This window comes from Diuraphis noxia, unplaced genomic scaffold, assembly GCF_037042655.1.
Source record: "Diuraphis noxia isolate RWA-SAM2 unplaced genomic scaffold, SU_Dnox_SAM2 contig0002, whole genome shotgun sequence".
NCBI classification, from domain to species: domain Eukaryota; kingdom Metazoa; phylum Arthropoda; class Insecta; order Hemiptera; family Aphididae; genus Diuraphis; species Diuraphis noxia.
Window position 1 is genome coordinate 59,548,177 of NW_028301712.1, and position 72,089 is coordinate 59,620,265.

The 72,089-nt window shown below is 28.1% G+C and overlaps 7 protein-coding genes across 11 annotated transcripts; 4 read left to right on the plus strand and 3 right to left on the minus strand.

Annotated features, from left to right (window-relative positions):
• Positions 1-825: 825 nt before the first annotated feature.
• On the minus strand, positions 826-11,001 carry P58IPK (dnaJ homolog subfamily C member P58IPK). The gene is made up of 10 exons (XM_089219725.1): positions 10,705-11,001; positions 10,516-10,611; positions 9,441-9,565; positions 9,284-9,358; positions 6,413-6,741; positions 6,199-6,349; positions 5,283-5,475; positions 3,269-3,437; positions 3,089-3,198; positions 826-2,965 (listed from the first exon to the last, which is right to left on the minus strand). The coding sequence occupies exons 1-10, from the start codon at positions 10,784-10,786 to the stop codon at positions 2,826-2,828; spliced, it is 1,470 nt and encodes a 489-aa protein (XP_089075851.1). The 5' UTR covers positions 10,787-11,001; the 3' UTR covers positions 826-2,825.
• A 15,940-nt stretch (positions 11,002-26,941) lies between these two features.
• Positions 26,942-31,440, minus strand: LOC107164708 (uncharacterized). Of its 4 annotated transcripts, none has more exons than XM_015512627.2 (6): positions 31,120-31,440; positions 30,871-30,977; positions 29,130-29,248; positions 28,908-29,063; positions 28,688-28,843; positions 26,942-28,616 (listed from the first exon to the last, which is right to left on the minus strand). In XM_015512627.2, the coding sequence occupies exons 2-6, from the start codon at positions 30,903-30,905 to the stop codon at positions 28,384-28,386; spliced, it is 699 nt and encodes a 232-aa protein (XP_015368113.1). In that variant the 5' UTR covers positions 30,906-30,977; positions 31,120-31,440; the 3' UTR covers positions 26,942-28,383. The 4 variants fall into 4 exon arrangements, with proteins under 4 accessions (XP_015368113.1, XP_015368112.1, XP_015368115.1 ...); XM_015512626.2 differs by having other exon boundaries at positions 31,116-31,440; XM_015512629.2 differs by lacking the exon at positions 30,871-30,977 and having other exon boundaries at positions 31,120-31,438.
• Positions 31,441-33,291: 1,851 nt separating this feature from the next.
• On the minus strand, positions 33,292-36,816 carry LOC107162493 (uncharacterized). Its single transcript, XM_015509429.2, has 4 exons — positions 36,235-36,816; positions 35,158-35,280; positions 34,902-35,054; positions 33,292-34,829 (listed from the first exon to the last, which is right to left on the minus strand). The coding sequence occupies exons 1-4, from the start codon at positions 36,368-36,370 to the stop codon at positions 34,570-34,572; spliced, it is 672 nt and encodes a 223-aa protein (XP_015364915.1). The 5' UTR covers positions 36,371-36,816; the 3' UTR covers positions 33,292-34,569.
• Positions 36,817-40,755: 3,939 nt separating this feature from the next.
• Positions 40,756-42,358, plus strand: LOC107162511 (putative pseudouridine-5'-phosphatase). The gene is made up of 5 exons (XM_015509457.2): positions 40,756-41,005; positions 41,083-41,216; positions 41,353-41,571; positions 41,631-41,863; positions 41,952-42,358. The coding sequence occupies exons 2-5, from the start codon at positions 41,159-41,161 to the stop codon at positions 42,126-42,128; spliced, it is 687 nt and encodes a 228-aa protein (XP_015364943.1). The 5' UTR covers positions 40,756-41,005; positions 41,083-41,158; the 3' UTR covers positions 42,129-42,358.
• LOC107162512 (pseudouridine-5'-phosphatase-like) lies at positions 42,264-44,218 on the plus strand. 2 transcript variants are annotated; one of them, XM_015509459.2, is made up of 5 exons: positions 42,264-42,402; positions 42,465-42,575; positions 42,646-42,864; positions 43,388-43,620; positions 43,875-44,218. In XM_015509459.2, the coding sequence occupies exons 1-5, from the start codon at positions 42,399-42,401 to the stop codon at positions 44,049-44,051; spliced, it is 744 nt and encodes a 247-aa protein (XP_015364945.2). In that variant the 5' UTR covers positions 42,264-42,398; the 3' UTR covers positions 44,052-44,218. The 2 variants fall into 2 exon arrangements, with proteins under 2 accessions (XP_015364945.2, XP_089077846.1); XM_089221720.1 differs by lacking the exon at positions 42,465-42,575 and having other exon boundaries at positions 42,384-42,402.
• Positions 44,219-44,373: 155 nt separating this feature from the next.
• LOC149058735 (uncharacterized) lies at positions 44,374-49,762 on the plus strand. The gene is made up of 2 exons (XM_089221719.1): positions 44,374-48,496; positions 49,217-49,762. The coding sequence occupies exons 1-2, from the start codon at positions 47,551-47,553 to the stop codon at positions 49,243-49,245; spliced, it is 975 nt and encodes a 324-aa protein (XP_089077845.1). The 5' UTR covers positions 44,374-47,550; the 3' UTR covers positions 49,246-49,762.
• A 330-nt stretch (positions 49,763-50,092) lies between these two features.
• Positions 50,093-56,900, plus strand: LOC107162484 (pseudouridine-5'-phosphatase-like). Its single transcript, XM_089220407.1, has 4 exons — positions 50,093-50,638; positions 51,930-52,148; positions 54,809-55,041; positions 56,709-56,900. Exons 1-4 carry the CDS (start codon positions 50,575-50,577, stop codon positions 56,898-56,900), a joined length of 708 nt encoding a protein of 235 aa, XP_089076533.1. The 5' UTR covers positions 50,093-50,574.
• Positions 56,901-72,089: the final 15,189 nt, after the last annotated feature.

Below are 72,089 nucleotides of genomic sequence, written 5' to 3' on the forward strand. Positions count from 1 at the left end.
ATCAACTCTGTGCCAAACCTGTAAAGAACCTCCATCTATACTTTAAAAATCATATAGAAACTAGAAAAAGCCTAGGAATGACTTCTTTGAAGCCCTCAGCTCAATCAAAAACAACATCAATAAAACCATTTCATTTCACAAACACTTTGTACAACACAAATTAATCTAGGAAAATCCTTGTATTTAACAATATGTACCACTAATATTTAAGAGGATGTAATATCTAGACAACCTCATATGCTTTTTAGTATATTTAAATTTTAAAACAAGTTACAAGTATTTTAAGATGCACAAAAATTTACAATTTTAAAATACTCATAACTCGCTTTAAATTTAATATATAATAAAAAGCAAATGAGGTTGTCTAGATAATAATCTTACCTTTAAATTTTATAAGAGGTCAGTTCACTCTAATTTTTAAGCTAACGGAGCTACACGTGTTCTGCTGAACGTGAAATTTACTATATAATGCACTTGTAAGACGCAGACAACACATGCAGGTATCACGTCCTCTTAATATTTTGTAAGTTAATAACCTCAATTGTTGAAGCTGTACCAAGAACAACGTATATGTGTATTAACTATCTTTTTTTTTTTCAAGGAAAATTATCCAAGCAGATCATTTGGTTTTTATATTTTTCCTATTTTATTTTGTATTTACCTAGGTTCAATTTTATTAGTACCTACCAAGTACCAATGCACCTAGTATTGTTCAATTTTTCTTTTGTTTATTTTTAAGCGTGTAATATTAATGGAAAATAAAAAAAAACATGATTACCTATATGAATTTATATAGTTACTATTTTTTAAATCAAAATATTATGCTTAATGGTGTTTAATAACGTTTAATATAATATTTAATTTACAAAATATAAATAAATTAAAGACAGACAATAGATAAAAAAAAATCAATCTTTACAAATAATCATAATTCATAAGCTTTGTGAAGAGTTAACAGCTACATCAATAGGTAGTAATGAGCCTATTATTTCATCATATCTCTAATAGGTTACATAATATGTAATATACCTAATTAATAATAATTTACAATAGAATGATCAATATTATATTAATTATTAACCAGCTAAAATATAGGGCACATGTAAACTCTCCTAAAAACATTTTGCTACCATATTACACTTGTGTAAACTCCCCTAAAATATTTTGCTACCGTATTACGTTTACGTAAATTCCCCTAAAAACATATATATAAGATTCTAACTCTCAGCGGTTCTCAATCGGTGTGGATTCAAAGGCTCTTGAAGTGTGCCATGAGAGATCTATTAATAGTTTTATAAGTATGTATTTACCAATATTATTATCGATATTCGGAAAAAATTATTAAATCAGCTGATACAAAATTATGAAGAAAAAAAAATTACTAAATTTCATTACATAAAAACAGTTTCCCATTATTACTCAATCAAAAAATAATCAACAGGATAAAATCAATAAAAATAATTTTTAAAATATAAATAAAAGAATATATTATATGCAATTAAAAAAAAATAAAATATTTTTGGAGGATAACTAGAGCCGCCTCCACATGGTGTCCTCTGGGTTACGTTAAATGGTTCTAATTTTTTTTGTAAAATGTTTTAGGGCAATTTACGTAAGTGTAATACCGGTAGCAAAATGTTTTAGGGGAATTTACTATTTTATTTTTAGGGGAGTTTACATTTGCCCAAAATATATTGCATTATTTAAAATCAAACATGCAAAAAATATTGCTATAATATTAAATTACAATAAACAGTGTGGTATATTTTATTAGTAGTTATTACTATAAAATGTATAGAAGAAATTCGGCAAAAAAACTTTCAGTCTTGTTTGATGAGTATATGACACATCTTGTTAGCTACTATTGCAGTGCAATGACAAGATAATGAAATTGTTTAATACATCAAACATTATCGGACGAGAGTTGTCTTGAATAAGCAAATAAATGTATAGGACTAGCGACAAGGTGAATAGTTTTATTAATTATAATGTACAAAAATATCTAAATAATTAAGTGTTATATAATTTTCTATTGAGTCAATGACCATTTTTACTTTTTAGGAAACAATCTACATCATTAAATAATGTTATTTAAATTATAAATTTGGTTTAAAGCAATTCTTATAATTATATTGATGACACTCAAATTTACTATTTAGATTTTCAAGTTATACCATGATAGATATGGAAATAATCAAGACAGGCTTATGTGTAGATATAGTATTTCATGAATGATGCTAAAGAATTTAAATTGGACTAGATACATAGTTTCACTAACAATAGACAACTATAAGTAAAGTATATATTTTAAAAACTTATGGATACAAATTTATTTTAGATGTATAGAGAAAAACCAAAATCTGAAATATATTTATTTTAATAACATTATTTGATATTTTTTATCTAATGGATTGTGTACAAATATCATGATAACCATTTAATAAACGTGAATTGATCATTGATAAAATGAACTTAAAACAGAGAATAAATATTCTAAAAATAACTATTGATCTTTTTAATTTTAAAATTGTTATTGAGAAGAGCGTGAAGATGTTATCAGTAGAAAAAACGTCAGTTTAACTATTTTATTTACAAGACTCAAATATATCATAAGTTACCATGTTACAATTGCATTTAGATGTTATTGTTTATAATTTACTATGTACAATATATTAATATACGATTTTTGTTATACACAATGAAATTTTTTATTCATTAGGTACTCTATTTACACTTTACCAGACACAGCCTTTTGAACCCTAGATAATGGAACAATAACTAAACTCATTATGGCACCTATGTTTATTTTTATACCATAGTATGAATTAGTTAAAGTTAAATTTAAATGTAAAAGGGCTCCCATGGAATTGATGGAACTGTTGAAATGGATTGAAACCGTCTTGGTGATGACGTCCTGACTCAGGATCTAGTGGATCAATACCTCGGTCAAATTGTTCCCGTTTTTCTAATTACACAAAGAAAAATGAATTATTAGTTATAACTTATACTTTATACTTTAAGAAAAATTATATAATACTTCTATTATATTATAGGTACTCAGTTTTCATTGATTAATTTCAAACATTACCTGGATTAGTCAGAACTTCTTTGGCAGAAGCTATTTCAATGAACTTTTTCTCTGCATTTTTTTTAGCTTCACCTTGGAAATTATCTGGATGCCATTGTTGAGCAGCTTTTCTAAAAATATATATCGTATTTAAATAAACATTACTCTTGTTGAATCGAAAATATTCATTAATTAACTTACCTATAGGCTTTAATTATCTCTTGTTTGGTGGCAGTTCTTTTTACATTTAATATCTTATAATAATCTTTTCTTTCAGCTTGTTTTTGTAAGTTTTTTGCTTTTTTTAGTCCTTCATTTGCTGGTCTATGCTCTCGATCGATATGAAGTGCATGCTCAAAATCTCTAACAGCTAAAAAATAAAATATTAATAAGTAATTAATAATGTTGGTTAATAAAACATATTTATCATTTAGATCAATGCAGCTCAGGAGGATAATACACACACATGGCTGCGTGTATAGTCTACATCTTACAACTTAATAAGTTTGTGTTTAGAAGAATTCATTCTGTGCTCCTAGTTTCAATATTATACTAAACTTGAAACTATATAATCTCTAGTCTCTAACTAGTCTAACTAATAGACGCGTTGAATTTGATGTTACCTTTATTTATAAATTATTGAACAATGATATATAACTAAATTATCATTAGTTGTTCCTTCGTTTTATTTAAGAAATTCCCTAACTTTTAAAACTAAATTTCACACCACTAATTATGGTTACGCAGCCCCTCTTGATCGTACTTGTTGATCTATTTATATGTCAAATATTGATATTTTATATGATTCTTTGCCATCAATAATTCATAAACTTAGAAATTGTACCAGTTAATATTTACTTAGCTTGAATTTAATCTGCATTATTTTTTATTTTTTTTTCTTACTTTGTAATATTATTAGAATTTGTACTGTACTAATGCCTCTAAGGCGTTGATATTTAAATAAATATATATGTTGTATGTATGCAAGACAGTAATGTTCACTTAATGTTAAAATATTTTATTTTACTTTGCATCATTATTTCTACTATATTGTAAAAATATACTACTCAATAAAATATGTTTAAATTTAACTACTCAAGAACTGTATTTAAAAATTTTATTTTGCATTTTTGAAATTTTATTTTTTGATTAATGATGAATTTTAAAAGATAACTTAGATTAAATAAAATAGTCTGACTACACGAACACACTGATTCATAATTTTGTATTAGGTATTTGGTTTATATTTTAAACTTTTGTTATATTATACTTATTTTGATGAGCTCCTTATTGTCATTTATGGCTGCAATTATTATGGAACAATTATAGATAGAGTTAGATATGTGGTAGACATATTGATACAGACAACTAGTGTACTTACCTACTACACTATATCATCTATACTCTTTTCAAGCTAAGAAATATAGTTAGTGGCCGACTTGTGCACATGGACCTTACAATACTCTATGACAGGTATAAACATGATTGACTGTGTGGGGGTTTACTGCTTGATGTCAACTGTGTTTCTTAATTTTAACAGACTATAGTGGTGTAGAGGTGTTATGGTTATTCTTTGTAGTACCTTAACTTGGTTTTAAAAATCCATAATTTTGGCACATATTTTAGAAATACAACCCTAATTATTACCATTTATTTTATAATATACAGAATCTGTATACATTAGGCACAATGTAAACGGACACAGCAAACCTAAAAGCTGACAGTATAATTTTATTCACCAAATACTCCTATGCTATAGCTTATATGTATATTATAAAATCAATGATATTACTAATAACATCTCCCACAATAAAAAATACCAGGGCAAACCTCTAGTTTTTTACAAGCACATAATATTCTTATACACCCAACAAGAAAAAAGTGGTTTTGATTTACTCAAGTTATAATTTAGGTTTTTTTTTTTGAAAACCTTGAACTTATAAATTATGTATCAAATTTATATTATCTATAAAAAATAATAAATGAAACATTTAATCATCTAGTGTCAATAACTGTTTTTTATGAAGGTAATTAAAAAATGATTTAAGTTGACTTTATTTAATTTATTAACTTCTCATAAGCTATTCAAAACTCATATTATACTTATTTAATTCATTTTTTTTTTTTTGACAATTGAACAATTAATAAGTCATTGATGCTGCTTGCATCTTTACAATTTTAATTTGATTTTAAAAAAAATATTTATTTTACCAACCTTCATCAAACATTGAGTTGGCAATGTATCCCTCTGCTCTCAGACAGTAAAGATCTGGTGTTTTACTTATTTCAAGTGCATCACTACAGTATTTCAGTGACAATGACAATTCATCTGTATGTTGATAACCCCTGCAAAGTTTTTCTAAGGCTAAAAACCTTATGGGTTGAACATCTTTTTCTAAGTCTAATATCTAAAATTTAAAATAGTTTAAATTATTTAACAGGTAAATTAAATATCAATTTAATACAAAATTGTCCACTAAAAATAAATTTCTTAACTCATTAGATAGTGTATTAGTGTTCAATATTGTATGTTTGTATCCCAGATACTCACATATAAGAACAATTTCAATAATAATATTTTACTTTAACACTAAAGCATATTTAAGATAAAATCTAACAAATAAAGAAAAGAATTTACAATACTACCTCACTCATCCTGTTTGTTTTTGAACATACAAACTTAATGGACCTGCCTAAACTTTAAAACATTCCGAATTATTTGAATATACTTTTAAAATATTTACATGAATTAACCATATAAATTTTAAAATTTAGGAACACAAAAATAACATTTTCTTTTTTTTTACAGTTTTGGTAAGCCAAAAATACTTAAAACTATTTAAATTTAACTTTTTTACAGAATAGTAGTTAGAATCAGTTACAATCAACATCTATTAATAAAATCTAGTGAACAAGTCCTCATAAGATTAAATTGTTGACTTTTGTATTAAATTATTTATAAATTTAATTTAACAGTTCATACTACATAATATAATATAATAATAATAATAATATATTATAATATTTTAAGTTTATACTTAGTACATAACAATTTAACTTAGCCACAAAATTATACTACAACTTGCGACGTGAAATGGAACTTAAAATCTTAGTTAATTAAAATATTTTACCTTTTTTGCAAATTGAATACTACTAGAAAAATCTTTGATATTGTGCGCCGACTGACTGTCTACTACCAGTCTATCAATTTTTTTAACAATTTTGTAATGTGAGTGACATAATTTATGATCTGGATCTAATTTTAAACACTCTCTAATCTCTCTGGAAAATAATTGAACATGATAATACAGTATGGTATAAACAATAGTTATAAATATTTATTACTTGAGTGATTCAGATACTTCTCCTATACTGTAATAAATTTTTGATAATTTATAATGGCCATCTGTGTCATCAGCTTGGAGTTTAGTAGCTGTCCGCAAGTCCATTATTGCATGTTGTACATTTCCAGAACTCAAATACAATTGTGATCGCTGCTCACGTAATGAAGGAGCCCAAGGACAATGTTCTATAAGACGATCCAATGAACTTATACCACTTTCATAGTCGTTGTGTTCTTGGTAGTAGGTAGCTAATTCTATATCGTAGGCAAGACCATCAAGTTTTGAATATAAATCGTATGCTTCTTGCGAAAAATCACCATTGCCAATATACTGAAATTATTATAATTTCTAATATAAACAAACAAATATACCTGTACGGTAAATATTAAAAGTGGGTTAAACTGTTTAAATTCAAAAGTCAAACCCAGTTTTAAAAATATCAAACCAAACCAAACTTGAAAAAAAGTTTAAGTTTCTATAATTAACCTAAACTTCAAAGAAATGTACTAACTCCAAAAAAATATTAATACGTCAAATAAAAAATATTTTCAGTATAGATTTGTATATTATACTGCTGTATTTTATACTTGATTATTATTTTTAATAAGCCAATTAGTAATAAGCTGACAGATTCAAATTAGAACTGATAAACTCATGAGGACGCTACACAGACATTTGTTTTCTCTGTCATACAAACGTACAACATAGAAAATGTTGCGCCACAACAATATTACATTTTACTCTGTAATTTAAATCTGTAAATTTAAAGGCAAGAATATAATCTAGGGCATCTGAGGATTTTATTGATATTATTAATTCCTTATAACATATGACCATTTTTAAATAACTTTTTTTTGTACATTTTAAAACTATCATAACTTACTTAAAAATAACAAAATCAATAAAATTCTACAAGATTCCCTAGATCAGGAGTCACCAACTAATTTCTATGGGGGTTCGTTTTGAAACTTACCAAACTTTACGCGGTCAAACAGTTTCAATGACATAATTTATAAATTTGTGATTATATTTATTTATCTATTCATATTGTATATTAGTATTTTACACGCATTAATAATTAGGTATATACATTTTTAAATTTGTATTTATATTTATTTATTTATTTAAATTGAATTTGAAAAAAAAAAAAAAAATTATGCTTGAAATAATTCATTTTTAATGTGAAAAATTACATTTTTTAGTTTTCACAGGCTTCCTAATATTTGGTGTGAAATTGGTGCAACTGATTTGCATTAACTCGTTAAGATGTTCATCTGTTAACCGAGATCTGAAATTTTTTTTGATGAAGTTCATCTTAGAAAAAGCGGCTTCACAAACATATGTTGATCCAAACATTGTACAGTTTTGAAACCAGGTGTTTTAGTTCTGGGTATTTACTTGAACAAACATATTTCATCCAGAATTGATCGTACTGTAAAGTGTTGATGACTTGAATAAATTTTTCCTTTAAATTCAAGTCTTCCTGGAATTCGATTATCTCCATCTGTAGGGTAGCTTTATTAGAGCCAAAAACACTTCTGGCTTCACTACTCCATTCACCGTTGGGATGTAAAGAAAAACAATTATTCAAAATTTGCACTACATTCTCAATTTTTTTGAAATCAGTAAATCTATCTTTAAATTCAGATTTAAGTTTCTTTATAAAATTAATAATCTAATTCGAAATTTGTACAAGAAAAACTAATAATCGAACACGAACGGCGGTGCACACGTATTACTGCGAACTATACACGTGTTCTACGTAGTAGGTAGACAGACGCTCGACGTTACGATCATATCTTATTATTTATTATCGGATTTAAACTAGATAAAAACTATTTCGTGGATAAGGCCCGTTTCACATGGACGCGTATCATACACGACGTTTCGTACGTGCGCATTTTAATTTACATTGGTCAAATTCATACGCGTCACTCCGACGACGGCGCATTTCCCTCGCTGGTTTGGCGCGTATGAACTTAATCAATGTAAAATGAAAACGCGCTCGTAGTCCGTAAAAAAAGTGCTCGAGGTCCGTATCCGGACCGCGGTCCGCCAGTTGGTGACCCCTGCCCTAGATAATACTCTTACCTTAAATTTTATAACAGGTAAAAATACACTCTAATTTTAAAAATTACAAAGTAAAATGTATTATTATGAATGTACAATTTGCGTTGCAGTATGTTTTTAAGACGGAGACAACAAATGCCTGTGTGGTATCCTCTTGAATTAAATTGAAACTTGAATAGAATTAAATTGGTTATTTTGGTTAGATACAAAACTAAAAAGTTTGATTTAAAATTGAATTCAAAATAATGTATATGTCAGTAATAAATTAAATTTTTAATAAAGTTTTGATTTAACATGCAATTCATAATTTTAGTTAGAGATCATATTTTTCAGTTCAACCCATCCAGTGGCGGCTTCACTTCAATTTACCTTTATAATAATTTATTACGAACCCATCATCAGCATGCATGTACAATGTGCTGTAGGTAGAGCTCGTGATCACTCAAGTGAATGTTATCAAAAAGCAGAGATGGGAGAGTGAAATTGACAAAAAAAAAAATTACAGATACTTTTTAGATAGCGATTAAAAGCAAACATTTTATAATTCAGTTTCTATATTGAAACTGAATATCTAAAGTTAATATTTTTAATTATCATCTGTTGTAGATTTGGAAAATGTAATAAATAATATATAATAGCTATTAAATGTTTCATAAAAAAGTACTTGGGAAAATGCATAATGTCTATAATCCATTGAAATTTACTAAATTCCTGCATCATTAATTATTAGACCTGTGAACCGCCACTGCCTACCACAAGTAAATATATAATATATATAATATATTTATAGTTTTATACTTACCACATTGTACAGATCTTTTCTTGCATCTTCTATCGAAGCTTGTTTCATCAGTACTACACCTCTTTGATAACGTGCCTAATGAAAAATATAAATTACAGCATAAGTAAAATATAACTTTTAAAATTCTATATAATAAATAAAAATCTTATTTACTCACAGCTGTAAAATCTGGTTTGAGTTCTAGAACCTTGCTAAAATCTAATAAAGCAAATTTAGCTTTTCCAAGGGCTAAATAAACTGTACCTCTTTTAAAATAAGTTAAATAATTGTTTGGATCACCCTCTGAAAAATAATAAATATATGTTACAGGTTATTACTTAAAAAGATACATTTTTAGATATAAATTAAAGTTATTTTTGGATCTTAAATAACTTTGGACTAATCTTTTGATATTATAAAACATAAACCATTGGAATCTAATGATAAGATAAAACAAATTTATTCAAGATATATTATAATACAATAACAACAGAGTTGTATTACAATATATAATACATATTATGACTACATGAAGTATATTACTTTATGTTTTAATTGGCATTAAAATTAAAAATCAATATTATTAAGCACATATAGTTTGCCAGTAAACATAAAATCAGTGATATCGAAGATAAAAATAACCATGAGGTACCCACATATATATAGCCAAATATATAGTATATTTAATGAATGCCATTAATATTTAAATCAAATAAAAGCTGTAAATACTTTTAATGCCACTCGCAATAAGTAGATGAGAGAAATAAAAGGTACAAAAGTATTTTATTATTTTAACATTTTAACATTAATTACAAAATATACAATCTACAATTATTATTTTACAATAAGCGTATATGACAGAGGTAACATGACTTGAAAGACCGGAGATAGGGAGCCACTCGTACAAAATAATTAAAGTGCATAATATGAAAGCTCAGAATAAATATGAATGAATTAAATTTGGGATTGCAAATTAAAATGTTAATAAATTGTGAGATACTTAGTATGTATTTAAGTATATATTATTTACCTACATATAGTATGGATAAAATAATTGAAGATGCATAATGTCATTGGGGTCTATTGGTCATTTTTATGGTCTTATAAAATGGTATTAAATAAACCATTAACATTAACATAAATAATTGTTTACTCGATCACACCAACATCATTAATGCTAAATTCTATTGGTGTTTCTCTAGACAACAGGGATTTCAAATTCGATTAGGCAATAAGAGAATGTATTCACTTGCCTACAGCGGCGTGATAATGGGATAAGGCATCTTGGAGTTGTCCACGGGCCAGGAACTCGCGTCCCATATCCAAATGGTTTTCGACCTCGGTGGAACCTGCAGATCGAACGAAAAATAAATATAAATAAAATGTATTAATAACTACAGATCCGAGGGTAGTATTCGGAAGCACGCAAAGGCACTGCTTACCCAATATTACTGAACAATCCAAGGCCAAGAAAAACAAACAAGTGGAGTACAGCTTCGGCCGCATCCTGTGCCACGTATCCATAACTGTGGCGGAAAAAGTCACTTTAGTTCTCTAGACGTGTCGGGCGTACTTAGGTGCGAGGCGGCTGGTCGTGATGATCCGGAGAGGAACAAATCGCATCCTACGCGACGAAATGACAATACGTCCGGGGAAGTGCGGCGTAAACGAACGATATCTGAGGAGTGAGCACTGAGGTCTGAGCGGGTCACCAAAACTCCAAACCGAATCGGTTCCCACCGCCGTTGTGACGACTGATAACACAAAACGCTGATAACGATTGAGACGGCCGTGTTTGGCGTAGGGTCGATCCGACACTTATGCGCGGAGCGGACGGGTATAGGATCAAACGCTACCGTAGGCCGACCGGTCAGGCGCCGTGTTGTGCTATCATTGGTCCGTTTAGTTTTCCGCGCCAAAGCGTCAGGAAAAACGATGTACTGAAGGTATTTGAAAGCTTAAAAAAAGTAGCCGAAAAATCAATACTTTTTTTTGATTAATTAATAACAATTGTATATAGGTACTTAAGTTACACTTCAAAAACTTCTTGTTTACCTACCTAAAAAAAAAATCAGTAATTGATTTATATCTTCGCATGTTTTGGTACTTATAAATCCTAACTCTTGATTTATTCAACCTTTTTTTCCTTGTTTAACCGACAGCAAAGGAAGCTCTGTTTTAACAATACACTACCTACTCCTCTGCTGCCATCGTTTATGGCAAATGAATTTAAATACACTTAATATATAACAAACCTACATAAAAAGATGATTTATTCAACCTATTAACCTTCAAAGTCTAATGCAGAATACTACTCAAACACTGTAATAAAAATGTACAAAATATATTCAATATTGAACCATAAAAATTTAGTTTTTCTAAATTAATTGTTATTTATAGGTATTTAACTTTTTCTCGCAGTGCTTAGCCACCCACGACCCATTGATATCAAATAGACGATTTGTGCCTATCATACAATTAGTTGTAGGTATAATAGGTATAGAACGTACTGACTACGTAGTCGCACCGATATTATTGTTGCGTTTATTTCGTCGAGGGGAAAAAAATTATTTATCAGCGTGTGCGTTTGTTATTGGACCACGGGTCCGATGTCGTCACACTAGCATGCTAGTACAGCCACACATACTATTTACATTATATATATTATTTCCAATATTTCCATATATTATAATGTCGCTGCAAAGTTTAACGCGCGTGCCTTTAAATGAAAATGGTGGGATAGAAACCCTTCCTCAATATTACATTAGCTCCCCTCTCAAAATGGCCGTAGCCATTTTCCTCCAAAAATTAAAAATATTTCTTGACAATTTTCCGTCACTTTCCATTTTCCACCAATAAATAATAAATAAAATACCAGTACCTATAAATAATGTATACATAATAGAAAAAAAAGCGGGTAAGTGATGGATGTCGCTCTGCTGTACCTACATTAGGTGGTGGGGTGGACCTCTAACTAGTGTAGGTTAGATTTGAATGCAATGATAGGTATCATTATATACCTACGAATAACGATTCTGAACGGAGATGATTTGTCAGTCTAGGATATAATATTATACTTAAATATTGTCATATATTCTATTTTGAAACAAATATATTATTTTTCAATTAGGACGCATTTTGAATAAGGCATGGACGCATGGTTAATCAATTTTTCCAAAAACATTACATGTGGTTATCATAATTCATAATACCTTATATTATCATAGATATACATATACCTGATTTCATAAAAATTTAAAACTCAAACGCTCAAAACATTTTTCCTATAATGACACTTCAAATTTTCTCCATAGCTATTTGAAGCAAAACTTATGTAAAACTTAGTGTTGAATTTTTTAACCTTAGATATATATACAAATAATTTTATGAATTTTGAACTACAAAATAATATGCAAATATTCATGGTTTTGACGAATTTTTGTCAATATTTGAACTTAAAACGCTAATAAAAAAAATTGTGCATATGTATTCGTATAATTTTTTAATCACTATAAGAATAACTTATGAGGAACTTTGTATTAAATTTTCAAGTATTTTTATAGAGCCAAAAAATTCTTATCGACACTTCAAAAAAAATTCTTCAGCAAAATTGAAAATTTCAGTTGTCTATAAATACCTCAAAAAAAGTCAGAATAATTTGAAAATTAAATCATGTAAAGAAAATGCCAATCTAAATAACTGGTAAAATCAGGTAAAATCAAGTATCTACGACTTATACTTTTTGAATAATAACAAATGTTTAAAATCGTTTGAGGATAAATCGTTATCGTTACGCTATTTCGTAAAAATTTAAAATTCAAACGCACTTAAAATTTTTCCTATAATGATGCTTCGAGTTTTGTCTATAGCTACTTGAAGGAAAACTTAGTGTTGTATTTTCAATCCTTAGTTATAAACACAAAACATTTTATGATTTTTCAACTTCAAAATTACTTGCAAATTTTCGCGTTTTCGACAGATTTCGTAAAAATTTGAACTATAAACACTTATAAAAAAAAATGGTGACTAACGATTTTTAATTTTTTTTTAGCTACAATAAGAACAACTCATAAGGAACCTTGTATTAATTTTTCAAGTTTTTTAGTCATCTAATATTTTTTACCGACACTTCAATAAAAAATTCTCATAAAAATCGAAAATTTAACATAGAATTAAATTTTGTTTTAGGTTAAAATTAGTTCAGCATGATTAGTGTTCGTTTAAATATATATAAAAATCTAATAATAGATTAAATATGAAAATGAATGTTTGATTGTCTTCTAAACTCATAGAGACTCAAATATACTAGACCGTTTTAAATCAAAACTGTACTAATAACTTCCTTGAGATTTGAAGAAGGTTTGTCGCCTAAATAGACTGGGTAACTCACACATAAATTTTGTTTCGAATATTGTTTTGTCTATACATAGATATATAGAATTACAATACAATTGTCAATTATAGTTACAGGTACTAATATGGTTAGTAACTTTTCAACATTTGATATAATTGGATTTATAATTAAGGCTTACCAAGTTATTCTTTATAAATGTGGAATTGAGTAGGTAACAATAACTATTATATTTTTTTAAAAGAAATGTATTTGTGTAAGTTGAGGTTTATATTAAAAAAAAATATTTGACTGGTTATGATAAAAAACAATAAATTGGAAAATATTTCAACAAAAATGAAATGTATATTAATTATCATAGATATGGATATAATACTATTATAGTTGGCTAAAAATATAATTAATATAGTATAAAATATCCTAGACTAATAAACCGTCTCTGTTTAAAATCGTTTTTTGTATATAATGATATTATATCATTGAATTTAAATTTAATAGCATCCATTACAGTAACCTACTTGTAACCTAATCAACGCAGAGCGATATCCACTAACGCTCTTTTTTTATGATGATAAAGTTGTGATAATACTACAATAGAATATAATCATCTATTCCATACTATATAATAAATTATGGATAGTTTATTGATTTTCTGGAACATAAACGGAAATAAATATAACTTTTTTATAAATGTTATTATTTTAACTATACAGAAAGGAATATTGTTTATAGAACTTAGAAGTATAGAACTTTGATTCGTGTTTTTTTTTAATTTTACAGAAAATATACGTTTAGACTGCACCTTAATAATATTTAGGTTAGTATTTAGGATATATAGAGAAGTTTTATTGTATACACCTTAACACCTACGTCTTACCTATAGTAAAAAAAATGTTATTCCGAAATAAATAAACAATTATAATTTATATTATTATATATTAATATATGTATTTATTTGACAAAAAAGTATAAAGTAAATTAGTTTTAATATTTTTTAAACTAGCTGAAACCTTTATCGAGGCCACGTTTATAGGTTTGAAAGTAGGTGCTTATCTACCTTTCTACTAATAATAAAAACTGCAGAACATTTTAATAATTAATAAATTAAAAATAAACCGTGAAAAACCATGAACATATATATTATATATACATATTTTGTTAAATACGTTGGGGTTTGATCTTATAGGTGATGTGCAAACTTTTGAATTTCAAATAGTAAAACTTATAATAAAAATATCATGAATTAATAAAACCATTTCAATTATGAATTTACGCGTTAACATTTATATTTTTATTTGATTGGTTTGCGAGATACAGCTCTTCAAAGTATTGGTGGTTGAGGAGGTGTTATTAAGGTTGGTAAATGCCGCATTGCTTAAATTATTTCTTCATTAAATTTGTAAATACTAGAAGCTATAACCGGAAAATTCGATACCGTTCGATAAGGTAACAATATTGATAACTTTTGTACTTTGCATCTGATTAATTAAATGTACTACCTATTATGTTAATAACATAATGTTATAAAAGTTGTAATGTCCTATTAAGTCGATAAGTTAAAGTGGATAACACATTAGGCGATTAATCGCCCAAAATTAAACATATACTTTTATATACCTAGGCTTATTCACACACGTAAATGAGACGCGCGTTAGGTCGCGTTCGTTGGCGTTCGAACGCGCCGAAACGTTCATGTTTAATTATGAGCGTTCGATCGCGATCTTCAGCTAAAATTAAACAATATTTTTCAGATGCATTTTCAATGCATTTCTATTTTTGATAACACACGGGCGATTCGGTCGCCGCGATCGACCTGCGTTTATTCACGTTCATTCATAATTAATTGTGCCGTCAACCTAGTAATTTGTAGTATCTGCCGCACAAATTATAACTAAACAAAAATCTCTAAAAAATGTTTAACATTGAAGAGTTTATTGTTGAGGTGTCGAATTTAGAGGCAATGTGGAATATAGGTAAGTAATCATTTATACATCAAATTATTACACAATCACATAATATTATAATTATTATTAAATAAAACATTTACAGAAAGCAAACTATATCATGACAAAAATGCCAAGCATGTAAGTTGGACAAATGTGGCAAAAAAATTTTTCAAAGACTTTGAAGATTATGAAGAAACCTTTAATAGTTATAAACGTAAAATTTTTTATGATTTTTCAACTTCAAAATTACTTGCAAATTTTCGTGTTTTCGACAGATTTCGTACAAATTTGAACTAGATATAAACGCTTATAAAAAAAATTGTGACTAACGATTTTTAATTTTTTTAGCTACAATTAGAACAACTCATAAGGAACCTTGTATTAAATTTTCATGTTTTTTTGGTTGTCCAACATTTTTTTACCGACACTTCAAAAAAAAATCGAAAATTTCAGTGGTCTATAAATAACTCAAAAAAAGTCGAAAATTTTTTAAAATTAAACTGTATATAGTATATAGATATCACTAACATTAACATTTGGTGAAAATTTCAAGTATTTACAGTGATTAGTTTTTGAATTACAAGTTACAACCATATAAAAAAATCGATTTGGTCGAAAACTGGTTTTGCGTAAAAATTCCAGTTTTTTTGTCATTTCTTTTTTTTGTTTTTATCGATTTTTTTGAAAACTATTGGAAAATGTTTACTTTTGACCTGTATAATGCACCAAGGATAATCACTTTTACATCGGAAACCACCCCCAAAGTTTGAAATTGAAGCATTATTTCGACTAGTTATGCTGTACACAGACACAAAAACAAACATAAAAAAAAAATAAAAAAAATAGACATTCATCATAGTAAAATCAATACATTCATCACTCCGTTCAGAATCTGAAAAAAAGATAAATAAATTGATTATAATAGGTATTATATTTTTTTATAATTATAGGATATTTCAGCAAAAACTGAATTCCTGTTTATAGAAAAGAAAAATTTGATGTAATATGAATAATTATTTTTACTTTTTATAATTATTGCTCGGACTAGCGCGGTTTTTGATAACTGATATAGATAGCCGATACCAGAATATAATTAACCAATAAGCTCAAACTATGATCCTATATATATGTATATAGTCTTATTCTATATTTATAATACGAAACGTAATACTACAAAACTGACTGAAACATTGAAGAAAAATAGTTATGATTTTAGTCGAAAATAATGTGGAGGAAAATGGGAGCCAATCTTTTTTTTGTGGAGGAAAACAGTATCTCGTTTTTGGAGGAAAATTTACCACCCCTAAAAACAGGCTGTATTTATTTAGTTGTGTGGGAGGCGAAAACTCCACGGCTCATATTATTATTTGAATTATCAGCCCCCTCTCCTAAAATTTAATAGATTTCCAGTTTTCATCTATGCTTAATATGTGTGAAAATTGAGACGCGTGGAAATTGAAAATACACTCAATATAATAGTGCAGACTGGTGAACAGCCAACAGGGGTCGGGGAGGCAAGGGCGTCCGCAGGGGGGGTCAAGTAGGGGCATCTGCCCCTCCCTTGGCTTTTTTATGGGTTAATTATCATAATCACTATGTACTGTGTAGTATAAAATATCACAAAATAAATATTTTTTAAATTAAAAACATTTTTTGAAACGATGAGTAATCCGAGATTACCATCACTCGCACCCGACCTCCTAGACAGCACTATCTACTAGTAAACTTTGTAGGTAAGTAGTAATAAACTTGTATGCATTAGTAACTATTTCAACTATTTGGATCAATCTACTTTTATTTGTAACCTTAAAATCATTATCATCTTTGGTGTTCCCAAGCTACGATTTAAATATATTCAAAAGAATATAACTTCTTCCCTGAATATATAGGTATTTAACTGTTCGCTCTTGCGGGGAGGGGATAGTAATCAAATCAGACCTCTCTATGGAGTGCGTTTAAGTTTTTTGCAAAGCGTGTTTTAATCTAAAAATCATGCTTTTTGTTTTTGGTTAGCAGCGCTGCTGACATATTATGTGTGCATCTCAGAGTAATAATAATGTGTATGCAGCGCGTACGTGTGGTTAGCCGGTACTCGCTACCATAGACATATAATATTATGTCTATGTTGCATAGTACAAATAGTACAATCACACTATATAACTACCTAATACTAATCAACATTGACGATAACACAAGTCACAAATGCCATGGGCGGTGCAACATATTGCACATATTGCTTAAATATTTCCCTTAACTAATTATAACCTAAAACAAAATTTAATGCAATGCATTATTTTAATCAACTTAAAAATCAACTCCGATAACTCCCAGATACAGTAAGAGGCGTTTCAAACTGACTTAGCGACTTAGTTTATAGACATTTTATTGGTCGACTTGCACTGCAGGTCTGCAGCTTATTCCTATTAGATGCTTCAACTTATAATAAAATTGCTTGTTGAACTTTTTTATGTACCTATTTATAAATTTAAATACAAATAATTTTATATAGCGTAGGTACCGTATAACAGTATGGATATGTTCGTGATGTAATATACATATATATATATATCTTGAAATTGGTATAATTATAGTTTTGTTTGTAAAAATGTATTGTTTAAGTGTAGTTATATAAATTTATAGACTAAATTTAAATTATCAATAGATATTAAATTAATGAAACTAAACAAATTAATTATGCAGTTATAAATATAACTCGTTATACATATAATATATTTATTAAAATTTCAACACCAATACTTAGGTAACTTTAACTTTTAAATTTGTTAACATCTAGTGTTCATATTCAAAGAGTTTCCTAACCTCTAAACCGGTTTCACTGCATTTTGAACACTACCCGTTTTACACTACTTACCTAAAAAATTAATTCTAGTTTCCGCCGATATCAGTGTAGTACCCGTTTTTTGAATCAATAATGAATAACATAATATGATCAGCTGGAACCTTACAGACTAACACTTTGATCGTTCTCACTGTCGTCAACTCACACCCAAATATTTTATTTATTTGTTCATCATGTGAAAGATCAACTGCAGCTGTGATCGGAGTGTACGTCGGTTTTCTCTCTACAACTCGTGAAAAGCATTGAGTATTCATGTCATCTAATCGTTCAAATACAAAACCAAAGTGTAGGTGGATGTCGATGGATTTTATCAGTCGCAATTATTCGACGATAATCGGTTTTCGTTGGCAATGCTACCTATCTTAAATGAGATATTAATCTACGCAGTAGTTTTTTCAAATCAATAATGTACGATAACAATTCGAGAAGGTACGTAATTAATATATTATATTGAGCATTATTAACTATATTGCAAATAATTGTATTTTCTCCAATAAGATCGGATTTACGAGTGGAAATTTATGTATTTGTCTAATAGAATAACTTACTAGATAACTAGATCATGCGGAATTGGTATAGGTAATAGCCAATAGGTAGGTACGACAACTAATAATTATCTATAGGAAAAATATTTTATAATTGTACATTAATTATATAACAAAGTATTACCTCATTTCCGTACTTCCCACATACATAATATATACTATACGTTTTATACGCGCACATATTATACATAGTACATATATAATATAATTATTAGGTACCTATAAAGAATATAAAAATACAATTATACAAGATAATGTTTTTATACAAATGTTTTAATTATTTTTTATGTGTATAACATAAATTAAATATTACATTTTTTGGTTAGGCTGAAAACGGAAGTGCACGATGTTGGTCAAACATATCAAGAACTCCCTTCCGTCATCATTCATTTATAGGTTAATTTCTTTAGACTTCTACAGTCTAATGATATACGATATATCTATACAATATATCACAATGGTGACGACTGTATATTTTTATGGAAATATTGTACGACGTAATCAGGCCCGTCACTAGGGTACGAGGAAGTTGTGTACTGCTTAAGAGTTGCTAAATTATTTTTTAAGACATTGAAGTCGCAAAATAATATAAATATTTTATTTTATTTTATAATTAAAAATAATTTTCGCTTATTTAAGGGCAGAAAATATCTGACGGTTAGCCTAAATGTACTTAGCTATATAATAATATACTTCTTATGCAAATTTTCAATTTAAACTATGATAAATATTTTGTAAATGTATAGCCGTATAGTTGATACTTTTTAATCCCTACTTCCCTGAACAACTGTAAAATAAATATTGTGACAGATTCAAACATAGTGGGAAAACTGATCATTACAAGTTGATCCTCGTGCAGCTGGCAACTGTATATAGGTACTTATATTATATCTTATTTGTAATTATATTGTTAACAATATCCCCCAACTTATACTTATTTATTGTTTTATATTTATATTCCTGTAGGTACTGTAGGTATAGTGAAAAAGATGTTGACACGAGCCCCCCCCCAACTGTTTTTTACAGGATAAAGTTATTGAACTTATTTTTAGTCGAATTGCGCTTGATTTTTTTTTTTTAAAGGTAATGATTGAACAGTTTAAACGGTCACTTTGTACGGTTCATCGTTTGAAATTTATGACGTGAACTCTTTTTATGGTCGTTTTTAAGTGCTAATTTCAGATCGTGAATACTTTTTAGTACTATTATATACATAAAGTACCAGTAAATATATAAATATAAATAGTCAAGTCAAACTAGGATCGACTAAAATTTTCTTTAAATTTTAAAAGTGTTGTAAAATTTGCATTATATTAAAGACTATAGTACATATTTTATAATATGCTCGTAGAGATCATGGGAACTTTATTTGCCGTAGGTAGTCGTGTAATAAAATTAAAAATATTGGTGATGTGTAAGTACCAATTTCATTCATCTAAAAAAAACATTGTGTACAATAACTATATGTAGACATTGATAGGCATATAGGCAGTGCTCGAATGTATAAACTAATGTCTGAAATAATTTTGATTAAAATATGGATTTTTAATTACAGTGGCGGCGCCAGAATTTTAATACCAGGTGGGCCAGGCTGGGGCCCAAATTTTTTAGGGAGGGCCAAATTGTTGACTTATAAATGAATAAATATATATGACTTATAATAAAAATAATAGTGATGACAGGCAATTGTGCAGAGGGGGGAGGGTAGGGTCAACTTCTTATTTTTCAATTTTTTTACACTTCATCGTGTCAACTTCCTAAAACAATGATTTTTAAACATGTATTAATAGTATTTATTTCCTAACAAAATATATATTCATGTAAAAGTATATTCATCAAAAGTATGTAAAAAATAAAAATAGAATGCTTTACCTTTCTATTTTTTTCATCATACCTATAGTTGGTTAATAATCTAATCCCGTTGTTCATGGAATTTTCAACAAAATTATTAATAACATTGATTAATATTTACAAAAAACTAGTAAGTATAACTTATTATTTTCGTATTCAGCCGTTGGGAAAATTGGAAAATACACGTTATTTATGAGGTTTGAAAGCCATAGTGCATAGTTTTCAACCCATTCAAAATGTGGTTCACGCCATCTATTATGACTTGACATTTTCATATTTTGATTTATTCATGAGATATTTTTTAGTATTCTAGCATGATTAAATTTAATTTTTGGGGTGGGCCACAGGGGGTGCCCGAGACTTTTTAAGGTGGGTCCGAGCCCACCCCTGGCGCCGCCACTGTTTAATTAATGCCAATTATATAAAAATTTTACTATTTTTCATATCACAATTATTTTTGATATTATAGTTTAATAATTTATTATATCTTTTCTATACACGGCTTAATATCTACAGCCGTGCTTTTCTACAGTCCACAGAATATGGTTAGGTTAATGATGGTACTATCTAAAAAAATCGTGTTCTAAACATAGGGTAAGATCTTATTCTATGGTTTCGAACGAAATGTTATCAGTTTCAGTTATATTACTGTTTGTTATCATTTATCGGTGTTTTAAATTTTTCGATTTTGCGTTGTAATCGAATTTGATGTATTTCGACTTTTTGAGTAATTTTGTGTTCAATTAAATATTAAAATTATAATAAGACATTAAAAATATTATAATATGTTTTCTTTACAAATTACACATTCACACAGACCAGACTAAGATTATAATAATCAGTATTTTAAATTTTTCATATAATTCAATTATGTGTTGCTGAAAAGTGGTATGTATTCAAAATGTACGTAAGGTTGGTGGTGGGAAGGGGGGCGAAGCCCCCCCCCACGGGTCTGCTTTGATTAATTGTGCACTTGGAACGCAGTTTTTAAATCGTTGGATTGAGCTCCTCTACTTAATTTTTCCCAATTCGAGCACGATGACGAGCACTGTATATAGGTAATATAGGTATCATAGGCGCACATAGGGGGGTGCTTGGGGGTGCTTAGCACTCCCAGGTTTAAAATTAGCACCGCATAAACTATTTAAAATATTTATTACATAGTCATATCTTTTGAAATATTATTATATAAATCTGTTTATGTATATCAGGATATTTTGAAAATATCAACAGTTAGTTTATCAGCAGAAATGATGGTTTTAATGAATAGTCTACCAGCCAGCTTTATATATGAAGGCATGAAAAATAAATGTTATAAAAGTTCGTTTCCAAATGTCTGTAAGCTATTGGGAATAACAATTCCAATTTCTTCATCAACGTGTGAACGCTCCTTATCAGCTATGCGTAGATTGAAAAACTGGTTACGCACAATATGGGCCAAGAAAGATAGAAAGATTTACTAAGCTATCTACGCTTAGCATTGAGAGTGATCTTACCAATAAAATAGAAGGGGAAATTATATTGCAAACATTTACAATATCAAACAGAAAATTAAATCTTGTCTAACATTAATAATTAATGATTATATAATACATGTTATTATAACTTGTAATATAATTACAAAATATTTATTTTTATTTTTAATAAAATTTATAATTATTGCAATGCAATTATTATAGGATTAGGGTGGTGTAGTGGGGGGCTTCGCTCCCCACGGGTCTGTGTACTATAAATTATTTCAGCACCCCCTAAATTCACACCCTATGTGCGCCTATGATAGGTATACATCTGTGGTACATCGCGTTTATTTAATATTACCAATATTGGTATTATAAAAGTAGGTACCCTCACCAGTTCGTGGATGCACAGCTCAATAGGTATATATATTTACTGTTTTGGTTTAGTAATATTTAAACTTTTTATGAGTATTGTCTAGTGAAATATCCTAAGACATTATATTTAATTTTAATGATTTTAACAGTAAATAAATAGTTGTCCGTTTAGGATGTATGTATAATAAAATAATATCTTTTAAAACGTTCGACGTGTTTACACAAAAACAGCAAAGCGTGTAGGTACTATAATATGTCTATATATAGGATATAGATTAGGTTATATATATTTATCATACTTATATAGGTTATAAAAATAAATCATTATAGTCAGTAGATACCAACTGTCGAATTCATAAATGCCGTATTAATTTTCACTTTTACTGACATAGTGACATCAGAGTACCTATATAGTATAGTAATAATAAAGATATTCTGATTATTGCTTAAATTTAGCTCATATATATACCTACTAGTATATTATGATCTAATGATTATTGTAGACTATACGGTCTTAAGAAAAACCGAACAATAACTATTTTTCGAACACATTTATTTAGTATTTTGAAAGTGTAGTACCAACTACCAAGGGTGCATACTAGGGTAAGGGGACATTCCCCATCTAAAAAACAAAAATTATGTATAATAGTGTATACAAAGGTAAACAATATGCATTTATTATTACTCTTTTTCAAGTACCCTGAAAAAACCTCTATAATTAGAAGAAAATGCATTATGTAATCCGGTACCCTCGATAATTCGAAATGTCTGTCGGTGGGACCACTCTAAAATTCAAATTTTTATTCCACAAACCTCTCTAATTCGAATCAAAATCTTGCTATTAGTAAATTACACAACGCTATATGGACCAGATTTTAAACATATAGTATTAGTATAGTACCTATACTTATATAATATACTTTAAATTGTTACACCAACAACTTGCTCTGTGTATATAGAGGTCATTCAGTACATTGCACAGAGTAATATTAACTTTAAAAAGGCGGGTAAGTCGTGGATGTCGCTCTGCTGTACAGTAGATTACAAGCGGGTTACTGTAATGGATGGAATTAAATTTGAATCCAATGATAATTGATATTACCTATACCTATCATTGCATGTATACGAAAAACGATTCTGAGCGAAGACGGTTTATCTGTCTAGAATATATTATAGGTTATTAAAAATTTTCAAATCTTAGATTTAAAAAGAAAATTTTTTATGAATTTCTAGTTTAAAATAATTTGCGAATTTTCGTGATTTTCGTGATTTTTACACGTGTTGTAAAATTCAAACTTTGAATGCTTGTAAAAAAAAATTGTGTTAATATATTCCTTTTATTTTTCACCTGCTATTTTAAAAATATGTTAGGAGCCTTATATAAAATTTCAAATTCTAAAATATAAAAGGAAATTTTTTTATGAATTTCTAACATAAAATAATTTACGAATTTTCGTGATTTTTATATAATATGTTGTCAAAATTTGAACTTTAAATGCTTATATGACTATATTATGTATTCCTTTTATTTTGCAACTGCTATTGTAAAAATATGATGGGAGCTATGTATTAAATTTTCCAATCTTAGATATAAAAGGAATATTTTTTATGAATTTCTAGCATAAAATAATTTATGAATTTTCGTGATTTTTACGTATGTTGTCAAAATTCAAACTTTGAATACTTGAAAAAAAAAAAATTGTGACTATGAATTTATTTTATTTTTCAACTGCTATTTATTGTTAAAATGTGTTAGAAGCCTTGTACTAAATTTTAAAGTTTTTCTACCGAACAAATAAATTTTTATCGATATTTATAGAAAAAAAAACTAAAAAAGTGGAACAATTAAAATGTCAGTAAACAGCTCAAAACAAATCTAAATATTTTGAAAATGTTATCAAATATAGAAAATTTCTATATAAACATTCAGAGAAAATTTCAAGTATCTGCGGTCATTTGTTTTAGAGTTACACCAAAATAAGGAAATCGCTAAAAGTGAAAATCTAATGTTGTAAAAATTTAAATTTCAAATGCTCATAAAAATTTAATTTGAATTTCCGGTTTTTATTTAAAATTCAAATTTTTATTTGTGATAAAGATTGAAAAACTTGTAAGGAATCTTGTATTAAATTTTCAAATCTTAGATTTATAAAGAAAATTTTTTATGAATTTCTAGCTTAAAATAATTTGTGAATTTCCGTGATTTTTACATAATATGTTGTCAAAATTCAAATTTTGAATGCTTAAAAAAAAATTATGACTAAAACTATGTATTCCTTTTATTTTGCAACTGCTATTGTAAAAATATTTTAGGAGCCTTGTATTAAATTTTCAAGCTTTTCTGCCTAACAAATAAATTTTTATCGATACTAATTTAAAAAAAACTAATAATGATCGAAATTTTCAAATGCCTATGAATAGTTCAACTTTAAGTCAAAATTTTTTGAAAATTGCATGGTGGATAGAATATACTTATATAAACATTCGGTGAAAATTTCATGTATATATAGTCATTCGTTTTAAAGTTACATTAAAAACCAAAATCGATTTTGTCGAAAAATGAGTGTGCGTAAAATTTCCCGTTTTTCCCTTAATTTTTAGTTTGTTTTTCTCGGTTATTTAGAAAAGCATTAAGAATTTTTTACTTATGACCCCCCAAAGTACCAACTAGATTCACTTTCTGATCGAACGAGGTACTGAAGTTAAAAATCGAAGCATTTTTACTGCCCCAAAACGTGATGACAGACACAAAAAAAAAATAAATAAAAACACACATAATCATGGTAAAATCAATACATTCATCATCGCTCCGTTCAGAATCTAAAAAAAAAAACACATCATGGTAAGATCAATACAATCATCGCTCTGCTCAGAATCTAAAATAAATAATGATTTGTAATATTAAATCATTTGGGCTGTAAAATGAATACGTCAACGTGTTAGATGGACTTATATGTTAGTCAGATAATAATAAATTATTACATATTACGATAATACGATTAGAGGATTACTCGGGGTTACCCATTAGGATTTAACGTCTAGCATTTTGATTTGCAAATCTCTATCCCTTAAGACTATTTTATAGTGAATGAGAGGTGAACTGTGAACATTAATTTGTCCCTGGTTGAGAAAAACTTTGGGACGACTCTTAAGTATCATGTTAGTAGTGATAGAAAAAAAAAATAGTATAATGTGAAGGACTTACCGGAGCAATTAGATTGTTGTTAAATATTAATTGTTACGCCATCAGAATTTTTTTGTTTTGAGTACACGAAACCCTGCGTACCTAATATAAAATAGTAGTTCAAGGTGCTCCATGAGATTTTCATTATTTTTAACAATCAAGGTAGTACAAAATTATTTCCTCGTAATTTATTCTATAATAGTGAATTCATTTCCAAGTACCTACATGTAATTATTTACAACTATGCATGCAGATTTTATTATTTTATTAAAACAACTAGGTAACGATACTTACCTTCAGATAAAACTTACAAAATATTTCCAAATTTTAATCTGGTCTAAAAAATTGTATTTCAAACCATGACCAGCTCTTCGATGAAGTTATAATAGTTATAGAATATTGGTTATTGTCGTTATTGAAAGTTCAAACTTTGGTAAGAAGTAAAAATATAAGCTGAAATAAAAATTTATAAGCGAAAAAATGGGTGCAGCTATTCTGTTATTTCATGGAAATATTATTTCATTATTATAGCTCAAAATCTAAAATAATTTTTCAGTTTATCTTTTGTGCGCCAGGAAGATGTATACTCTAGTAGAAAGAGTTTTCTCACTTATGAGTTATGATTTTATGAGTAACATGTCATCAGATGATTGAAAATACAGTGCAGGGCTTAATGATCTGTAAAATGAATTTTGGTTTAACTTGTAACAAATTTTATGAAAATAATATAAACGATACAACTCAATTGAAGAAAATGGATTCACGAAAAAAGTATAATATACATACTAATAACTATAATATAGGAGTGGCGTAATTATGGGTGATAAGAGGTTCCTTTCCCCCTGACATTTTATAGGAGACTAAAGGTATCATCTTGAAAATGTATTTCATTTTTAATTAGTTATTGATATTTTAATAGTTACACTTCAATATTTATTCCTTAAACTCTTAATTTTATAAGAAAATTAAATCCTAAAACACACTATTTTAACATAATTTTTAAATAGATGTATACATTTGATAATGTTTTAAGTATAATTGTCACAATAACCAAATTAAAAATAAATGCATTTAAAAATATACATGTATGTATTTAATAAATAATAAGTATATGTATTAAAGTTTGTTTTATTTTCAGAAATATTCTATTCATATTATTTTTCTTTTTGATATTAAATCTACTTACAAAATAATAAAACTTAAATGTTTTGTAACAAAAGGCAGTTTTGCTTCATACAGTTCATGAATATAAAATTATTAATAATAATTAATACTTAAACATTAATTGTCTGCCATATACTTCTTACAATCAGTTAAAGCTCGAAAAGAATTATTATAAACATTAACAATAAATGTTATACAAAGATAAAAATGGCAAAAAGTTAAGTTAATAGAACTATAGTAAGATCAATATTGTATAATGTTAATTATTCTAATTATTTTGAATATACAAAGATAAATAAATTCAATAATTTCTGAAAATTACAAATTACATCACAATATTATACTAATAAAACAAATTAAATCTTTGATAAACACATCACTAAAAGTAGTTTTAAAAAAAATATATTAAGCAACCTTTAATATTGTAAATAATTAAATCATTATTCAAAATTAAAGTTAAAAACATTTATAGAAATTTCTCATTTATTCTTTGTCACAGTTATAGTAATTTATTTTTAGTATTATCTAAATTATTAGCTGTTATATTGCTTGAAAATAACTATATATTAAAATTTATATAAGGTACTCTAAAAAAATAAAATATAAATTTAATTGGCGTTGTAGAAAAAATATCTTATTACATTATTTCTGATAAGCAACAATGATAAAAGAGCACTTAATTTAGAATTAATGTGCAGTGATTTGGTATTAAGTTATATGATACTCATTTCATAAAATGTCAATGCATCTAGTTTATTGGATAAATAAAATAAACTAAATAATATCAACCAAGTTCAAATCTTAAAAAATTAGATTGCATAAGAAAAATGAAAATGAATGGTGTTCATCCCTCACAGTGATGAATCCTGTAACTGTAGCACAGGATGTCCTTAAAACTAAATATTTTTAATAATGCAAGTATTTAGCTACATTAAATACAGGCTTTATTAAAAGGAAAAAAAAAATATATAATATTATAAAATCTTAAGATAACAATACTTATTTTATTTTTAACAGTTATTCAATACAGATGTGAGAGATTCAAATATTAAAACTAAATAAAGTGTACACTTAATAATGATTTAACTAATATAATTGTAAAAATACTCGTTTAAAATGGACGGAGTCGGTTTCATACAACAGTCAAAATTGTGTTTACTCACATTTTATCACAATAAGATTTATAATTTATATAATTTAAAACAGTATAGATAATAGTGTTAATTTAAACAAAAATGAGATTATTAGTTTCATAAAATAACTGCTATCAGATTTAGGAAATAATATAATTTTTTAATACTGATTGGACTAAAAGTTACTATAAAAAACATATACTAATGGTCTAAATTGGAAATATTTTAAATTAAAAATGAACAATAAATTTCATTTTATCCTTTGGATTCCATGTCAAACTTAGTTTGTGATTCTTTCAAATATTTTCTTTTCTTCACTTGTATATTTGTTTCTACCAAATAAAATGCTCCAGATCCAAGTAAAGCAAAGAAACTTGCAATAGCCACACCAAATGCCCAACCAAAGAAGTTATTGTCGTGGCCAGGCATCCAACCTGGACGGTTGGCAAACAAGGCAAATATTAGCACTGATATTGCAGCACATACACCTAAAATAAAAATATGTTTGTATAGTAACAAAGTATAAATATTTATAGCAATTTATAAAGATTGAATTTACCAGATACAATTAGAGTTACTCCCAATGCAAAAGTTATTTGTATAAAACGTTTTTCATCAGGTGTACAACAAAGAAGAAACATTGATGAACCAACAGCCGAAGCTAACGTTCCTAGGAATGTAATTGTGTAAAAGAACTGAGTTGCCACTATGTAAACTAAAAAAAACATACATTGAAGAATTTAGGATGTTGAGAAACTGTACAATATTAATTTAATTACATGGTAACAAAAATCCTTTGATTTCATCATATCCCTTAGTGAAAGGATCAAAAATCCAATGGCATCCAACAAAAAACCTTCGTTCCGCCGGGTCATTAGGATCAGGTAGTGAACGAAAACAATGAGTCCATAATCCAAAACTTTCTAATTTTGCACCTAAATTAAAGTTTAAAAATATAAAAATGAAACGTTATAAAAATAAAAAGGTTAAAAATTAAATACCTGTAATTCTCCCATCACTGACTAACCAGCTGGTCGAAAAAAATGAAATGAACACAAACACTAAAGCCAAAACGTACAAGCCAAGGGCTACGTTACCAGCCAAACTACGCTTTTTCATTCTACAAAAACAAATATTTTTCTATGTCAATACAGTATAAAAAAATTAATTAATAGCCTACAATAGATATTTAATGTCAATATTTTTAATTAAAAAATATTAAATTAGGTAGGTATTAAGTTTAATATACTTAATATTTATAATTATAAGTTTTAAGTTTGAAGAGAGGTAATAACATTATATAATATCAAACATAATATATTTATAGTAACTATAAATATTTGAGAGCTTTGTTAATGAGATTAGAAATTCTATCTAACATTTGAATTTGTTTTTAATTTTATTCAATTGTAATTTTATTAGTATTAATAAAACACCATAATAAATTAAATCAATCAGTTTAATTGTTAAATCACTTATAATTAATTTTAAGTTATTAGTTATTCTTATTACCAACTAAAAGAAGTATTAACCTATAATTTTATAGTTAGAAATTATTATTGTCAGATATAATTACTGTATAATTATTTAAATTCATTTTTAAATTCATAGTGCATAATTTACAAGGTACAATACAATCAAATTCTTTAAATTAATTTTTTAAGTTAAATTGTACGACAAATAAAAACATACATTCTATACCATGTAGGTATAGATAGAATATTAATATATTATACAGGTAATATTACCATCCAAATAACTTTTTTTCTATGAAAGGTTCAAAATTATAGTTATACTTCTAATTACAAGTATAATAATGAGTACTAAATGCAAATTGTAAAACTAAAGAAGTAGGTACCTCCTAATAGTTGTATTATTGAATGCTTAGTTGATTCATTATTTATTTATGAGCTACCAATAATAAATTAGATAAGAAATGGTAATAATGAACCGTAATGAACTGTAAGGGGACTAAAAATATAGTTTGTTTATCATTTTACTTATATATTATTAAGTTGGATGATTTTATAAAAAAAATATTGAGTTGATTATTTAGCATAATTTATTACAAATATCAATCTACCTTACATCAATTATGTAATAAGTAAAATCACACTAACAGAAATAAAAAATATGATAAGTAATAGGTAATACATATAATATGTCAAAAGTATAATATTATGTTTTTATAATAAATACATGCAATAAGCTATTCTTATTTCATATAAGTAACTGTTTGCCATTTATATCTGAAAAGAACTAAGTTCTAATAATTATAGACAGTACACATGAGTACCGAATTAAACTAGCTACTTTTGTAGAAAAATAATACAATTAGAGCTACAATTACATTTTGAGTTACCAAAAAATACGGAAAAAAAGATATACATGTAAACAGCAAGTGGGTAATGTGATAAGTTAATGGAAGTTCTTGACTTCTATAGGGTAATAAATGAAATAATCTACATAGAATTACAAAATGATTCATTCAGATAATTATTTTTCATTTACGTTTTACTAATGATTCAATTATTACTAAGTCATAAACAAAAGAAACATCAATATGAATTGCACTATAAGTGTACTTAGGATACATAATAGCATTTGTCATAGGTGCAGTAGTAAACGAGGACATATGCATAAAATTATATTGAAGACAGTAGCAATAACAATAAACATGATGGTACATTGGTACATGAAAATAGAGTTGGTAATAATTTAACGATTATGCCATAAGTGTACCTCAGGTCATTGTCGGAAACGGTTGACCCTGGCATCGTGCTGGTAAGCGTTGTATGATTGGAGTTAATCAAAAACTGTTAATGGCATGCCACACTCACAACACAAACCTAAATTAGTGCGAAAAGCAATGTTAAACATTTTTTTTTTAGCATTTTAAAGTCAATCTTAAAATACACAAACATTAAATGCAGAACAAAGGTAACAATATTAATTGCGATTAAATAAAAGTTAAGTTCGATATGTACCTACGTGAGTAATCGAGATAGCGTTTGGGATACGAAAATGAAAAACCTCTCTTCGCGGAGAATTAATAGGCGTAGTGACGTTCTCACATCACTCGGACAGACAAACTAGGAGCGCGCGGACAACCACGACTATCTACGAGAATATTAATGACACAAACACAGTTAACACAAATCACGAGCTGAATATTAGGAGGAAAATTGGCAAAAAAAATAGCGGAAAAATAAGACGAGACGGAAATACAGCAGTAGCAGACCAACGCGACGGCACGTTGGCTCTTCGGTATTTGGCGTTCTCACTGTTTTCTGTGGTTTTGTTTGTTATGTTATATTATCTTGAAAACGACGGGATCACGTCTTTGTGGAGAGGGGACGACACGCCCTAGGTCGCGCGTGGCGGGCGCACCGATTCAAACGACGGCGGTTTCGGTTTCGGTTTCAGCAGTTTTTTGCGTTTTACCAGCTCGCTCTCCGCCACTACCACCTCTGCGACCACGGCCTACTGGTATATATATTTTTTATACTTGAAATCGAAATGTATACACACATGTATATGTAGGTCTGAATCCAGAATATATTCACATTATGCTAATCGAGTGACCACGACGATGGTCATCGCATAATACTTATTATATTGCGGCGACGACGACAACGTATAGCAACTATTATACGAATCTACGAACCGTATATTTTGATGCGACTGCTACATAATTCCTGCCTCCGCGACTTTAATTAATATTACTATTGTACACCTATGATCTATACATATACAATATAATATGTCGGACTGTTCATACTTAGGTAGGTATTTATGAATGCGATATCTAAAAACGTCTTCAAGAAAGAAAAATCGTTGATTGTAATATTTTACTATTTTAGTGTTTATTACATATTATATAGTATATTACATGTATACTACATATGACAAATGTATTTACATACACAAAAAGATTTAAACTATTTCCCTAGAAAATGTCCGGTCATAAAGGTACACCTAAATTTATTTAAAATCTAAAATAGATACATCATAAACTTACGTCTTAGCTGAATATATAGTATTATAATGTACAATATTATACTGTTATGACTTTATGAGTGTTATGGACAATATTTCTGTTCTAGGCGACTAATCATAGTTCTGGTAGTCGGGTAATAGTAGGTTGAGTATACAACTATCCAAGCCTCAAGAGTCTACCTATTTTGGCTAAATGTATACAATAAGCGAATAAGCCCTTATAATTATATAGGATACATGACTATTGTACGTACCTGTACTTATATAATGTAAGTGCATTTTAATACAAATTTATATTTTGGCCAAAAACAAAATAAAAAATTAAGACTAGTAATTAATACTCTAATCACCCATTTATATTAATATAATGTATAATATCGTGCATGGACTAAATCATTAGTTACGAAAATTTACAATAGTTAATAACATGTCATTAGTATGATTTAATGTAATCTGCTTCCACGATACAACACGAGAGGCCTATCACCGGGTTCTTCCCAATGGGCCACGGTCATCATTATCGTCATCGTGAAAATTAATAATTATTTATATTATATAATAAAATTATCTGAATTTTATCTATTCGAAGTATTAAACTTTTATAGTTTATGTTAATGCATTTTGTATTTTTGTATTTAATATAATACGTCGTCGATGGACAACTGTAGTAATACAGCTATTATCTCGAGGACGAGTTTAGTCATAGAAAAACATATAATAACACTAAAACGAAATTGTTAAGTACCTTCATATATATATATATATATATATAGTAGGTTAACCCCGTTCGGCGGAAGGTCTCCAAGTTTCGAATTCGCACCATCAAACGTGGGAACCACAAACGTACGCGAACACGTGAGAACGACAATACTATGGCTATTGTACTACATTGATATATTCTTCGCGGCCGAATGGATATTGAGTGCGCTCGTAGTTGTTCCAAGGGTAGACGTCGACGACGTCCCGCCGAGCGCGCCCAAGGATTTTTCGATGGCCATTAAGTATGTTTAGGTGTTAACCAAAAACCAAGCGAAACGCATTGATAATAACGGCTATAAAAACGATTGTATTTCATCACAAATAAGACGCAAGTTAGGCAGTGCTTCATTGGAACAGGCTGTTAAATAGTTAAGAAACACAGATGAAAACCAATCAAAAGTCGTATTGTATATAAAAATATGAATTATATGTATATTTGTTATCAATTCGGGTCGTATGTTTAAAAATACAAATAAATAAATTTTTAAAAAAGCTGTAAAAATAATAATAAAGCAAATGATATGTAACCTTGGTATGACGAGTATGAAAATCATAATTCTCGAAGTGTATACATAAAATACTAATTAGTAACATAGGAAAGCTTAAAATTATAAAAATGACATTGTTCAATTTTTCAAAAAAATCACAACTTATTAATTATTATTTATACATGGTAAGAAAATTCAATATCATATATTAGGTGAATTTTAAGTTTTATATTTTCTTTAAATTCAGATCATGGACTTAATTCACCAGATTATAACATTAGTTAAACATATAATTTATAAAACAAAAAAAAAAAAAAATGGACGGAATTTATTCATTCAAGAATTACTCTACTCAACTACTATACTAAAAAGACGGCATGGTTACATTTTAAAACAATCATAAGATCTAATTGTGACTGGTGAGGAGTATTCAATTGGAACAACTTAAACCTTTATATAAACAAAAATTATGTAATCACTGGACAATTTATTTTTTATGTATTACAATTTTAGTCCATAACAACTTTAAGGCATACTTAACAAATTAGTATAAAAAATACATAATGACCTAATTGAATTACAAAAATGTTAAAGTATTGTTGAACATTTTGCTGAAATCATGTAGCAACAGTCACTAAAATTAACTTAGAATTAAATGGACGGATAATTGTTAATCTAACTATAAAAATATACATAATATACCTTATACAATTTATTTTTACAAGATTCTCAATTATTATTTTTAATCATACAATCAATTAAAAATAAATTATTTAAAAATAATAATTATTGAAATTCTTACATTTTAAATTAAATACTTGAGATTCTTGTGTTTATAAGTTGTACATGCCTATCCAATATAAATTGCACATCAAATTCAAAGTAAGATCTATAATTAATTTATTACAGTTTGTCAATAATTGTATAAACAACCAAGTAACAAATTATTTTGAAAAAGCCATTCTTAAGAATAAAAATTCATAGGTGTCTCCATTCATACTATACTTAATAATATTTGTTATCCAAACAAATACCAAGTGTTTTCTATGCAAAGTGAATCGTTCGTGTAGACATTTTTGAAGAATGTCAATGAGTCTATGTTTAAGAAGTGCTCAATGTACATATTCATTAAGAATAAATTAATGAAAACGTGCAAATGATGCTACTAGAGATTTGAAAATAAAAATTTGGGAATTTATATGTCAGTGTGAGACGATTGTTTTAAGTCATCCACATCATAGTTGTAATTGGCTCTTTGAGTAGCCATTTTTTGACGTTTAATCTTATGTACCCGTCCCTCAATTACATACAATATTCCACTGACATAAAGAGCAATAGTTCCTGCAACTGCTACTCCATAGCTCCAACCTATATCATTGTGTTCCCAATGTGGCATCCATACTCTACTGTCTCCATCTATTCCAAATATTATCAGAGCAATACTACCGCATATCGCTGAAAATAATATTTTTTATCAAATTATTAGGTATGTTATAAATTAAAAGACAACATAACACTATGTTTTACCTGCAGCTATGTAAAGTATTCCAGCTGTAAATAGAATTTGAACATAACGTTCATAAGCTCTATTTAGATACATATAAAGTGTAGTGTAGAATAAACCAAATACTGTTAAGAGAACACAAGCAGAAAACCAAAACTGAGTGGCAATATAAAAACCTAAGGAAAAAAATTTGTATTAATTAAAAAATCTCACATTGAAGTACAAAACTTTATTTATTAATGGTGAAAAGTAGAATTAAAAACAAAGTCATAAACAAACCTTTGAATAAAATATCATAGATAATATAATATTCTTCTTCAAACACCCACCAACAGCTATGGAATTTTGTATCGTACCAATGACGAGCGTCCTCAAATTCTTTAAAACATACTACCCATAGACCTATGGATAAGAAAACAGTATAATAAATTATAATAAAATTAATATTTTCATTAACTTTTGGTCATAATTATTACAAAGAGGAAATAGCCGAGGAATAAGTTAACATTATTTATTTCAGAAACTTGAAACAATATTCAACAATGTTTTATAAATATTAATAAAAAAGAATCAACAAATTTGGATAATATTAACTATTGTTATTAAAATGCTTAATAAATCTGGATACCTACTTACGGATTATTTTAAATAATATTATATTTAAATAACTTTATCATCAATTGAACAAAAAATACTTAACTATTTTTGATTTGTGAATCAGTTTTTTCAAATATCAAGTAAATTAAAATTACTATAATTAAGCATAAATAGTAGGTACTACCTATAAGATACGAAAACATGACATCTAGCGACAAAAATATGATAAAAATTTCCAGAGCACAATTAGGTATCAATTAAATAATTATAAGCATTTGAAACTTGCTCAATGAATAAAAATATTGTTGTAAAAAATATCTAAACATTTTTCATAGATTCAAGTTTCAACTGCAAAAATGTGTTGAATAAAAAGGCCAGTGACCTCAATGGTTAGAAACCAGTCTGTCAGAATAGAGGATACAATACATAAAAATACATAATTTTATTGATTATATTTCAAACACCCACATAGTTAAAGACTTTAATAGCTTAAACCTATATCAATACGCTAAACAGCGCAAAAATTAAGTACCTACTAACTATTTTTGAACAATATTAAAAATATTTGAACGCATTTTTTAAAATCCCCAACACAGATGGCGCACTTATAGACACTCGGGATGTAAATATTTCGTTTTGGGACATGCGAAATTCTCTACTCGACGGGAGGGACCAAAAAAAATGCGAATTACTATGTGAGCGCCCCTAATTTGGGCGTGACCCTGCGGGCGGACCAGCCTGCGCGCGCGCTATACTAACCGATCCTTTCGAATTTCGGGTGCTCTAATTTCCCATCCGTGACCAACCAGCTCTTTGTCGTGAACGCCAACAGGACCAAAAACGCTCCCAAAACCGACAGGCCGACGGCCGTCAGACCGTTCCTGGACTTGGCCATAGAAATCACTGGTACATCAAAACGCGGACTGAAGTTTCAAGTTTTGAAAAAAGACAACAAAACTGGGAGTGTCCTCCAACTTGGACGGCGGCGGTGGCGACGGGGACGGGCACAAACAACAACAGCGGTTATCACTCACCGTAATCAACATGTGTTCAGGGTGGCAAACGTGAATCGCGCGTTTTTCCCGTTCTAACGATAGAAATCCGGTTTTTTACCGAAGTTTCGCGCGTGTTTTTTTCTTTTAATTTATGCTAATACAATTTTGCGACGACATTCCGGGCAGGATGAAACAAAAAAATGATGTGAATACTCGTTTTCGGTGATTTCCGCGTATAATATGACCAGAAAAAAAAAATTTCGGAGACAAAGGATTCAAATTCTTAATAAACTACTCGCTCTGAAACGGCGGCAGCGTGCACATAAACAACCACGGACGACAGACACGTCGAAAGCGGCGCGCGCGAAAAACGACCACGCGATGACGACAACTGTCGCAAGTACATAGGTGGGGAGGCTAAGTACCAGAGTACCAGACTGCCATGTCGGACGGACGTGTGTGATCGTTTTTTTTTTTTTTTTTGGCCGTAGAAAACTGGTTGCGGAATGATTTGAATACTTAATACGATATCATAGTCTACTATAGACTACTATTACTATATACTATATGTGTATATAGTATGTTCGCTTATTACAGTATTACACGAGAAACCCGTACGGATCGATCGTTGTACGTTGCGATCCGTTTGCGGTATGCGCACTCGGTTGAAGGCCAAATGGAAATTAGGAAACCCACCGACGCGTCGACGATAAAAAATTTGCATTTAAGCCCATGTGTACTATATATAATACAGCGTATATTTATGAGTTATCTTGCGGGCCACTTTGTAAATACATAACAATCCTGCGGGCCAAAAGGTCATCAGCCAAAATATTAATATAATCACATATATTTAATTTATATAAAATTAAATTATATAAATAAAAGTATTTAATACAAAAAAAAAATGGAGTAAACATTACTATTTAGTGAGATATTTGTTTCTCAACTCGTTCACTAATCTTTTAAAAATACAATTTGCTATAAGCTAGTGTCTACTCGTATATATTTTTATCAAATTAGATTAGAATTATTAGTGTTTATATAATTTTTTTTTGTAAATACATATTTGATAAATGTCGCGGGCCGCAAAACTTTCCAAGGCGGGCCGCGGGTTGGCCATCCCTGCTATACAAAGTATATTTTTACATTATTTATACATTTAACTATTTAACTAATTAGTCAACTAATATTTTGTTTTTACATAATTTTATCTCATTGAAAATTAACATGTTTAATATAAAAATAAGTATAAATATTATATTCAGAGTGGAGTGATATGAATGTATTTTTAATTTCATAATACGGAGTGGTACATTTTACAGAGTACTTCGATACCTACGACCTACCTAAAGGCACGGGATGCTAAATGATTTAAAGGCAAATTTTAAAATATGTAGATTATTTGTAAAATATTAAAATACTTTATTTTGTTTTAATAAAATATTGAAAATACGTAAAAAATGTAAATACTAAATAGGCACCAAGTTACAGTATTCAAACAAAATTGTACAATATTAGATAAAAATTAAAGACAAATCAGATCAAATAGATGCTGTAGCATCCCAGTCAGTCCGCGTCTGCTTACCTACATAAAAATTGAATTCTAAACAAGTAGCTAATTATAGCTTCTAAATATTTAAAGCTTAGATGTGCGGAGAAGTGGTCGAACGTTTTGAGGGATACCCCGGCTTGTGCGGATGTGCCACTCTGATGCTTTACACATTCTACAGACACTACAGTCAGTTAGTTAACAACAAATAACAATCATTAAAACTTTATTAAGTTAACTACCTTTATAAGTTATAACTGCAGTTACTGCCATGAGTTATTGATGTTTCATTTGTAAAATAAAACTGATTTAATGTACGTTCAGGTCTTTCTGAATAATAACAATCAACACTTATAAGTTATACCTAACTAATTAACTACTCGTTCGAATTTCGACTTTTATGTTTCAAAATACTTCAAAAAAATTTTGCCTTGAAATATGAAACTAAATAAGTTAGGAAAATCATTGCGATGGCGCTACATCTTTCAGATTCTATTCCATAAGTGTATTTTAATATTACACAACGCAGTTAATTATACAATTACATAGACAATTTAATAATCTTTATATTTTTGTACCTACTTTTTAATACTGGCTAGTATGAATTAACAGACAAAAGAATCGTTATTAAACATTTAAACTATTTATTTGTTAAACTGTAGTATTAAGAGGACGTGATACCACCAATTTTGAAGTGTAAAAACATCCTTGCGGATAATAGTGATTACTGGTCGAATAGTGGATATAGAGCAAAATCACCTATAATACATTTTAAAGTTAACAATATTTTGGAGATAACATCATATCCTTTTTTCAAAATATCGTATAGTAAAATACTTACAGTTAATTAAAAAAAGTAAAATAAATGGAGACTTATACATTTAATTAGTCAAGAAATAATTTAAGTAATCAAAAACGGATATGAGGTTATCTTCAAAATTTTGTCAGCTTTCTTTTTTGATATAGGTATTTTTACAAAAAAACCACTCAGAAATCCATATTCTTGGAACGCGCAAAACATGTTTTATAAGAAAATAAGATTCTCTTTATACTCTATAATTAAGAGTATTTCTAGTTTTTCGTTTTGAATTAAGAATATCTATTCATTTTAAAATGGAAAAATTAATGTCAACAGTCGTAACTTTATACTGGGCGTCAGGACACTATAGTAACAGTGATTGATAACTATAAAGATCTAAGGATATAATTGTGTTAAAAATATGCAAAATTGCAATGAAAAAGACATTAAAGGTATACATAATAACATATATAAAATATAAAATCATTAATTATTAAACGTAAATAACATATTACACGATGAACACTAACAAATAACAAAATTAAAAAATATTATTTAAAAAAATTATAAAAATAAGTATTAAAAAATTAAAATGTAATATTTTTCTGAATTAAAATGTATAATTATATAATATGCTACTAAATTGTACTCTTGAAAATTGTATCGTCTGTTACTTCAAGTATGTTTTCGTAATAAAAAATTACGTTCAAGGGGTATAAGGTAACAAATCCATAAATTATTATTTACTTTTTCAGTATATTGATTATGTCTTCGTAATGTATCTTTATATAATTTATATTATGTTATATTATTGATTGTAACTTTAAAATTTAAACTGGTCACTTAATCGCTTGTGTGCGATTAACATTCTTTAACTGTTGTTATATAATTATTATTTGTCCGTTATAAATTGTCATCGAGCTATAATAGTATTCACTAATAGCCAATAAAAAAAAGATTTTTAAACATATTATTTTAAGAAATCTAAAATGTATGTCGTCTTTCAAAAAATAAAAATAAAAAAACTATGCCTATAAGAATTGGAGTAATTTATATTTTTTTAAAAATGTTAAAACTGAAATAATTAGTTATTATACTTTATTAGTGTTGACGAGTCTTCACTTAAAATAATTTAATGGATCACTCTGTATTTAATGCGGGGGTATTTAATATTATGATGTCAAAAATTCTGAAACTCATAACGACGACAAATAGTGAAACGATCGTGCTAGCCGAAGGTCGTTTACATCGAGATCAATTAATGCACAGACTTACATAGTAGGTATTTTACATATCAATATAATACAGTTAATTATTATTAATAATCGCGTCCGGCTAACGCTAACCGCTTTACTGACATGGTCACGCAATTAAGTTTTTCGTTCACCGCGAGCAATTTATGTCTTGATCTTTTGAATTTTTTTTTTTACTTCGATGCGAATAACTTATGTGTTTTTGATTTAGTCATGAGGACATGAGATATGAACGCAATTTAGTGTACACTATAGTACACTGCTCAGCTTTAGGGCACGGTACACCCATGGCCTACAGACAAAATATGCATTTATACAACATTTTTATATACACAGTCTTGTTTAGAGTTTACAAGCCGTCGAAACCGGGACGGCTATAACATGATGTAAGGCAAGCATAATATTAATTATTATGCCATTTTCCGTAATTAAAGGCGTTATCAGCCTGCCATCATTCCATAAAAATATTATGCTATTACCACTTTTACCCTGGCTTTAAATCATACTAATTTTATAGGCTACGAAAGGTTAGGAGTTTAGGACTGTGAATTGTGATTAATGATTATGTTATTATTATGACAACGAGTAGCAAACGTGCAAACGAGCCGGGACGAAAATACGAAAACGATATAGATCAGCGCCCCGACGGCCGACAAGACGTACTAACTACTAAGACTGACAGACGACAGTGTAGATTACGACGGAGTATAGAAATAACTGTGGCTGAGTGTGGCTGCCGGCTGCTATTATCAAAATATCAAGTCGTGCACTCGTGTTATTGTTCTGTGGTTATAGTGGATGTAATTTCAAATTTTCAATATAATAATTAATACTATTTAAGTGGGGTCTAGGGTGAAAGTAGAAACGTTCAAATTTCGTAGCGGCAGTGATATTGATTATTGGGCGTGCGATTCTCGCGTATATAAATAGGGTGAACGAAATAGTTTTGATTACAAACACTGACTTATCAATTGGTTTTCGAAGAGCTTGTAATTTTTTTTCTTTCAGAACTTATTATATTTTGCTTATTTCTTTCATTGCTCGCGTGTGTCGGAAGTGCGTCGCTGAAAATCGAAATAATACTATGTCTAAGTATACGCCAGTGACTCATGTCATATTCGACATGGATGGTTTGCTTTTAGGCGAGTACCTATCTGAATTAATTTCGATTGCACAAATTAATGAAAAAAATAAAAATGTTTTTTTGTGCATCTGTGCCGTCATAAAAGGTACTATACTGTTGGATAAAGTAAAAATGTTATAAATTTTGCTTTCCAGACACGGAAAAGGTGTACTTATCCAGCATTACCGAAGTATTGAAAAATCACGGTAAGGACTACTCCAATGAGTTGCGAGTACGTGTTATGGGAACGATACCAATCAACACAGCTACAATCATCATAAAAGAACTGGAAATGGACATAGATCCAGTCGATCTTCTTGCCGAATTCTATGAAAATCAGATTGCCAAAATGGAAAACGTTCCATTTTTGCCAGGTTTGAGTCTATTTTGTGTGTGATTTTTTGTTTACCAATGATATTAAGACTATTTGCAGGAGCTGAACGGTTAATCAATCACCTACATACCAACAATGTGCCAATAGCAGTGGCTACAAGTAGTGGTAAAGATACTTTTAAAGTGAAAACAGCAAACTATCAACACATCTTTTCAAAATTCCATCACATTGTACTTGGTAGTGCAGATTCAGAAGTAAAACAGGGAAAACCAGCTCCAGACATATTCCTGGTTTGTGCATCACGGTTTGATGATAAACCTCCACCACAAAAAGTAGGCTATGCTTTGATGTTTGTTGCAATATTATAATATGTTCAGTTTCATAATGCTAAAAAATATTTATTTTGATAATTTATTACAGTGTTTGGTATTTGAGGATGCCCCAAATGGAGTTACAGGTGCAAAGGCTGCTGGCATGCAGGTCGTTATGGTTCCAGATAAAATAATTCCTAAGGAGAAGACTTCTCATGCTACTCAAGTGATATCTTCATTGTTGGATTTCAAACCTGAAGATTTTGGGCTACCTCCGTTTCCCTGACTGCCAAATTTTAACTATCCATAAAACTGTTTAAATATATAATTATTTTTTAGTAAACAAGATAGAAATATGAATATTTATATTTATATGTATTATTTAAAATTGATTTACACGAGATTTATTTTGCTGACTTATGTTTTTAGTGTTTTGTATAAATCAGCTGTTTGTTAACAATCTAGTCTTATCTCTGTAGACTGTAACTGATTAATAAATAAATTGATAATTTAATATTTCGATTTGAGTAAATTTTTTTTAAACTTTCATACAAAAATGAGTAAGTTAATCAATCATATTAACTATTGGGATTTAAACTAATTATAGTTATATAAATTTCAGGATTTCCTGTAGAAATTACTCAAATTGTCAAAAATGTTTGTCGTTCATTTAGTACCAAGAAGTTACACCCCGTGTCTCATGTAATTTTTGATATGGATGGTGTACTTCTAGGTATTGATCATTGTTGCACTATATTATTTTGTTTAATAATTCATTATTTATTACTATTATGTAAATATAGACACTGAAAATATACACAAGCAATCTGTAACAGCAGTGGCATCTAAATTTGGTAAAACCTACAATCTGGACTTACGTTACAGGGTGTTAGGTGCACCTGAATTTGATGGAGCTAAGATGGTAGTTAATGAATTAAATTTACCAATATCGATTGAAGAGTATATAATTATGGTTCATGCATTTGAAAATAAAATTTTATCTGATGTCGGTGTACTGCCAGGTTTGTAAAATGTATTTCCTATACACTAAAAAATACCTTTATTTAAAACATAAGTATTATAAACTTATATCTAAAAAATAGTTCATATTAGTTTAACAATCAAACTTAGTTACTACTTTTAATATTATAGCTATTTATAGTGGTGGGCATGTCCGGATTTTACAGATTATCTGAGTGGATTATTCAACTCAATTTTGCTGTTCAATGACTCATTTTTGTAAACTAATGATATTTTAATTCTATAATATAATTTTCGGCCATGGGTATACCAAATTTTGAACGCATTTTAAGTACCAAAGATATCATAAAATTTAAGTATTAATTTATTGTTAAATTTTCATTATAATAAAATAAAATAATTTATTTTACCATACATAAAAAGTAATTGTAAGCTTAAAGTCACATAAAAGTAAATTTATAAATCCAGATAATTCAGGAAATCTGAATAAGAATTTGATTTAAATCTGGATTTGGATATTCGGATTTCATGCCCATCCCTAGTTATTTATACATAATATTTCAGGTGTAGAACGGCTTGTGCGTCACCTTAACAAAAACAAAGTTCCATTTGCTATAGCTACTAGCAGTACTAAAAAAAGTTTTGACTTAAAAACTTCTAAACATAAATCGTTGTTTTCACTTTTTGACCATATCGTCTGTGGAGGATCTGATCCAAAGGTAAAAAATGGAAAACCTGCTCCAGATATATTTCTTACATGTGCCTCTAGATTTCCTGACCAGCCACATCCAAATAAGGTTGGTACTTATATACTCTATGTTTATTATTTGTTACCTTACTGATTTTCATGAGAATACAAGACCGTTTTTCGCTTGTCGGATTATCTCACGTCAGTTTGTTCAGCCATAAAATCCCTTCCATGTAATCATTGGTCATTTGTGTTTTGTTTGGGAATGATCGGCAGCAACTGAATTAGTTCTGAACACGGTTTCGTTTTGTTGTGAAAATTATTATAATTTAGTATCTTAGTAATGTATTGCTTCTTTTTTAGTGTTTAGTATTTGAGGATTCTCCAAATGGGGTACGAGGAGCTAAAGAAGCAGGAATGCAGGTAGTGATGGTACCAGATAATTTGTTATCAAAAGATTTATGTACTGAAGCAACTATAGTATTAGGCAGTATAGAAGATTTTGTTCCAGAAGTATTTGGTTTGCCATCATTTAATTGACTGTCTTAACATTAATCTAATGGTTAATCTTTTGGTATATTTTTCCTAATGAACACAATTTATTGTTTTTAGTTTATTAAGTTTAGGCGTATAAAAACTGTTTATTTTTGTTAATATGTACCTATAGTACTGTTTGAATTTTAATATATTAAAAAGTTGTTAGATGATTTCATATTTTCTAAAATGATCATAATATTATATAATAGAGTTTTGTTTGTCTCATAACTAATTATAAATTTAGCTTTTTTGTGCGAAAAACTTTTTTTCCTACATCTGACAGACTTTTTGTACTAGTAATTTGTAGTTTTGCATCATCATCTATTTAGTTACCTAGCACCACAGGTGTCTATATTAAGTATATTATAATAGTATAATATATATATATATATGTGACTTATACTACTACTAACAAGTATGATTGCAAAGAAAAATAATAAATTTCTCGTTTAGTGCATATTATTGATCATTAATATTGGTGAATAAGAAATATTTCATGACTAGAAGACTATTCATAAATTCTCAATTAACTATTATATTATATTATATATATATATTATATTATGTACCCTAATTTTATCTTCAAGTAAAATAAGTTATGATTTATAATGCAAATAGGTTGTCGAGTTAAAAAAATGTTAAGGTCTATGCATAATTGTATAGCATTATTGTTCATCATTTAAAATATTATGTGATTCATAAGTTGATACATTTTATTAGTACAGTCTTTGATTTGCGCATTTGCAAGTGGTGCACTAGCACAGGCCACAGAGCCAGAGCCGCATTTAACGAGGGGCAAGGAGGGGCAACTGCCCAGGGGCGGCAAATTTTATGGTGTTCGATAGGGCGGAAAATTTTTAAGGATCAACATAAAATAAAAATTAAGGGTAGCATATTTTAATTTGCCCCGGGGCGGCAACATAGCTTAACGCGGCACTGCACAGAGCCCCCAAATTAAGTCTGTGATTTATTGTAATATTTTATTTTATATATAATCTCATCCTAAAGAAAACATTCTTCTGGATATGAAAAAAGAAAGTTGGAAAACAATCCTAATATAATGTAAGAATTAGAAAAAAAATTTGGTTTATGGATATATATATATATATGGACAGAACAGAAATACAAAAATGTTCCAAAAATATATTGGATACATATTCAGATGATTTAGGTTCTGATAATTTTGAATGTGAACTGATTCAGTTTCAAAAATTGAAAAAGTCATTTCTCGGTAATAAGTTTTTTCAAGATTCCCATTATTGTTTGAAATATATTCAATGAATGACTATGCACCATACTTTTCCCAACTTGGACATTATATTACAAATATATTTATCAATGCTGTGCACGAACTGTTGTAGTGAACGTTCATTCTCTGTACTCAAACGTATAAAAAAATTGAATGCGCTCTAATTTAACACAAGAAAAACTGGACTCTTTATCATTACTGGCAATCAACCATGATGTTATTAAACAGTTAAAATTTGAAGACATAATTGCTGAATTTGCAAAAAAAAAATAAGAAAAAAAATGTCTATTAAGTACCTATAATTAAATAAAGGGATTTAACTTTTTATTGTTAAATATTTACCTATTATTATTTTTAAATTTTTCATTTAAAAAGGCCCCCAAAGTTTATAGTGCACAGGGCCCCTATTTCACTAAATCAGGGCCTGATTAAATAGGCTTGTCAAGACTTAACATGATAAATTTGTTCTCAAATTATGTTTTCTTACTAATTAATAGGCATATTTTTATTAATTAATGTATGTTGATATTTCTGCATAAGCATTTGGTAATGACAGTATCCATCGGGTATTAGCAAACATTACTATTTCTACAAATAATATTGTTAATTGATGTTGAAATGTATTAAAAAAGCACTAAATAGCAGCCCAGGGTATTATGCTTTCAAAAAAGGGAGAGGGTTGGAAGACATAGACTTAAAATATAGTAAACTATACTTAATGTATTATATAATAAATCAAATTTATACATTGTGTTTTTGTGTTAATAACAAAGTATTTTATTTTATTAATATACAATGCAGAGGCTAAGATTTTTAGTATATGATTTAGTAGATGATATAATTAATGTTTCTTTAACTATAGTGCCTAGTTAATTTATCCAATATATGACTAAAATTGAAGACAAGATCCACATTGACTTTCAAACTGAACACCATCTGACATCTGTCAATTAAAGGCTTATTGTCCATTGGCCTGATAACTAGTGTTAGAACTTAAGAGAATAAATTTAGCCATTAGATTTTGTGTAGAAATTACGGATTTTTCATATTTTTTTTCAGATAATTTTGAAAAATACTGGGGCGTGTTACCAAAGTACCTGCCAACTAAATTAAATTTTCTATTAGATACGATCCCATAAAGTTAATATCTAAGCATTTTTTTACTAGAATGACGTATTCTAAGACAATAAAATAACATCACATAGATATAAATAGATTATAAAAATATTTGATCATTTACTCATCAGTCATCATTGTTTAGTTTTTACCAGTTTGAAATTCTAAAATGAATATGTAATTCAAGTTTAACACATTTATTACAATGATCGAGGTAGGTATTCAAAACGAGATTCACTTGTCATCTTCAATGGTTTTTTTTATTTTTATTTTGTTTTATTTTACATATAATATGTGTATAAATTATATTTAACACACATGGTGAAATAATAAAAAATTTGAAGTGCAAATTATTTTTATTATCAAAAAACTTAATTTTGTTTTAACTAAATAATAATATACTAAACATAAATACATAATATATTATTAAATAAGGGTAGTGGCAGCCTGAGAATAGATTATTTGGTCGGCTAAATATAAAAAAGGAATCGCGGACGATTCGCCCCCCGCCAATTCGTCCCCGTCAAAAAACAAGTCCACGGACGTTTCGTCCCCGTCTATTATTAAGATAGGACATTTGGCCCCCGGCAGCTATATAGATTTATTTATATCTACCCATAGGACGTTTAGCCCCCGGTTAGGTTAGTTTAGGAAAGAGGCATTATTTTTTGAAACGGTATTAATTAATGTCTGAACAACTTCACTTTTTTCTATTTTTTTGAATATTTAATGCACGTAAATGTTTTTTTCTACCCACATGTTGTGTCACAATAACATTCACGAACAATTAATTTTAATATTAACAACCTACTTATTATGTTCTAAATTAATTAACTCAAAAAATAATATTAGTAAACTACCAAGTTAACAATTTTACGAACATTTATTACCTTTATGACATTATCGATAGATATTTATCTTAATCGAAGTTCTTCTTATCGACAGATGATATTGCTCGACTATTATTTATTTGTCAGACAGTGGAAAAATGTTATAAATGTTTCTATTTATATTGTAAAGACTAAATAATATTTTTTACCTACCCTGGATAGATTAGGTAGTATATTACACAAAGCACACTACGCAGTAATAGTTTGTCTGTAGTCTGTGTAATTGTGCGTCCGGCTTCAGTGAACTATGGAGGTGTTAACCACGGAAAGAAACAAGAAGAAATTAGTGCACAACGATTATTTATATTACAAACAAAAAAATGTGAAAATTGGTATCCGGTGGGTGTGTGTTCACAAAGGGTTATGTAATGGAACACTTACAACTGATGATGGAATTAATTTTGTTTTAAAGTTTGGAGATCACAATCATAAAGTTAATACTGACTTAATAAATGCAGAAAGAGCTAAATGTATTATGAAGAACACAGCAAAACAAAACTATGATATACCGTTTCGAATTTTTGCACTTAATGTAATCCCATTATCCAACGATAGCAGACAGTTAATTCCGAAAGAAGATTCAATGAAAAGGACTTTACGGCGTGTCCGTAGCAATATTTATCCTAAAATTGTAAAAATAGACGATATTATATTGGAAGGAACACAGTGGAGTACAACCGGCGGAGAACTCAATCCAGAGCCATTTTTATTTTACGACAACAAAAATAATAATAATCGTATTATAATCTTTTCTTCAAAAACGTGCCGCGAAATTTCATCTGAAACTAGAATTATTTATATGGACGGAACATTTTCAACTTGTCCTTCTGAATTTTATCAAGTATACATATTACATGCAAGCATAAATAATTTAATAATTCCGGTAATGTACGCTTTGCTTCGACGTAAAAATAAAGAAACTTATATTGAGCTATTGTCTGCAATACGAGATAAATTTGTATCGCTTTCAATAATTTCAATTGATTTCGAACAATCTGTAATACAGGCTATCAAGGAAGTATTTAATGATGGAGTATCGGTGCAGTTATGCTATTATCATTTAAACCAGTCCATCTGGCGAAAAGTTCAGGACTTGGGTTTGGCTACAAAATATAAAGCAGACAAAAACTTCAGATCAGCCGTAAAAATGATCCCTGCATTAGCATTTCTTCCAACCAATACTGTAAAAAGAGGTATGTAATTTAAATTTTTTTCCAATCATATTTTTGTTATATATATGTCGCATCCATTTCGCGTTCTGATCCGTTTCCTGAAATGGATAGAAAATTTGTCCAGTTCGCGAAACTTGTTCCGTAATCTGTACATACAAATGACGAAACTAATATACGTGAATGATTTTTATTAATAGAAACAACTTGTCGTAATAACCTGTGGTAATAATTATAATAATTATATGATCCTAGTAAACTTTATGTAATATTATATGATGTAAATTATCAATAAAAAAAAATATGAAAAATAATAATAATTATAATAATTATGGTATTCTAGTGAAGCTTACTTAAAGTTAACTAACTTTAAATGCTTATAATCATAATTATAATTATTATAATAATTTATTATAATTTATTATAATTATTTAATTTTACTAGCACAAAATTTACAACATATATTTCCTAAGGTGCGTTTCGCCAGCACTGCCACTTTCGAATTTTAATATCAAACATCGACAGTATTATGTACTTTTTTTTGTACAATTTTGTACAACTAAAATTAAATTTTGTACACTCCCCCAAACACGACCAAAACCGTTTTTCCTATGCACGTGCTGGAAAAACGTATCCCCAGCACTGCCAATGTCGAAAATCTAAAAAATTCAATTTTAAACTGGACAGTATTATGTACTTCGCCCCTGCATATACACATATTTCAGTATTTGGAATTTTTAATAGGGATGTCAATACTCTTCAATTTATCATAGACTTTTGAGGAATTGGAGGAAATTTTGGTGTACTTTGATTCTACATACGTTAATGGAACATACAAATCTATTCCTACAGAGTACGGTACGATCAGGTTAGTACGATGTCCGCCAATATTTTCTCCATATATGTGGAACGTATATAATGCCACGAAAGAAGGTTATGGACGAACTAACAATGTGTCTGAAGGGTTTAATAATAAATTTAAAAATATTGTTAGAATTAGACACCCAAACATCTATATTTTTATTGAGTCCTTACAGATGTGCAATGCATCTGCAGTGACTGCATTGTTAAAAAAAAAAAATGAAATTATAAATATGCCAAAAACAAATCCTTACGAAGATAGAATAAAACAACATTGTAATGACTTTAAATGTAATAATGACGATGACATTTTATATTTTTTTAAAAGAAAAAGTGATCTAATCTAATATGTCGTAATTTCATTTTAATCAGATTTTAACCTAACCGACAATTCGAGTAATAATAACCTTTTTTTTCTTTTATTTTATATTATATTCCTCTATATTATTTTGTTAATTATCAATTATGTATATCTATGTATAATTATGTATAAATTTGACAGGAATATGTAATCATATCATATTTATAATTTATGTTTACTTAATAAAATTATACCTAAATTATTATTATTATCAATATAATTGTTGTTTGCGTTTTAAAAAGAATTTAAATTTTAAGTTAAAAAAAAAAGATTTAAATTTAGTGATTTAAAATTCCAGAGGCCAAACGTCCTATGGGTAGATATAAATCTATATAACTGCCGGGGGCCAAATGTCCTATCTTAATAATAGACGGGGACAAAACGTCCGTGGACTTGTTTTTTGACGGGGACGAATTGGCGGGGGGCGAATTGTCCTTTTACCATAAAAAAGGCCCCCCTGTTTAAGTACAATTAGGGGCCTTGATATATTTGTTCAATACATTTTAAAGGTGTCCAATTGGCGATCGCCGTCTCGCGGACCTGGCCAGGCCATCACTAAACACGGGTTGCTGTATATTTTTAAATAAACATAAATAAGAAATGATAAAATTTCAAAAAATCGCGGGAATACAAAACGGTGAGAGATCGAATATTAAGTATACAGCTGATTGTCTTCGTGGTTTTTAGTTGTATCTATCCGTATCCAGTACCTACTTAAATTCATGTTTTAAATAGCAAAAAATACGTCTTACTCTGACACACTTCATCGCATAGGTATCATATTATATTTTTTAATGTTAAGACTTATTCGGTACTGAGTTTAAAATTATAGAGATCAGCACATAGTGATAGTGTGATTGAACATTCAACTGTTACAACAATGAGTATACCGGTATTTAAGCCTGTGACTCACGCCATTTTTGATTTGGACGGAACTCTTATAGGTAAGTAAAATATACATGTTTATACATTTAAATTTCACATTATTATGTAGAATTATTTTATAAACCTATATTTAATATTTTATTTTATTTTATTTGTAATAAGTTAATTAACAGCCTATTATACATAAATCATATATGTATTGACTTATATAAATTATAAATATATATTACATTAATAATTAGGAACACTAATAATTATAATAGAGTAGAATCTGCAGTAGTTTAATGTTAAATATTAGTATTATAATACGGTATGTTGAATATAGGTATATTGGTATATACTATAAATGCTAAATTGTATGCATAATAATAGTATATATTATGTATATAACGATAACGAATATAACAATACTCGTGTAATATTAAATATTATTGCGTGATTAATAAAAAGTAAATTTTTGAATACGTACGAGTTCGGGATCACTTACCACACATATATTTACAAGCAGTAGCGTACGCAGGATTTTAGTTCGGTTAGGGTTTTACATGAGTAAATAATTTTAGTAACAATAAACAATTTAAATAATTTGTTTAACAGTTTTTATATAATTAGTTACCTATAAGGCTATAAGTTATAACAAATTATAATTAATAATGAATTAACAATTTAATTTATATTAAGAATAACCAACAATTGATCGACTGTGTATTCAAATGGTGGTAAATAAGATATTTTTTGTAAAATGAACAAATTTCGGCGGTGGTCAGAACCCTAGAATCCTACCCCTGCGTACGGCACTGTTTATAAGATCCACATGCATACAGTTTGAAAATTGCCTATTTTGTACTCTTTAAAAACTGTTTATTTGTAATCTCATTAAAAGAAATATTTTTTGTTAGTTAAATAATATACTAAATAATAGTTTAAATTCATATAATTCTGAAAAGGAGATTTGTTTCATTTTAGTGTAATATAGATTAAAAAGAAAACTTTGAAAGAACAATTGAATTAAAACACGTAATTTAATACAATCAGAGAAATATTGCTATTTTTTTTTTAAAGTAATTAGAAGTTTTAAATCTATAAAATAAATTTAATACGTTTGTATTTTATATTTAAATTATCATTTTCCTACATTTGATATTTTTATGTAACTTACTACTTAGGTACATCAAAAGATGTAACTACATTCAAATGTTCAATTGTACACAATCCAACCGACTTACACAATTATTATGTTTTGTGTAATTTACTATCTAATATTTATCGAGATTCTTAATACTTAATATCTAGTTATATATTATTGGTAAGCATGTATAACATGTCAGTATATCACACTGTTGCGTTTAGATACGGAACGGATTCGTAGAAAAACGTTTACAAAAATTGCCAATGATTGTGGTAAAGTATTTCCTGATGATTTGAGTTTACAAATCCTCGGAAAACAAGAAATGGACGTCGCTAATTTGATTATCAACAAATTGCAAATGAGTTTAACACCTGAAGAATTATTAGAAAAAGCTCATATCGAGGAAGAAAAATCACTAAAAAACTTAAGACTGATGTATGGTGAGTATAAAATTACTTTTATAGCATTAAATCATTAAAATATAATATGTTTAGATGATTGAAATTATTATAAATATAAATTAAATAATTCACAAAACCACGTTACACTCAACACATCATAATCAGTTTTTTGAATAGGTATAAAATGTATAGCGTATAATAATGTTATAACGTACTGCAATTGTCTAATATTTTCATATATTATATACATACAACATACATATATCTATTTGGTTGCAAAAAAAATTACTAATCATTTAATAATTCAATAGTGAGTTAATGGTCCCTAAAATATGATTTTGTGGTCTATTTTTTTTTGGGCCATTGAATTTAATTAATTTGAATGAATCAATAAATTAATACATTTTTGTATGCAACTTTGCATACTAAATCACAATAACGTCTATACCAATTCAATATGATATAAGGTAAAAACTAATTATTGTCGACATATGAAATTAATTGGTATAATTTCTAGAAAAACTTAGAACTTATATACATTTAAGCTTTTACCAAAACCATTCGCTATGCTCGCGTATTATTCCTTTATTATAGTCATATAGACCTCATCACAACATTCACAACTATACATGGTTACCTATACAACTTTTTATTTACAGTTCAAAATGTTTTATTATTTATAATTTGCTTTGAAATTATTGAAGTATAGGCTCAGTGTATCTTGCTGATATAATTTTATAACATTTGAGACAGATTTATTGAAAACTAGACAACTTCATCGGTTTTCAAACTAAACATTAGGTAGGTACTTTTAAATTTTTTATATTTTATTACATATTTTTTTTTCTTTTTAACGAGTGGAAAGCGAATATAATTAAGTGATGATGATGAGTTAAACGTGTGTGTATTTTTTATATTTGATTTACATATATGTGTATACGATACCGTAGTCTAGAGCCTAGACCCTCCTCCGGGATCTGAATAAATTAATTATAAAAAAGTTTAATAAATTAAGTAAAATATTCATAGTAGACTTAGAACTACCGATCGATTTTTTTTTTTTTTTTGGGAGGTATATCTGCATAGAAATGGCGTTATCGTACCAAAAAAAAAAAAAAAAAAAACACAAAATATCAATAAAAACCTTAGAGTAATAAAATAGTAATAAAAACTTTAAATGCCATAGACGCATGTACCATGGAAACAAATAATAAAAAAAATAATATAACAAATTCAGGGATAATAATTTCTTTCGCTCTAATAGAAACCATTACTTATACTAGGTACGCGTTTACATGATACGAGTTGAACTGTTCTTAATTTAAACAGATTTTATTATGAGTCGACCTAAATTTTCTGACTTGTTTATATGTGAGTCTTAATAATATTAAATCGGTATGTTATAATATTCATTATTCTGAAAAATATGTTATCACTTATCAAAATAAAAGTGATCGGTTTAGAGTGTTTTCATGTACAAAAATACATCTGGACTTTATTTATTAAACCGATTTAATTTGGTTAAACCACATATTCGAGCGTCCTTAAAATAAAAACGGTTTATCTTATTAAGGTCGCTTTAAAGCGTTTACATGATACATGATTAGACCGCTTTAGATTTTAAACCGACTCTAATTGTGCATGTAAACGTAGTAACTAATGCCAGACCATCTATAAACAAAAATGTCCTTCGTAAATCCCAAAATGTCTGTTTGAGCACCTCCCGGGGTTGGGCCTATCATGTTTTAACTTAGCCTATTTTCTGCCCATAGGACTATATCTCTGTAAAAATGTTTAGACAGACACAGACAGACAGAAATTAATATACAGGGTGTCCCGTGAGGATTTACTCATTGCAATATCTCCCGAAATAATGGTGATATCGAAATATTCTGGTTTTCTGATAAGACTCACAGGGATAAGAAATACAATTATTTCATATATTTAATTGATTTTAATGTTTTGGTAACAAAGTTAAAAATATATTTTTTATTTAATTATTTCCAAAAAAATTAAAGATAGCCGTTTTGTAGAGTTTATTTTTCTGAAAATATTGACGTTTCAAAATTTTATTTTCAATAATTTTCAATAATTTCCTGATTTTTAATATTTTTTTTAGTTTCGAGAAAAATTGCGAATTATTTAACACCGTAATGTTATAAAACATGTGACCCGCCGCGCCGCGCGCATTCCCATACGTGTCATACAGCCGGCCCAATACCTTCCGTATTCCTAATAGTTTTTTTTTTTTTTTTTTTTTTTTATTAAAAGAAACTTTGTAAACAATTAGCTTCGACAATTATGATTATAAATATTACATAATTCCTAATAGTTATAAATTATAATCATATTTTATTTCTTCAAAACAAGAAAAAATATTAAAAATCAGGAAATTAATGAAAATACAATTTCGAAACGTCTATATTTTCAGAAAAATAAACTACAAAATGGCTATCTTTAATATTTTTGGAAATAATTAAATAAAAAAATTTATTTTTTAAATTTTTTTCAAAAACATTAAAATAAATTAAAAAATGAAATAATTGTAGTTCTTACCTTGTTAACCTTATTATAAAACCAGAATTTTGATATCTCCATTATTTCGTGAGATATCGCAATGGGTAAATCCTCGCAGGATACCCTGTATATATATATATATATAGATTATAGGTAGTATTTAATATGTGATAGCTATTTAGGAGTCGAAGATCTCTTGGAGCATTTCCACCGGCACAAGATACCTATGGCGATGACAACGAGTAGTTCGGAGGAGAGTTTCCACGTGAAAACGGATCATCTGAAGGACATATTCTCTGTATTCCATCATGTAGTCATTAGTTCTTCCGACCCCGAGGTAAAAAACGGCAAACCAGCGCCAGACATCTACAAAATATGTGCTTCTAGGTTTCTGGAAAATCCCGCGAATAGCAAGGTATTAATAAATACATCGTGAAATTTTTTAGTTAGGACATCAGCTAGGGCTTAAAACCGTTCTCAATAAAGTCGTTAATCGGCTCCGTTATGGGTCTAAAATTTTTGAAATCCGGTAACCGGTTATTGTTTAATTGTGATGTTTTGGTAACCGGTAAACGTTTCTTTAAAAATATTTCAAATACTATGATAACTGTTGATCGTTTAAAAACCATTGATAAGATTTTTTGGTAATCGGTTACCGGTTAAAACAGGTTTTTAAAAATTTTTTAATCATATTTTTAAAACAGTTTAAAACATATGATCGAAATAATGGGATTTTAATAAATCAAAAAAATAAATTACATAAAAAATGTTTATTGTTATAATTTTCTTATTTATAACTGTAAAAAACCGAAAATAAAAATAATAATTTTTCAAGATGACACTAAAAGTGATACATTGACACAGAAGTTTTTGGTTATATTATATAATATATTGCAGTACCCCAAAACCTGGGTCTGCAGATCGAACATTCTACGCTAGCCTTCGGACCAACCCTTGGAGTAAATACTGCAAATAACAAATGCAGTCAGGAGGATTTGAGCTTTGTACTTATACATATATATATATATATATGTGATATTCACAACAGATAAGCTATACTCGACGGAAAATAATTGGGGGAAAAAAATTTAAAAATAGCTGGAAAATAAAATTCAACTATAATGTAATCATGACATAATTAAATTACTAAATTCCACGAAAAACCCGTTAATTTTTTAGTCGGGAATAGGTTTTAATTATAAAACCGGGATTGAAAATACGAGGTAATAGCGCTTTGATGTTAATATTTAGATATTTACCTTGATTACCGATAAATAATAACCGTTTCCAAAACTAAAAGCGGTTATCGGTTTTTGGTTCTCAAATTTACGGTTTTTTACCGGTTTTCGTTACAAACCGGTTACCGGTTTTAAGCGTTAGTTTAGGTATCTTATTCAAGACTGTAAATGAAAAAAGATCAGGTGCATCTGCTAAATGTGATATGGTTTCGCAAAATCTCATGGCTATAAATAGCATAATTTTCCTGTAACTATTTTTTTGTTAAGGCAGAAAAAATTGTGGGGATTATCTATTACAATTTTTAATATTATTTCGAACTTAAAATAATTTGAACATTTTCGTGAGTTCAATGAATTTTGGTATCAAAAGAAATATATACTATCTTAAAGTTGATTGTTGAAATATTAATACATATTCATTGTGATAATTTACCCATGCGATCATGCCACTTCAAACTTTTAGATTACCAACATATTTTATTTTAAATATAAAAATAATAATATATACAAATTACGATCGGTATAAAATCAAACTTTAAATAATTTTAATTCTATTTTTTTTTATACTCCGACCCACGAGAGATCCGTACCGTTATTCGACCAAAAATAGTCCGATTCTGCGCATCCCCTGTGTAACGCGCCACGATTACGGCACATGGTGGGGGAAATTCCGTTGCTGACGGTTGTCGGGTTGTTCTCAGTCTGCGCGTGACGGCACTGGTCTCTCGTGGGCCGGAGTATATACACATTGGAATTGAATTATGATAATTATCACATGAAAAATAATAATCACATTATATATAGTAAATGTGCATATTAATATTATTATAAAATATTTATATAGTTTCTGGTGTTTGAAAACTCGCCGAATGGAGTGACTGCGGCATTAGCAGCCGGCATGCAAGTGGTCATGGTACCTGATCCCATATTGTCAATATGGCATAACATGTCGACCGCCAATGCTACGTATGTGTTAAACTCTCTAGAAGATTTTCGTCCGGAAATGTTTTCACTACCTCCATATTTCACTGGTTAGTGATTTTTTTAAGTTTGAATTTAGAACTTTGAAAACTTAACCTTTGTCAAATTATGCATTAAATTTACTATTCACGTAAAAATAAAAATATTCAATCATTATAGTATACATTCAAACATTCAATCAACAACAATTTCTTTCCAATTTTATTCATATTTGGACTGTCTAGAATATCCTTGTTACTCAGTCTACATACATTATACATGCTGTATACGTATTTATCAAAGCTAATAATTATAGAATAAAAATAATAATAATTTCGATCACATATTCACATGTTAGAATATAATAGAAACAAAAAATTAATATGGTATGAATTTTTAACATACGTTTTGAATAAGTTCAAAATTTGGCAGTCATTCAATTTTTAATATTTTCATCAATTAACTTTTCATTTTCAGCAATCTATTATTATATTTGCTTTTATTGACTTCATTAGTCCTTGCTAAATTAGAGTATAAATATGTGGTTTGGTCCAGTGGCGCACACAGGGGGGCGGGGGTTAGGAGATTATAACCCCCCCCGAAATGTCTTCCTTCATTACGAGCGTCTGGAGAGGGAGACAACCCACGAATAAATTTCTCATCAATTATTATGTCCTTATTTCTTATCAAATATATTATAAGATTTAAATAATATCATATTATTTTAATTTGATTTTGTTAGTGCTGATAAGGGATGCTGTCCGTTAGCAAGTTATTTGATAAAAAATTTGCTAGTGGGCAGCCTGCGCCACGGATATAGATACTAATATACTATCCGTGGCAGCGCCCTTCTCTTTTCTATGACGTATTTCTATGGTCTAGACCACGGTCTAGACGCTCTTTTTTTTGTTACCGGGTACGGGCACCTACAACCATGGTCTCAATTATAGTGTGATAACTAATAAGGATAACTGATAAGCAATAACGTGTTTTTGAATTGTGTGAATGTGAAATTTTATTAGTATTACAATTAATACAATTTACAATTAATATTAAATTTATTTCATGTTTAAGTTATTGACATTATGAGTGAAAAAAAGAAAAGAATTGCCCATGGTAATATTATGTCATTTTTTAACAAAAAATGTAAAAAAAATGATGAACAACCCTCAACTTCTGTTGATAATAAATTAAAAAATTATAATATAGACCATAAAATATATTAGATGTACAAATATAGGTCATACTATTTTGATACAACGTTTTATCATTTTTTAGCATAGGACTATACTATAGTAAATTATTAATAGAACAACCCCCCCCCCCGAAAAAAAATCCTGTGTGCGCCACTGGTTTGGTCCACTTACTTAAAATATCAAATTCACTGCTTAAAGAATGTTTAAAATCGTTTCTTACGTTTTTAGCTTCCAAATGTAATATTATCCATGAGCTTCATTTTCCTTACCAGCCATTATTAAATTTATTCGTATTGATTGCTTATCAGATACAAGAAAAAAATAGATTTAAAATGTTTATTCAAATTTATAAATGGTTACACTGATTGTCCAGAGCTATTAAGTTCCATCAATTTTAACCTTCCTCAGCTGCATAGGTCTGCACTGTATGAGGCAGTATTTAGATGATTAACATAAAGACGTGACTGGATCGGATCATCAAATCCCAAAATGCGTTGATAATCACGTTGGTCTTCTGACACCTATATCAGACTATACAATTATTTTATATCTTTTAATATTCGCTATTTAGTATTTGACACGGAAAAATTCAATCAAGCTGAATTTTAGCTTAAATTAAAGGTCACGAAAAAATTTTTTTTTGAAAATCTCGTTTATTATGGGAAATTCAATAATAAGACAATAATCATTGAGTTGGTAATTATTTATTAGACGGGTTAATTAAATATATAACAATTTAATAGAATTTGTTGTATATTATGAACATTACATTTACTATTAACAAACTGAAAAGTATAATACAATGATAATAAGAACGCATTCGTTTCCACACCACCGTTGAGGTAGAAGCTGGGCGCGTTTTTTTTTACATGGTATCCCCAATAGGCCTAGTCCATACAATTGTTAATTTTTGTCTCTAAAAGAAATTATCTTTGAACCAAATTTGGGTTCTCGATGATATTGATGTATGATATATGACCCCAAGTCAAAACATGAATTGACTAAATTAAAAAAATTAAAAGTCAATAATAATCGTAAAAAATGTAAAAAAATTAAATGTAGCATTTAATTCAAATAATTCAAATGACATAATATTATCATGTAAAAGTCAAAAGAAGTTTTTAACTTCGAGTCTGCTGATAACTTAGTCCCTGGACGAAATTGTGGCTTGGTGAGTTTTTTAAACCGAGGTTCCCTGCAAAGGTAACTTTCTTCAAGTTATTATTTAACTTTCATTTAAAAAAGATAAAAAATTAATAAATCTAGTTGATATAGAATGTTTTAATATTAATTAAGATTAATAACTGTAAATATTTAGTTAAATATTCTGTTACTAGAATAAAACAAAAAAGTAAAAAATAACCAAAACCCTGGTTATAACTAATTATTATAACTAAAATAAATAAATTGAAAAATAATCAATAATTAAAATAATTTGAATAATATATCAACAACATTTAGTCAAAAAATCAGTTAGAAAATGACTTAGTATGTTTGTGGACAAAATTGGAACTCTGCAGTGTCTTTTTGAACCAAGGTTTTCCATAGGTACATTTCCCCAAGTTAATATTTACTGTATCTTTAAAATAGAAACAAAATAAATTAATCAAGTCAATGACGATAGGTTGAATGTCAATTAAGATGAATAACTGTGAATATTTTAGTAAAATAGTCTTTTCTAAAAATGTCAAAATAAAAATATTAAAAATAAAATTTAAAAAAAGGATATATATTTTTAATAATTTATATGAAATAATATCACGTTATCGTCGAAAAATTCAGTTTGTAAATAACTTAGACCGTGGACAAAAGTGGGACTAGATGACTTTTTCAAACGAGGTTCCCCAAAAGTACTATTCTTAATGTCATCGTTTGCCTTATTATTATAAATAGAAAAAAATGAATAAATCAAGTCAATGACAATAATTAAGATTAACAACTGTAAATATTTAACAAAATAATATTTTTGAAAATGTCAAAATAAAACAATAATATATCAAAAAATTAAATATACCAAGCCAATAATAAATACTTATAATAATTCATATGAATTCTCATCATTTAATAGTTAAAAACATCCGTTAGAGAATGACTAAGTATGCTTGTTGCTAAAATTGGGGATCGGTAAATTTTTTGTATCGAGAGGTTACAAAGGAACATATCTTTAAGTAATAGAATAAATTATCTTTTAAGATAGAAAAATAATGAATAAATTCAGTCGATATCGATTGGTTAAATGTTAATTAAGATTAATAACTGTACATTTTAAGTATAATAACCTGTTTTAAAAATGTCAAAACAAAAATATAAAAATTAAATTAAGCAAAGAATAAATATTAATAATAATTTAAATGAAATAATATCATGTTATGGTTAAATACATCAGTTAGAAAATTATTAAGTATACTTGTTGCCAAAATTGGGGCTCGTTGACTTTTTTGTTACTAGTTTGACTTATCAAGGCTATATCGATTGGTTATATTTCGATTAAGATTAATATCTGTAAAACAAAATATCTAAAAGTAAAGGTACTTTTTTTTAGAGTCATTGTACACTTTATCTTTAAAAATAGAAAAAATTAAATCAAGTCAGAGTCGATTGGTCGAATGTCAATTCAGAATAATAACTGTAAATATTTAACAAAATAATCTGTTTTACAAATGTCAAAATATAAATATAAAATTAAGCAAAGAATAAATATTTATAATAATTCATATGAATTCTCATAATTTAATAGAAAAAGACATCAGTTAGAAAATAACTTAAGTATGTTTGTGGCTAAAATTGGGGATTGGTAAATTTTTTGTACTGAGGACTGAAGTGTTACAAAGGAACCTCTCCTCAAGTACTCGATGGAATTATTTTTAAAGACAGAAAAATAATGAATAAAAGAAGTAGATGTCGATTAGTTGAATGTCAATTAAGATTAATAACTATACATTTTTAATATAATAATCTGTTTTAAAAATGTCAAAATAAAAATATAAAATTAAGCAAAGAATAAATGTTTATAATAATTTAAATGAAATAATACCATGTTATGGTTAAATACATCAGTTAGAAAATGATTATGTATGCTTGTTGCTAAAATTGGGGTTCGGCGACTTTTTTGTTACTAGTTTGACTTATCTTTATTGATAATAAAATAATGACAAAAATATCGAGTCGTTGTCGATTGGTTGAATGTCAATTAGTAGAGACTCGGTTAGTTCGTGGACAAAATTAGGGGTTAGTGACTGTTTGGAACTTAGGTGTTTTTTAGGGATTGGCGGATCATGCTATGGAGTACAGAAAAACGACTAAGTACGCTTTTGGCCAAAATTTGGCCCCAGTGACTTGTTTGTAGCGAGATGTTCCAAAGGACCTTTCCTCAATTACCAGATTGAATTATCTTTAAAGATAGAAAAAGAATGAATAAATTAAGTTAATGTTATTGATTACATTTCTATTAAGATTAATCATTGTACATTTTTAGTAAAAAAGTTTGTTTTAAAAATTTCAAAAAAATAAAAAAATAAAACAATAATAAAAAAAAAAAAAAATTAAGCAAAGAATAAATATTCATAATAATTTAAATGAAATAACACCATGTTATGGTTAAATACATCAGTTAGAAAATGATTAAGTATGCTTGTTGCTAAAATTGGGGTTTGGCGACTTTTTTGTTACTAGTTTGACTTATCTTTATTGATAATAAAATAATGACAAATATATCAACTCGATGTCGATTGGTTGAATTGCCCATGGATAAAATTAGTGCTCAGTGACTGTTTTGAACTTAGATTTCTAAAGGGTACTTTTCCCAAAGTAATTTTTATTAATAAATATAATAATAATAATAATATAAAAAAAAAAATGAATGTGTCAAGTAAATGTCCATTGATTGAATGTCAATTAACATAAATAACTGAATATAATAAAATAATCTGTTTTAAAAATTAAAAAATTAAAAAATTAAATATATATAAGAATAAATATTTATTATAATTTATAAGAAGTATATCATGTTTAATACAAAAAATTCAGTTTGTAATATACCTTATTAGTCCGTGGAAAAAATGCAGGGAACTCAGTGATTTCATTTTTGGTGTCCCAAAGGAACCATTCCTCAAGCACTAGTTTAAATTATTTTTAAAAATAGAATAAATAAATAAAACCAATGTTGATTGATTGAATTTCAAATAAGATTAATAAATGTAAATATTTAGTAAAACAGTATTTTTTTAAATGTCAAAATAAAAATATTAAAAATTAAATTAAGCAAAGAATAAATATTTATAATAATTCATATAAAATCTCATAATTTATTAATCAATAACTTCAGTTGTTAGAAAACGACTAAGTATGCTTTTGGCCAAAATTTGTGCCCGAGGATTTGTTTGTAGCGAGATGTTCCAAAAGGACCTTTCCTCAATTACCAGATTGAATTATCTTGGAAGATATAAAAAGAATGAATAAATGAAGTTAATGTATATTGATTAAATTTCAATTATGATTAATCATTGTAAATCTTTAGTAAAATAGTTTGTTTTAAAAATATCAGAAAAATAAAATAATAATAAAAAATTAAGCAAAGAATAAATATTCATAATGATTTAAATGAAATAATATCATGTTATGGTTAAATACATCAGTTAGAAAATGATTAAGTATGCTTGTTGCTAAAACTGGGGTTCGGCAACTTTTTTGTTATTAGTTTGACTTATCTTTATTGATAATAAAATAATGACAAAAATATTGAGTCGTTGTCGATTGGTCGAATGTCAATTAGTAGTGAGTCGGTTAGTCCGTGGACAAAATTAGGGGTTAGTGTCTGTTTGGAACTTAGGTTTTTATAGAGATTGGCGGATCATGCTATGGAGTACAGGAGCTCGTGCACCACCAATATTTTTAAGAATATTAAATAACTCTACAGAAATAATTGTAATTTGTATTATATAATATTTATGAAAGGTATTAATGAATTATTGATAAAAATAAAATTTATTTTGTTGACTATTTAGTTATTCATTTATTATTAAGGAAGTACTAGAATATACGATAATTGATAAGTGATTGTTCGTAGGTATTGGTATATGGTACAGTTGATGTAAGAGTTACGATGATAACGACGACGATTAACGTAGATTGAGCACAGTGAAAATATAATCGGTTAGCGCATGGGTATAAGCCTTTTTATTCTTACTACTCGCATAAAAATTATGTATCTGTCATGAAATATTGATTACATATGAGTCATATGACTATATGAGGTTGTATTTACAGCAGCTGGGGCGTCAGGTAATGGGTGGTGGTAGTTTCCCAGAGGTTCTGTTGTCGCGGACCATTGTAAACGTCTTATAACTAGAACTATATTTATCAAAAATGTTCGAATAGTATTTATATGTTCCTATACATTATTATGTTTAAGTAAAAAATCTATTATGTAAGAATAACCTAGGTATGAATATATTATTAAAGAACAGTTGTCCTCATGTACCAAATTTATTATTGATTATTACTATGTATAAAGTATTAAATACAAATTTTATAAATGGGCACCACTCATTATTTTATCCACAAATCACCACTGTCAGAGGGTACCTCCCACCAAGTCATTTTCAATTTCAATTAAAAAAAAAAAAAAATCAAGAAATCAAGATAATGTTCATTAATTGAATATTAATTAACATACAATAACTGTACATATTTAATAAAATAATTTGTTTTAAAAATGTCAAAGTTAAATTTAAAAAATTAAAAAATTAAAAAAAATAAATATAGTAAATAATAAATATTTATAATATAATTTATATTAAATAATATTTATTAACCAAAAATTTCAGTTAGAAAATGACTAAGTATACTATTGGCCAAAATTTGGGTTCGGCGATTTGTTTATACCGAGGTGTCACAAAGGAACTTCCCTCAAGTACCAGATTGAATTATCTTTAAAGACAGAAAAATAATGAATAAATCAAGTTAATATAGATTGATTATATTTCAATTAAGATTAATCACTATAAATCTTTAGTATAATAGTGTGTTTTAAAATTGTAAAATAAATAAATAATTAAAACAATAATAAATCAAAAAAAATAATATAGCAAAGAATAAATATTGTTTAATGATGTATATGAAATAATATCTTGCCATGGTCAAAAACTTCAGTGTGTAAAACAGTTAGTCCGTGGACAAAATTGGGACTCAGTGACTTCTTTGAACCGCCTCGTCCCAAAGGAATTTTTTTTCCTTAAGTACTAGTGTACTACCTAGTTTAAATTATTACAAAAAAAAAAAAGAATGAATCAAGATAATACTGATTTATTATATTTCGATTGAGATAATATATTCTGTTACTAAAATGAATAATAATAATAATAATTAAAAAATAATCAATGATTAAAGTAATAAATTTGAATAATATATCAACAAGATTTAGCCGAAAACATCAGTTATAAAATAATGACGTATGTCTGTGCTAAAATTAGGGATTGAGGTTTTAGGAAACTTAAGGGTTACTTTCTACAAATTATTATTTGACTGTCATTAAAATTAGATAAAATTTTATAAATCGAGTCGATATCGATTGTTTAACATTAATTAAGAATAATAACTGTACATATTTAATAAACGAGTATGTTATAAAAATAAATTATTTTTAAAGATAGAAAAATAATGTATAAATCGAGTGATGATAATGAATTGAAAGTCAATTAAGGTTAATCACTGTAAATCTTTCGTAAAATTGTTTGTTTAAAAAATGTGAAAATAAAAATGTTAATATAAAACAATAATAAATAAAAAGATAAAATTAAGCAAAGAATAAATGTTTATAATTACGTATATGAAATAATATGGTGTTATAATGAATACCTTCAGATTTTAGGTAACTAAACTATTCGTGGGCAAAAGTTGGACTTAGAACAGGCATTCCAAAGGAATCTTTCCTCTACTACTTGTATAAATCATCTAAAAAAAAAAAATGAATAAATCGAGTGAATGATAATGAATTGAATGTCAATTAAGATTAACAACTGTAAATATTTCATAAATTATTCTGTTAATTAAATTACGAAATTAAAATTTTAAAAATTGAAAAAAATAATAGGTATGAATTAAAATCATGTCATAGTCAAAAATATCAGTTAGAAACATCTATAAGTGTGGTCAAATTTGGGGCTTTGTGTCTTTTTGAACCGAAGTTTCACAAAGGTATCTTTTTCCAGTCATGTTAAAATAGTTACAACTTACTCCGTTAGTCCTTGCACTTTTGAAAAGAGTCAACATTTAAATTTAAAAATTAACCCTTTTATTATTCAAAATATAAAATTATAAAAATTGATAATATTCAACATAACGTAAAGAAAAACTAAAAGTGCATTTGTCAAAAATTTCAGTTTGTAAATTACTTAGTCCTTACGATAGCTCGATTCTGCCAAAAAACCAATTTCCCTATTTACGCATAGCTCTTTTCGGCTGCATCCGAGTTGCGGTCAGAGGTGATTTTTGAGACAGCACATAAAACTGTTGCGGTCACGCGAATTGTAGGTAATATACTAATATCCTAGTTGTGGTCATATACCTATTATTTATCTGTAAAGTTTATATATAAAATAAATAAAATATTGTATGGTCTGATAGTAGTTTTGAATATTGCATTTTACGATGAATATATTTTTCGATTTATTATACACATAGGTAGTATATTATATAATGTAATAATTATACAAGATTATATTATATTATTTAATTATTTAATTTGGACATAAAACCAAGTACCAACATTTTTAATCATTAGTACACAATAAAAAGAGTATTGACATTCCTGATAGTCTGTTATAAATGGGAAGGAAAATGTTGAAACTTTTTTGTAAATAAAATAGAATGGTATATACTATATAAACAAGGTATATATTTTGAGATACCGCAACTAGTATATGTAACCTTTTTGTTGGGTGACCTATATTTAAATATTTCGATATTTAAAATTAAAATATAAGTAATAATTAAATTGTCTGAATAATATAAATTACAATACAAGTATAATAGGTCAGGTTTTAAAAAATTCCATGATTGGTTTCCATACTTTTTTACCGGAAAGTTTTTGGTGGAAACGAGAATCGCACCGTTTTTGGCAGAATAGTGTGTTGTAAAAATGTCTAAGTAAAAGTTTGAAAAATTAAAAAATTATATATAAAAAAATTAAATATAGCAAAGAATAAATATGTATAGTAATTTATATGATATGATATCCTGTTTAAGTCGATAACTTTAGTTTGTAAATAGCTTAAGTAGTCCGGGTATTCAATTGGAGCTCGATGACTTTTTGAGACCGAGGTTTCTCAAAGATACCTTTCCCCATGGCATAGATTGCATTATCTTTCAAAATAGAAAAAAAAATGAAATAATCAATTCCCGTATAATTAATTATAGTTTATTACAATTAATTTATTACACCACTTAGAAATATCAAACTTAATTTATACATTTTTCAGTTATTCATGAATATAGATTTTAGATTTCAAGACGGTTGATCCAGTAGTTTAAGAGGATATAGTAAATATATATTGCATTGAAAAAGGAGACAGAAGAGCTACGCTTTGCGTAATTATAAATATTTTAGTAAGTAGAAACAGCAGTAATTATAAATTTCCAATGTATTAAATATATTTAGATGAAATGTAAAGAATTTTAGGATAAAAATTTAAAAAATATAGTTAAAAAGTTGTTATAAATAATTAATTATTGTAATAAAAAAAAAGTAATAATCAATAAAATAGGAATTTAAATAAAATATCATTATGTAATACAATCGAAAAAATTATAAAGTAAGTTGTAGTATAATATAGTTATAAATATATTCTTATATATAGTCACAACTTTTATAACAATACATTTGAAAAAATAATAAATAGTTAATACATAAAATAATTTTGATGAATTTTGGAAAAATACTAAATACCTAACATTTTTAAAAAATAAATAACATTAATGATTTATAATAATAAAAAATAAAAAACACATAAAAGATGAACACGCGAGTACTGCTTTGCTGTACAATACTTTTAAATTATTAATTGAAATTGATATGTTATATTTGAATCCAATGATAAATCACTGCTAACGGATAACGTTTTGAGTGAAGACTTTTTTGTGTCCTACTCTTCCAATTAACAATCCTTTTAAAAATAGTCAAATTTAATGATTAAAAAATAACAATGACAATCGAGGCAATAAAATAATAAATGGGCAAATAGCAAAACTTTATTTTCTTCGTTTAGTATGTGACCTACCTAAGCGATTATTTATTTTATGTACGAAAAATGTATGGCCCAATCAATTAACAGATAATATATATTTATTATTTATTTTTAAGTGATATTAAAAGGTAAAGCTAATCGTTTTTTTTTTTTTTTTTATTTTAAATAAAATAAAATTTAGATTTAGAAATTAAATGTATACAATCAGAATTAGCCTTATCTTTGATTAGTCGTAAATGGTCATTAGTAGTATTTACCCACATAGTAGTAATCAGTACGCACCAAAATGCACATGGTCAGTGTTACGGAACACACACACACACTCGTAAGATAAAAAATTGCAACATACCTACAGGTACACCAAAGAAGACACACATTATTATGGTAAATATACAGTGACAAATAAAGAAGTGGTTTTCAAGCATCAATCATGACCAATCACAGGCTGGATAATATCCGGCCAATTTGTTATTAATATGAAGACACTTCTACATGAAAGTCAGTGTTTCATCTACCTTCAAATCATTAATAGTTCAACTTCAAGTCCGACGACTATAAAACCACTGTATACTGCCAACGTGGTTCAAACCGACGTTCAACAGCCAACCGCATCGACCCCAGCTCCAAATGCTCGACCCAACGCAACGGACCACAGCAAAACGTCGACCCAGATATCCGAGCGCTCCACCCCAAATCAGCCTACAATCTATGGATCAAAACATTGACACGCTTCCGTCGACTAACCTGCAGGACGATTTCACCGTGACGCCGTGATAATAAGTACGAGTGCCTACACCACCATCTCGTAGCTCGTCCATTGCTATCGACTCATCAACCTGACAAACCCACCGATCGTTTCAACGTCTTAAAACCACTTAATTTAGTTGTGTCCATAGACATATATAAACAACTAGATAGCCGACTATCCCCAAACACTGTACAGAATTTTGAAGTTTGTCCGCCATTTGCCTAAACGGCAATGTTTACATTTTTATGTGATAACACGATATTGATAAGTTATATCTTTTAAACAATTTACAGTCGAGCAGTATTTTTTATGAGGCAAAAAGGAGTATATTTTATTATATAGCTAGATATATAGTTCACAAGATGAACATAAATTTTGTGTTATGTAAAGAATCTCTTCCATTGCAAAGGTGTGACCATGACTATATTCTAGTCTTGTAAATTTTAAAAACAGAGGTGGTCTCATATCATGTTCAGATAGTGTTTTTAAAATTGTTTCTGAATGTGAAATATTATTTTATTTATATACTGACAATTAAAAAAAAATATTTGTACAAAATTTAAGTTTATCTATTATTAATCAATGTACACGAAAATTTAGTTTAGACAAAACATATTCCCTTTAAATTAAATTGTGAAAATGTTTCTATACTTAGACGACCACATAAATTATTATTAATAACCATCATTGCTAAAAAATTCCTTAAAATTCGTTTAAATTCTTTTTCAAAAAATTATTCAGAATCAATAAATGAAGTTAGCAAACGCCATATCCTAACAAAAACAATTTTATTCTGCAATCAATAAATTTAATTATAACTAAATTATTAACTATTCTTTGTATTTTTTGTTATTTATCCTATATCTAGTATCAAATAAGCATTGTTAATTTTTGTCATTATTATTATTATAAACTATTTTGTTTTATTTCTAATATGATGGTTGTTCATTAAAATAATTCCTTGTTGGATTTTATATTTATTTTATGTACTTTAATAACATGTTTATTATTAAAAATAATATTGCCTTTGGAAATTTTCCCTTAAAAATGTCTTTGTTATTTTGATTTTATAACAGGTGGACAGTTTGCATAAAATAACTGAATAGATGACACCTAACTAACGCTTTCGTGTTTTACGAAGCTACCTAATTTTGAGAAATATTACAAATTCAAGACTACCAATATTTTTCATTTTCCTATTTATTAGGAATTAAATTATTTATTTTCCTAAATCAAATGAATAATTGCTACTGCAATTTTCTTAACTAAAGAGAGAACTAATGAGTATAAAATTACAAAATTGAAACTCTGTCATGTACAAGAAATGAAACACACAATAATAAATGGAGGGATAGATAGGACATTGGAAAGCTGTGTTACATTATAAATTACTATTTTATACCGAGTTGTAAACGCATTTTTGTTATTATCAAATAGTGTTATCACATAAAAATGTAAACATTGCCGTTTAGGCATATGTCGATTTTACCTTCAAAGATAAGCCAAAGTCTGCCATCTAGTTGTTTATATATGTCTATGGTTGTGTCTGAGATATTTAATAGAGTCGCGCCTGTGTTCGTTTGGGAGAAAGATACCCGATGCGTACCGATGCGTGATGGTTCGGTATCGGTACCAGGGTATCAGCGTATCAGGAGGACGAGTCACGCCGCTAGAGTAGTCATTAGTAAACACTGTGACCCGCACCAAATCAACGATACGCTGCTATCCAACCACACGGAACGCATGCAATCCACGTGGTAACTGTATGTCTGCATCGACGAAGACCAAAAGAACGGCCCCACTGAACGTGATTTTCGATGCGAGCGATATTATCCAGCGATTTTTACGCGATTTTGAATTACAAATTTATGATTTTGATTTACAATAGAAGCAAAAGTTAAAATGTTTTAAAGAACGTTTATGGGTACAAGAATTAAATACAAATAAATTCAAATATAACCTGGATTGCACTTACCATCTGTAATCATCTTTTTACTTAAATCAGACCAACACTGCATACGGCTGTGCGAGCGCAGTCCTCTCCAAGCGAGTAGCATGACTGAAAACAATGGAGCATCTACCCGAAAAAAAAGAAGGCGTTATAAGAAACGTTGCTCAGTACAATGCATAGAAGTGAAAAACAGTGGCCGTGGTGGCCGGCGTTTCGCGCATGCGCAATTCACACTTTTAACATGTTTACATGTATGTGTGATGGCCGATGGGCGTAGGATTAAATGCCAACGGCTATAAATAATGATGACATTTTGGCATTTTGCACAAAACGAATGTTATTTTCAACATCATAATACATGCGGTAAATGAATATCCCTAAATCATTACTAAATTGATTAAATTTCAACATTTTATACTGTATATTTTTGCATATTTGAACAAGCAAAAAAATACTATAGGAGTTTTTATAAATCAAATATTATATGTTTCAAAGAATATTTGGACGCTATAAATAGGTTAAAAATATTTAAATATTGTCAGAAAAAAAATTAAAAAATTAAAATTAATTATTGGTAAATTGAATACATACTTGCCTTCTAAATCGTACTTTTCAACATCAACAGTTTTTAAAGACATAACTCAACTATAGTGCAATGTATAAACAATTTTCTTAAACTATTGTGGTCTAAATGTAACAAAGGATACAAAGTTTTGTTGATGTTTTTTTTTATGTTCCCTTTATATAAAGATTGCTCTACAACATTTGAAACCATTTTCCTGGGCAATAAAAATAACATTTTTATAGGTAACCGAAGAAAATATTAATTTAAATTTTTTAGTTTTAAGAGTTTTAATTTAAATGTACAACTATTTTCATAAAATATCAACTACCTTAATTTTGCATATCATTTTGTTACCTAATTAATAAAAATGGTTAAAACGATTAAAGAAAATATTTGAACTATAAAATAATAAAATATGTGAGGGGGGAAATAATAATTTACTAAAATTGTAAGAATTAATGTGATTGCTAGCGAAGCGATTGGTTTAACTTTTGAGTTGCCGTCAAATCTTTTGCTCTCTCTATAGAAAATTAAAATGACGTCACTTAGTTAGGTGTCGCAGGATAAAGGCATCCGGACGTTTTATCAGCAAACATAATAAGCTCATATTATGAAGAAGCTAAAATAAATGGTATATATATATATGAGTTTTGATATACTTAATAAATATTGTTGAATACAAATGCTAATTGTGGGTTTTGAGAAACAATAGTGTTGACCACTCCGGAGATGGTCGATGTTGAGCTGCTGGGCTGATCTGCCGTGTTTCAAATGGAGGACGCGAAGGGCCGCTGAACAGAACAAACTCAAACCGGGTACGGGCGAAGTACATTATCTTAAATAATGATTGCACTTCTGCGATTCAAACTGATGAAAAATTGATAGATAGTGAGTATTATATTTGCATGAAATATATTATGCATTACACGTGAAATACGGATTACATCACGACATAATAAGAAATCTAATAGAATTGAACATACGGAGACATCGACGGTCGTAAAAACATAATAAAATGGCGACGTCGCAACGGAGCGTCAGCCGGTGAACAACGGTCGTCCGAGCGGCCGATAAGACTAGCCAACAACAAGCAGTGCGGGCAACTGCCCAATAGGCTACAAGTCACATTTGTGGCGCGTGATGGAGTCCAATTCAAACGTACATTTTATTTGGATAATAATTTACTTCATACAATATATTTTTCTGCTCGTCATAAAATAATTTTTCTGATCGTTAAGGGTGCACTTCTAAAGCTTTTCGTTTAGAATTGTTGCTGAGCATCTGTCTTTTGATCTTCTGTTACGAGCCTTCACACAATTAAGAAAATTTTTACTATTTTTGAATTGGATTTCATTACATCGAATAGTTATTAAATAAACTAAGCATATTTTTGCTAAAAATGTTCAATCGTTTAATGATATAAACTCAGTTTTTTTTTAAAATTTAAATCAAAAATTAAAAATGGTTAAACTGTTTCGCTAATACATTCATTTTCATAGAATTAAGTATGTGTAAACATGTTATTTATGACAATGGTTACGCAAACGAAACTGGCTACTTTGA

What these genes read in the sequence shown, in the direction of transcription:
- P58IPK (XM_089219725.1), bottom strand. Translation starts at nt 10,786, where the DNA reads ATGGATACGTGGCACAGGATGCGGCCGAAGCTGTACTCCACTTGTTTG. An exon ending in CCATTATCACGCCGCTGTAG is followed by an intron (nt 9,566 to 10,515) that starts GCAAGTGAATAC and finishes ATTATTTTTCAG; the next exon opens with AGGGTGATCCAAACAATTAT. An exon ending in AGAAGTTCTGACTAATCCAG is followed by an intron (nt 2,966 to 3,088) that starts GTAATGTTTGAA and finishes TTGTGTAATTAG; the next exon opens with AAAAACGGGAACAATTTGAC.
- LOC107164708 (XM_015512627.2), bottom strand. Translation starts at nt 30,905, where the DNA reads ATGCCAGGGTCAACCGTTTCCGACAATGACCTGAG. An exon ending in CAGTGATGGGAGAATTACAG is followed by an intron (nt 29,064 to 29,129) that starts GTATTTAATTTT and finishes ACTTTAATTTAG; the next exon opens with GTGCAAAATTAGAAAGTTTT. An exon ending in CAAAGGATTTTTGTTACCAT is followed by an intron (nt 28,844 to 28,907) that starts GTAATTAAATTA and finishes TGTTTTTTTTAG; the next exon opens with TTTACATAGTGGCAACTCAG.
- LOC107162493 (XM_015509429.2), bottom strand. Translation starts at nt 36,370, where the DNA reads ATGGCCAAGTCCAGGAACGGTCTGACGGCCGTCGGCCTGTCGGTTTTG. An exon ending in CCCGAAATTCGAAAGGATCG is followed by an intron (nt 35,281 to 36,234) that starts GTTAGTATAGCG and finishes TCTTATCCATAG; the next exon opens with GTCTATGGGTAGTATGTTTT. An exon ending in AATACTTTACATAGCTGCAG is followed by an intron (nt 34,830 to 34,901) that starts GTAAAACATAGT and finishes TATTATTTTCAG; the next exon opens with CGATATGCGGTAGTATTGCT.
- LOC107162511 (XM_015509457.2), top strand. Translation starts at nt 41,159, where the DNA reads ATGTCTAAGTATACGCCAGTGACTCATGTCATATTCGACATGGATGGT. An exon ending in CATGGATGGTTTGCTTTTAG is followed by an intron (nt 41,217 to 41,352) that starts GCGAGTACCTAT and finishes TTTGCTTTCCAG; the next exon opens with ACACGGAAAAGGTGTACTTA. An exon ending in AAACGTTCCATTTTTGCCAG is followed by an intron (nt 41,572 to 41,630) that starts GTTTGAGTCTAT and finishes GACTATTTGCAG; the next exon opens with GAGCTGAACGGTTAATCAAT.
- LOC107162512 (XM_015509459.2), top strand. An exon ending in TATGGATGGTGTACTTCTAG is followed by an intron (nt 42,576 to 42,645) that starts GTATTGATCATT and finishes ATGTAAATATAG; the next exon opens with ACACTGAAAATATACACAAG. An exon ending in ACCAGCCACATCCAAATAAG is followed by an intron (nt 43,621 to 43,874) that starts GTTGGTACTTAT and finishes CTTCTTTTTTAG; the next exon opens with TGTTTAGTATTTGAGGATTC.
- LOC149058735 (XM_089221719.1), top strand. Translation starts at nt 47,551, where the DNA reads ATGGAGGTGTTAACCACGGAAAGAAACAAGAAGAAATTAGTGCACAAC. An exon ending in AACCAATACTGTAAAAAGAG is followed by an intron (nt 48,497 to 49,216) that starts GTATGTAATTTA and finishes AATTTTTAATAG; the next exon opens with GGATGTCAATACTCTTCAAT.
- LOC107162484 (XM_089220407.1), top strand. Translation starts at nt 50,575, where the DNA reads ATGAGTATACCGGTATTTAAGCCTGTGACTCACGCCATTTTTGATTTG. An exon ending in TTTGGACGGAACTCTTATAG is followed by an intron (nt 50,639 to 51,929) that starts GTAAGTAAAATA and finishes TGTTGCGTTTAG; the next exon opens with ATACGGAACGGATTCGTAGA. An exon ending in AAACTTAAGACTGATGTATG is followed by an intron (nt 52,149 to 54,808) that starts GTGAGTATAAAA and finishes ATAGCTATTTAG; the next exon opens with GAGTCGAAGATCTCTTGGAG.